General features: G+C 36.8%; 1 protein-coding gene across 1 annotated transcript; it reads right to left on the bottom strand.

The window, feature by feature from the left end:
* Positions 1 to 15,068: 15,068 nt before the first annotated feature.
* AHR (aryl hydrocarbon receptor) lies at positions 15,069 to 61,982 on the bottom strand. Its single transcript, XM_034668768.1, has 11 exons — positions 61,247 to 61,982; positions 50,146 to 50,333; positions 35,585 to 35,688; positions 32,863 to 32,952; positions 30,450 to 30,573; positions 29,665 to 29,795; positions 28,019 to 28,221; positions 27,184 to 27,293; positions 26,384 to 26,525; positions 20,100 to 21,306; positions 15,069 to 17,560 (listed from the first exon to the last, which is right to left on the bottom strand). The coding sequence occupies exons 1-11, from the start codon at positions 61,309 to 61,311 to the stop codon at positions 17,417 to 17,419; spliced, it is 2,508 nt and encodes an 835-aa protein (XP_034524659.1). The 5' UTR covers positions 61,312 to 61,982; the 3' UTR covers positions 15,069 to 17,416.
* Between the last annotated feature and the right edge of the window lie 10,107 nt (positions 61,983 to 72,089).

The raw sequence follows: 72,089 nt of genomic DNA, 5'->3' as shown, positions 1-72,089 counted from the left end.
TCTGCTGGTAGTCTTATGAGGGTTCCCTTGTATGTAAAAAGTTGCCTTTTTACTGCTGCTTTTAAGATTATTTCCTTGTCTTTAACTTTTGACAATTTAATTATGTGTCCTGGTGTATGTCTCTTTAGATTCTTATTATTTGGAATTATGTGGGATTCCTGGATCTGTATGTCTGTTTCTTTCCTTAGATTAGGAGAGTTTTTTGTCACTACTTCTTTGAGCAAGCTTTTTGCCTCTTTCTCTCTCCCTTCTCCTTGTAGAACCTCTGTCACACTGGATTGTGTCCTGTAAGTGCTGTCAGTAATCTTCACTGTTTCTCATTGATTTTTCTTTTTGCTACTGTGGTTGAATTTCACTGCTCTGTCTTCAAGTTTACCAAGGCTTTCTTTAATTTCATCTAGTCCATTTTTGAACCCCTCTTTAGAAATTTTCAGTTTGTTTATTATATTCTTCAGTTTTATGGTTTCTGTTTGGTAATTTTTAGTGTTTTCTGCTTCTTTTTTGAAATCCTTTCATGTTTTGCTCTCCTGACCTTGGTGAACATCTTTATGACTGTTATTTTGAACTCTCTATCAAGTAAATTACTTACATCTGTTTCATTAGAAAATCTGTTTCTGGAGATGGACCTTCTCCTTTTGTTTGAAACATACTTTTGTTTATTTTGCTTGACTCCTTTTTGGTTTCTGTGCATTAGATAAAACAGTCACCTTCCAGGTCTTGACAGACTGGTCTCAAGTAGGAGATGAACCTCATCTATCAGCTTGGCTTGAGCTCCCGGTTTTCTTTAAAACTTTGTGATTGTCCAAGCTGCTTTTTTTTTTGTTCTTAGTGAATCCCAGTAGTTGAAGGCATGCCAAGACACACGAATGTCCAAAAGGAAAGGATTGCCTTCAGTGCCCAGATGTAGATTAAATGGAAGCTGGAACCTCAGGCAGCAGATGACAATTATGCAGTTAAGTCCCTTTCAGGGAAAAACCTGGAGATGGATGTCTTATCCTGCTGTCTCTGTTCAGGGCTCAGGTGTATCACCACAGGAAGGTGATCCTGACTGTGACGATCTTATTGGACTGGTAAATGGGAGCCCCATTAGCTTCTAGAGCAGGTGTTCTAGGGATTCACTCCTTAGGCAGAAGATGGTGTACAGCCATGTGTATAAGCTCCTTCCAGGGAGATACTGGTGACTTGGAGCAGGCTACAGGTAGTGGGAGGGTTGTCTGTCAGTTTCCCTGGTCTTTAGGGATGATTGCAGCCAGTCCCTATATGTGTGCTAAGTTAGAAGCCTGATTCTTGGGCAGTAGCTTTTGAAGTTTGCTGATGGACCCTTTCAGAGAAAGACTAGGAGATGGGCAATCTTGCCTCTGCTCTCAACGCTTAATCCTAGGGGGATAGCCTACAGAAATTCCTTGCACACTGTTAACAACTCCTTTGTTTGCTATTGTCTTACGAACACAATCATAGTTGGCTTCAAGATGTTTTGGGAGCCTGCCCCACATTTGGGAGTCTTAAAAGTTGAGTACTAAATGTTGGCTCCAAACCCTGTGCTTCTCAGGGAGAAGCTGGGGATTGGAAGTTCCCTCCCAAATGTGTGGCGCTGTGTCAGGGGTGGAGTTTATGGTAAGAGTGTATCTCAGCCTTTCCTACCCATTTTGATGGTATTTTCTCATTTGCCTGATGTGTAGTAGTTGCTTATTCATTTCTAGATTTCTTTTGTAGGTAATTGCTCCCTAACTGTAGATTCGATGTGTCTGTGGGAAGAGGGGAATTCAGGATCCTCCTGCCAGTGACTGACCTCCCCATTCATAACTATCTTGATGGTTTATGTCAAACATTTAGACACTCATGGGTTTTTAACTAAAGCAATTAAGGAAGATGAAAGAATTTGAATCCTCTAATGTGTACACTGGCACCATTATAAAACCAGGAAAAAAATTAGCTGTCATGAACATCATTAACATTTTATTCCAAATGGAACTCTGAATGTTAAATGATCCAGCATCAGTTATATCTGGTGCCATAGCATGTGGTAATCACGGTCAGAACCAGAATTATTTTTCTTTCTTTACATTCTTTCTAAAATCAGTCATTCCAACAAGTAAAAGTTAATTTTATAAGGTTAAGAACACATAAAATAGTATAGCATGAAAAGAAAAATAAATGCAAAATAACAGTGATAAAAATATAAATCAGAGTAGGAGGTTAATGCAAGTTAGGGAGAGGTAAAAATGTAACATAAATGTGCCGGCTATAAGGCATAAATCATTGCTCTAGTTGTTCCCTGTTTGCTTTTAAGTTTCCTGGTGTTCAAAATAAAAAGAGAGTCAATTACAGTTTGATGAGGAGAAAACATGCTGTTTTCCTAGTTCTAACACTAAAGAAAGCATATGGATCCTTTCAAAGGAACTTAAATACATCCCCTGCAGTAAATGCCATAATGTATTTCTTAAAACTGCTTTTCCTAGCACCCCTCAACAAAAACTAAGATCAAAAACACCAAAAGAAAACTCAGTGAAACTCTGTCAGCAGATGGTCAAAATAATAGGGCTAAACTACAAAGAGTTTTTTTGATGGTCAGTCTTGAACAAAAGAAAAATTTAGAATATGTTTCTATGTGATATAGATAAGAGACCAAACAGTGATTACTTCGGGTGTGAAAGTAACATTAAACTCTTCCACGTAATGAAAAGCTGGACTGGGGAATCTGTATGCTCATGCAGAAAAATGGCAAGAAAGTTTAATGTAAATGAGCACATCACAGGTATTCTAATCTTACCTATACAATAAGGACTCTGAACCACAGGCTCAATCCAAGAGAAGAACCTGGGAAATTTTACCATAGCCCAGATTCTTCTCAAAGTATTTTCCTCGGAATAACTAGCATCATGTGATAAGCTCTGAAGATGGTTCCAGTGTCAAATAAGTTCGGGAAATATTACACACCAGTTCCATCTCTTGGATAATTACAATGCACTGTAACACATTAGAGACCTGTAATCAAGGAATCTGATTAACTTTTCTTTGCCTAATGTTTCCCAAACGTACTTGGTCATCAAATCCACATGCTAACATTTTGTGTGGCTAATATTCTGTAAAACACACGTTGAAAAACATTTCATAGTTGCAGAAGATATTGACTCAGTGTGCTATTAGGATTAAAATAGCTTTAAAAATGTCATTGTGAAGAATGTTCTAGGATATGAAACAATAGATGTTAACTCAAAGCTCTTGTACACCCGCAGCTGGAATAGGATTCTGGTAAATCTCTTTCAAACAAGTATAAGATGGAAGTATGGCTTCCTCGAAACACTAAAAGGCTAGTGAAAAATTGTATATTGAGTACTAGAACATGGAAGAAAACCAGAAGTCAAAGTCCCTTTTTATACTATTAAATCTGTTTGAAAAGTTAATTTTTAAATGAATGTTTAAATGCTATCATTTGTGAATTCAAGGAAAACATGGGAGTCTATTATCTAAATGTTCTCATACTTTTGTTTCAACCTGAAATGTTCTCATAACATTTTCAGTGTCCAGTTTGCAGTTAAGGACTTTGATGAATATACAGATATAAGAATAAATTTTGTAAATGGCCTTTGTGCAGAGGCACACAGTAATTTTCCAGGAAGGATTAAATTCTGTCAAGAGTGAAGACCCACCTTGAACAACCTAGCTGATAGGAATGTCCAGTGGGAAACATTATAGTTCATATCTCATTTGAATGAAGGTGAGAAACCTTCTGAATGATGGGCCAGTTAAACGGTCAAATAATTCTTAAATCTGGTGTTACTTGCTAGACAAATGAGGGGCACTTTAGGTAGACCAAGCATTAATTATCGCCCATTCTAGCCTCACTTCCCCCAACTAGAGGAACAATAATTCCTCAATAGTAATTCCTTAATAGGTTCCAAAGTAGTAGTCCTGCCTTGCCATCTGAGAACCCAGTTTAGCACCCGACCTTCAAGGGAACTTGTAGCTGCTTGGATCATATAGTCAAACCAGTGATTCAGCTCTTGTTGTATCCTATCAGAGGCCACCCTGAAATATTTTTTTTTTAAAGGCTGAACTTGGAAAAAAAATAAAAGTTGGAAGTTGGAAGAGAGATGTCTTGAGCAGAGTCTTTGATGCCACCAGTTAGTAGCTGTGTGGCTACTTTTTGGATTCTTTCTTTTCTATAAAAGCTCACTTTATCCTGTAGTACTCAGAATCAATTCTGAAAATGGATGTGAAATTGCTATGCAAATAAAGCATTGAACAAATGTAGGCTGCACTGTGTTCAGAAAAAAAAAAAAACTTTACTGACAGTTTTAGGTGGCTTACTCTCTTTTTAAAACATTCCATTTCTTGAACACATACTTCTTGCCACTTACCCTCTTAATGATCTTTTTTAGACCGTACTACTTGATACCTTCAGGTATAGGTAAAAAAAATTCTCACACATAAGCACTTTAGATACATAGCTGTAAAAAGCATGCTCAAATAATTTTGTTAATTTTAAATGCAGAACAAACACCAATGGACATCTATCGGACACTTGTGTAATGTCTAACTTAGTGAAGTAAAGCCATTTTTCCCCTAGGAATTAGGCCAATTTTCAGGGTTATTTGGAAAGACCAGACACATTTATTAGGACCCTTCTTCAGAAACACATGCGGGGCTGTAAGCAATGTATTTTCTGGCTTCTGACATGAGCGAAACATCTGGAAAAGCCAAAGCTGTAATGAAACTGTGAGTTGGCTGTGTTCTTGCACATTTCTTTGCAATGCCAAGGCAAGGCTGGAGCCCATCAGGCACCACTATCATCCTCATAAAGTGGAGGTCCTTTTGTAGGCCCAGATGTATCTGGGGGTGGAGAGGAAGGATGGGGAACACTGCCAGATCTTCCCGATCTCCCCACCTCCATCCCCTAAAAGGCCAGGGAGAGATACAGAGAACAGCTTTCCTATTTTTCTCTGAATATTGATTATAACAGAGGAGTAAATATTTATTTTCTTTCCAGTGCCTCCCTTACCTTCTGAAAATTGATAACCACTGTATTAGTTTTCTGTTGGCTTAAAATAGCACAAATGTATTGTCTTGCAGTACGGGGGATCAGAAGTCCTAAAATCAAGGTGTCAGTAGATCTGCCTTCCATCTGAAGGCACTAGGGGAGAATTGGTTTCCTTGCCTTCTCTAGCTTTTAGAAGCTGCCTGCATTCCCTGGCCTGTGGACCTCCATCTTCAAAGCACGCAGCAGAGTATCTTCAAATTCTCTCTGTGTCTCTCCTCATTCATCTCTGCTTCTGTCATCACATCTCTTTCTCTGACACTGACATTCCTGCCTTCCTCTTATAGGGACTCATATTACACTGGGTACACCAAGATAATCAAGGATGGTCTTCCTATTCCCAGGTCCTGACCTCAATAACATCTGGGAAGACACTTAGGCCATCTAGTCTGGGGATTCGAATATGAACATCTTTGGTGGGGTATGGAGGGTGGGGGGCGTTATTCTGTCTGCCAGAATCATCTTGGTCATTTGGATTGCTTTTTAAAATACTTTCATCATGTGTGAATTGGGAAAATTATATTTGCCTCATGGGACATAGGGAGTCAATGAGATAACCAGGATTAGGCAATAGAGCAAAGCTCTTGAACTGTGGTTGTTAGAAAATTTTCCTTTTTGAAAGTACTCTTAATTCAAAAGTGCCTAGCCTGGATTCTGGATCCGCTACTGCCTAAGCAGGCAGCCTTGCCTCCTTCTGTCAGTTTCCTCATCTCTCTGTGTAACTAGAGTTTTCTCATCAGCCTGTGAGGATGGGCCATAATGACTCAAGTTTCAGTATGACCCCACCTACAAAAGAAAAGACTTATGACTCCCCACAGTCCCACCCACTGATTTATAGGCATATGAAGGCAATGTTTCTCATGTCTCCACACAGCCGCTCCCAAGTCTTCCCCCTGTGCCCTCTTTTGGTTTACTCTGGTCAGCTAAGAAAGCAGATAATCTGTAGGATAGAGAACAATAGAATATGTAAGACAACTATGATTGGGAATATTAGAGGGGCCAAACCCCAGCAATTTCATGGACATTGCAAGTAACTTTACATTAGCAGTGTCAAAGAGAATGATCGTGAAGAAAATGTTGTAGCCGCTGGAGACGCAGACAAGACTGAAGCCCTTATTCGTAGTCATCCTCACCTGATCTTCAGGCACTACTATGCTGAGCCAGTCTATCTGCTGTAAATGCTCCTACATTTTATTGCCCAACATTTTGTCTTGCCTTATCCCCTGATTCTCTCCATAGCAGAAAGGCCAAGTGGGTGACAGCCACTGTCCACATTCTTCAAATATGTGAAACAAATCTGTTAATGGTCCTGGGCATGAGGGATTTGACCGTTAGCCTTTTTTCTCCATCTGGACCGTAAGGCAGTGATGTGGAAAAGCGGGCTGGTTTTGCCGAAACAAAGTATCCCAGAATAGTCTGTTCTAAGGTCTAGGCTGGAGACTGGGGCATGGAGTAGGTGATCTCTGCTTGACTCTGCTTGACTCTTGTGCTTAATGATGACAATTTTTTCTCCGTTGATATTTTTTTCTTATTTCTCAATAGCTTCAAAATTCAAATGGAAAAGAGAGGTGCTATTTATTTTTTTACTAAATACTTTAAGTATGTCCACCAAAATCTGTTTGTTCTTTTTCCGTAGACACAGAATTGTAGCTGGGCAGACATCTGCAACCAGGTGTGACCACATGACTGAGTTCATGGGTACAGAATGTGGGCAGAAGTGATGGGTGTAATTTGCCTGGACACGTTCCTTCCTTCCATTTTTCCTGGTTGGAAAAGGCGACGGCTAGAGCACACTGAGGATGGAAGGCTTGCCCCACCCATCTGGGTGGCTTTGTGGAGCAAAGCCTACTTACTTATATTAGACAAACGTCTATTTTTTACACTATGCATTTTTGGTCTCTTTATTATACCAGTTTGGCCTTTACCATAGCTCATATAGATTTCAAAAATAATAATAAGATTATTTAATAATAAAAGTAAGAGCTAACAATTCTTTAACCCTTACTATCACATGCCAGTGAGTATGCTGAGCACTTTACATGTATTATCTCATTAGTTCTCCTAAGGATCCTATAAGGTAAAGTCATTCATTGTATTATCTTCTTTTTACAGAGAAGGGGAGTAAAGACACAGAAAACTTAAATAAGCCCCTCGTATCACACATCTAGCAGGAGAGCAGGGCCAGAGTTCAAACCTAGTGTACCCTGGCATATTGCCTCGGGAGAGGGACGTGGGACAGGGTGTTAAAGTCAGGGGTTCAGAACATTTTCCAAGGAGCTTTAGAATACTGTCTTTTGAAGATAGAGGATATTTCTGGTTTTCCATGTTATCCATCTCAAAGGACAGCTGTTTCTGCAGTTAAGAATGGGGAGGCAGTCAAGCAAGGAAGGTGGTATCCTTGAAAGAGCAAGCAGGACCAGACATAGGTGATGGAGACAAGTTTCTGTGGGTCTCTTGTGTTTCTGCACATCTTGAAGAAGGCACTGACTGCTTTTGTTCTGAACAGTCTTTTCAAGATGCTTGCATAGTGACCAACCTTAGAAGGTGCAGGTAGTGTCTCCCTTCAGAGTAAAGGGTGAGGTGTGTGTAGCACCATTGAAAAAGATTTGAATTTCCTCCATTCAGGGTTCCTTTCCTGTAAGTGCCTATGAAGAGGTTTGCTGGCCTTGTGGGGAACCAGCAGACAGTAGAGCTGCTATTGTTCTTAGTAGTATACTGTGCGTGGGCTCTGACGCTGGTGTCCTAGGTCTTTCTGCCAGCATTGATGACACTGTGGCTGGCTGGCTTGTTAGCTTGAATGTAGGGTCAAATCTCAGACCACTCAAAGTTCTTGACAATAATGTAAAACTTCCTTCTTCTAAGTGCAGTGACTCACTATTCAAAGACAGCTAGTCTGGATTTTTTACATGTCAGGAGATGCAATAAGGAGGAAGGGAAGTGGCTTCAAAGGCAGCAGATATTAATACCCATGAAAAAAGATACTTAGAATTGATGGTAAATTCTGTTAACCTAATTCTACAACACAGATTTCAGTCTCAGTTCTAAATGTTTATGCCAAAGTCCCCAAATTAGACTTTAATACCCTAAAATGTCAATAAATAGGTAAAAACATTTTCAAGATACAGCATCATGGGAAAATGGAGTTGAGAATAAATTTATAGATATTCTTCAAGCATTGGGATATCCAGCATTACCTGAAACTGTAATTCCGAATAAAAGAAAACAAAAAAAATCATATATCAAAGTTAAAAAAGGTATTCGAGTATTTTGATTTTCCTAAATGGAAATAAAGCCAACTTCTTGTGTAGGGGAAGGAGTACGGGACCAGAACTCAAGATACGTGAGGTCATTTTATCACCAACTATAAAACTTGTACAGGATAGTCTCTGGGCCTTTGTTCTTTTCAAACATAAAACAGGCGCCATGAAGTACATCATCTCAAAGATCATATCCAACGTAGAAGTTATGGAATCACAGAGTCTCAGAAGGAATTTTAGTAGTGATAGTTTATGTGACATCAGAATTTTGAATTATTTTCTCAGCATAAATTTGAAATGATCATTTCTAGAGACAGGAAGATCATTAGATTTCATACCCATCTATTTCATCTCCAGGCACCCATGCATCCATCTTTCTTTTCCTTCTTTCTTTTTCCTTTTTCCTTTTCCCTTTCTTTTTCCCTCCCTCCTTTCTTCTGACAAGGAAAGTGGGGGTGGGAGGGGCAGAGGGAGAGAAGAGAACCTTAAGCAGGCTCTATGCCCAGTGGGGAGCCCAATGTGGGGTTTGATCTCACGACCTTGAGATGATAACCTGAGCCAAAATCTAGAGTCAGATACTTAACCAGCTGAGCCACCCACGTGCCCCCAAGCATCTTTCAATAATAGTCTTCTTTATATCAAGACAAAAATCTATTAACTTGTAACTTTTATCATTGATCCTCAATTAACTTTTGTACCATAAATGACAAAAATATGTTTTCCCCCATGTTAGTATGTTAGTTATTTGAAGTGGGCAGTCATATCACAGACCATTCTTTTGTTTTCCAATGTCTTAATCCCTGAGTCCTATTAATTTTTCTGTATGTGAATTTGTGTTCCTTCACAGTTCTAGTTGGTCTTGAAGTGTGAGCTGTTTCATGCAGGACTCTATACATCAGAGACCATAATGGAATTCTGTCTTTTCCCGCTCCTGAAAAATTTCGCTGGAGGTAGAGAGCACAGTGTCAGAAACTGATCATTAGGGGCTATGGATCCTGTCCAAGATGGTGGTGGTGGGGTTGGAGGTGGGGAAGGAAGCCAAAACTGTTTTGCCTAGGGTGGAGTTTTCAAGGTTTAAACCTAAAAGCACAGGAAAACTACTTGGGCTACTTGGGCAGACTTAAATTCTAGCTAAGCAAGTGTTGGTATGCAAAGATCACATGTTAGGAGAGAAGGGCGGTTCACCTAATGAGGGGATTTTGCTTCTCAGGTGAGAGTCAGAGGGCCAATCAGGATCCCAAAGACCATGTAGCCTAGGGCGGCCTCCATACTCTAACAATTCCATCATAAGACTATGCTGTTGCTTTTCACATTTTAATGTATATACAAATCATCAGAGATACTTGTTAACAATAAGATTCTCAGGACTTTTGATTGAGTGAGCATGGTGTGTCCTCAGAAATATAATTTTTATAACACTCCCCAAATGATACAGATACAGGATGGCCCATGAACACCCAGCAAAATACACTATTTCTGGTTCTTTTGAAATCAGAGACACCAAGTCCTAAGGACCTGGACCGTAAGTGAGGGACACAGATGGGTCCTACCAGGAGGGAGTCATATAGAAACTATTCAGCTGGATGCTTTAGCTTCAACCTAGAACTGCTCGCTGTAGCTCTGGTTAGCTAAATGTTTATTGAGTGAATGATTTCTTGCTCCCCCTCTCTAATCACTCCCAAATCCTTGCTTGTTAAAAACATGTTTTTAATTTAAAAACTTCTCTCAATCCCTATAACTCCTATACACTCCTTTCCTATCTCACGTAGATTATTCTCCCCTACTCTGCCTTTTCTTGCTGTGGGTCAGCACATCATTCTAGCAGAGTTCCTAATTATGATTTTAGTTGAAAGTGTCTAAGATCTTTTAAGTACAGAAACAAAAGGGTCCAGCGTCCAGTGGAACTGACTACTCTGGCAGTGGCGAGGGAGAGATGTGAGGATTTGGGTTTAGGCTCCTAGAAGCAGAGAGTTGGATGTGTACACAAATGTGATGGGAGAATCATCAGACATAAGAGGGAAAATGGTTCATTCAGTTTTGTGCAAAGACAATTTAAGGTGCTGGTAGGATATTTAGAAACTATACTATATGTTGTACAAAATATACCATGGAAAATCTGGGGCAGGAACTCAGAAGAAAGATCTAAGCTACACATTGAGTCATACACAGTGATGAGTAGGTGAGATTATAAAGATAGAAAGGTATAGAGAAAAGAGGAAAAGGACAGACTTAACCTTATAAAAGTGTCTATCTGGAGAGTTACAGAAGGTGGGAGAGCAGGAGCAAGAGTAAGCAGAAGTCAAGAAAGTCAAGTACAAACTTACAGAACCCAAGGAAAGAAAGGATTGAGGAAGATAAGCTTTATCACTTCAGAGCACATTTGTACCCATAAAATTGGAAATAGTGAAATTCAGAGCATGAAGATTTAATAAGAGGACCAAGCAAGTCTTAGCCAGCTGCTCTATTCCCATGTAAAGTAATGAAAACAAAACAAAAGAATCAAACAGTAGTTTGATTTCTTTCTCTTAGGAGAGAATGGATTATGCTTGTATGTTGGAGAAACCGGTGCACTGAAGATGCAAGAAAATGGAATGAGGGAAATCTGAGAGGACGGTTGAAAGAAATGTAAAAGTCAAAGACTGAAGAGTATCTTCAGTCAAGTAAGAACTAATGCCATTGTAGCGAGAGAGATGGTGAGGACGTTATTGAGTGGGGGTGGGGTTAACTGGGTCAGAAGTCTTTTTATCTTTTATATAAAAGTGGGATGCCTGGGTGGCTCAGTTGGTTAAGGGTCTATCTCTTGATTTCTGCTCAGGTCACGATCTCAGGGTTGTGAGATCAAGCCCCTTGTCCACACTCAGCTTAGAGCCTGATTAAGATTGTCTCTCTCCTGCTCCTTCTGTTCCTCACCCCCCCACCATCCCCCGCAAGAATATGTGCTTTCTCAAAAGAAAGAAAAAAAAGGGAAGGGAAGAAAGGAAGAGAGAGAGAGAGGGAGGGAGAAAGAAGGAAGGGAGGAGGGAAGGAGTCCAGAGGTAGGCAGACAAGGGGTGGTTTGGTGGCTCCAATTCATGAGGAACCCTGGTTCATCCTAGTTTTGCTTTACCTTTCCAGTTTCCAGCTCCTGTTTCCCCAGTTCGAGAGAGCTGCTAGCTCTGTCTTCATCACATGCCACGCACTGGCTAGCAGAGGAAAGGAAAAAGGCAAAGGAGGCTCCCTGCTGCTGCATTAGGTCTCTTTCAGCAGCCTTTCTGGAAGTATCACACACATGTTGCTTTCCTCTATTTGCCCCAAACTCACATTAGCTAACCTATCCACGAAGGAGGTGGAAAACCTAGTGGTCTTACCTCAGTGTGACCACAGGAAAGTCAGGGTTCTCTGTCTAAGAAGGCAGGGGAAATGCTGAGTGTAGGTAATTGTCAGTCTGTGCCATAGGTATGGTAGAAGTTTGTGGTGAGGACAATTCAAGTTTTGTCACTTTTTCCAGCTTACTAGGAAAAGAAGGTGTTTTGGCCAGGGCTCTGGATTGGAGTGGCCGTGACCAATAAGGAAGTGAGCAATTCCAGGATACAAGCAGCAGCATTGCTGAAATCCTGATAGTGAGGTCCAGGCTGATGGACTGAAAAAGCATAATATAATATGCCCTCTGGGGTCTGGAGAGCACTAGAGAGGCAAGGGCTAGTTAAAGAAAACAGGATTGGGAAAGGAGAGAAGACAGAGTGATTAAAAAAGGGAAATTTCAAGATCACAGAGGGAAGGCATTTACAAATGCTCCAAGTCTGAGTCGTGGCTGTGCTCGCCTGGAATGGACAAGTGGACTATTACAGTTGATGTGTGGGAGTTACAGAAATAAGGCTAGAAAGATCATTGATAAGGCTGCTGTCAGGAGGTAAAAGTGGAAAGGAACACTGGAGACTAAAAACCAAGGCGTTCATCATCTCGTCAGTAAACAGAATAAGGATCGTACCATGTGCAGGATTTACCTCCGACTGAGAGGAGCTGGTTGAGCTCTCACAGGGAAAGAGGAGTGGCAGGTATTTATTGAGTACTTACTATGTGGCAATCAATAAACTATGTGGTTTTCTTTTTTTAAATAGGAAAATGATTTTTAAATCAAGCGTTTTGGAATAATTTTAGATTCACGTTGGAGATGCAAAAATCTGGGATTCTTTTATTCCCTTCAATCAGGTTCCTCTAACACCAATGTCTCCCGCAGCTACGGGACATTGGTGAAACTAGGAAATTAGTTCACAGTTGTGTGCCACTGTTCAACTTTATTGGGATTTCTGCAGTTGTTGCCTTTTGTGCAGTTGGAGCCTTGTTTGCGGCTGTGTCCTTTTGCTGTGGCAGGCTGCAGTCCCAGGCGCCACGTCCCGTATTTAGTCGCCGTGCCTCCTTAGTCTCCTTTGGTCTGTGCCACGGTCTCCGTCTCTTCTTTTCTTGACCTTTACATTTTAAAGAATACTCCAAGGAGTGGAATGTCTCTCAGCTTGCATTTTGTCTGATATTCTCTCACAATTAGACTGGGATTTTGTGTTTCTGAAGATACCATAGAGCGGAGGTGTGCCTGTCATAGCATCGTTTAGGGAGAACAGGCTACTATGACTTACCATTGGTGACGTCAACCTCCATCACTAGCGGAAAGCAGTGCTGGCCAGATTTCTAGAACGTAAACTCATTGTTCTCCCCGCTTTTTCTACTCTGTTCTTGGGGAGCAAGTTGCTGAGTTTAGCCCCTACTCCGGAGGAGCAGGTATTAAACGCCATTGATTGGAAAGTATAGTATCTACAAATATCTGGGCTTCTTCGTGAGGAAGATTTACCCCCTCTTGCTCACTTATTTGTGTATTTAATCACATATATATGAGGATGGACTCATGGATGTTTATTCTTTGGGTTTTAATCCAGTGCTATTCTTTATTTTGTTGCTCAAGTTGTTCCACTTTTGGCCATTGGGAGCTAAGTATTTTTACATAAATTATTTATTGAATCCTCCAACAATCCAGTGAGGCAGATGTTACCATTACTCTTATTCTGTAGAAAGTCTGACTCAGAGTAACAAACCTTCCCAGCGATTCGTATCATACATGTGGAAAGCCAGGAATGACTCCAGGGTCTGTGTGCTTAGCTTTGCTATGTTTTCAGAGGGAGAGGATGTTCCACAAATGTTAATCAGTAATGGGGTGTCTTTTTATCTCACCCCCCTTTTTAGAGGTGAGATAACAGATTTTGAAGCAATTCATAAAGGCAGGGGTTGCAGAATGGATGTGCTTCCAAAGGAACAGTATATAGAGAAAAAAAAAATCACAAATGGTAAGAACTAAGGCTGTTGCCAGATGGAAAGCGGGGGGAGTAGGGAACAAAGGAAAGAGAAGGAGTGATAGATAGGAGGTTGCAGGAGAATTAATATCATGGAAATGAAGGGAGGAAAAAAGTTCATTGAGGGTTCAGTTTGGCTCCTGGGCCACAGCAAATCAGCTTATAGCAGGAGGGAATTAAGTGAACTTCCACAAAGCAGTGTAATAGAAGGGTGGAAAATAAAACCAAACTTCAGGAGATCGAAAATTGTTTTAGAGAAAGGAGGTACGGAATTTAATAAGAAAAGGTGGCAGGGTCAAGTGAGGTTTTTCCAGGACAGAGGGAGAATCTACACCCAGAGAAGTTTATAGAGAGGGGGAGCCAAGACCTGCCGGGGAGATGTAGCTGCTTTGTGCACAAGACTTGGAACGGAAGGGCGTTCATCTTGGAGTTGGGGGAACCTCTCCTCGCATCCTGGAGGCGAGCCTCAGAGATCAAGGACAGTGGTACGGTTGAGCTGAAGGTGCGGACACCTGGAGGATGTGTTAGGGTTTTCGATGATTTCAATTGTGTTAGTAAAACTGCCAGCAAGGTCCTCTGCAGACACTGGGGGGAAAATTAGCGAGGTATTTACCCAGTCCCGTGAGTAGCTAACACTGCTGGGTCAGTGTCTGGTAGGCTCCGTGAAAGGGGGCAAGTTGAAGTCATTCCTGCTAACAGAAGCCATTTGAGTGAAAGCAAAGATCAGAAATATGATTATCTGGATTTGTACTGGATGTTTTCAGGTCAAATGGTTAAAACTCAGTATTTTATGTAACTCTTAGGTAAAAGAGTCAGTCTTTCTAAAATGTTCAGAAGTATGATACTAACTTGTTAGGTTTATGTATTGAGATGTTGACAAAAATTCCTAATAATTATAAAGGCTGGACATAAGACTAATGTAAAAAACAAAAAAAATGTTGGCAGAATGAAAACTTCATTTTTCTCAGGATTTTTTCTTCAAATACTAACTGAAGAATTCTTGGTGAATGTTTTAATAGTCAGGAATTTAATGCCAAAGGCTTATCATATCATTTGTATCTGTTAGAGGATATAGGCTTGAGCCATACTTATTCTAATCTAAGCACAAAATATGATGAGTTGTTTAAAAAATTTGTCAAATAGTCTTAAAACATTAAAATGGAATTTTAAAATGTGAGATATTAACACAACTACATCTAACACAAAATTTAAAAGAACATTCTATTTCAGAAGCACTTCAACCTATGAAGTTACTTGAAGAGTGTTTTTATAAAAAAATATAAATTCAGGTAAAGGCTAAAATATCCAGGGGAAGAACTTTATATGTTTATAAATTATTTAGTGTATTCTTAAATACTGTAGATTGTCTTCATCTAACATACTTCTAATACTATACTAAACATGCTTATTTCCTCTATATGGACCAGAAAGAATTTACATTAAAACATATTATTTATATTTAGTGATTATTTTATTACCATATGTTGTATACAATTTTGTTTGATAAGGATGTTATAAATCATATTTTAAACAAAAACGTATGCATGGTATAGGTAAGCAGTAACATTTTGAAGAAAAGAGAAAAGCCATGAAAACATCTACCTAAAATTTGGTAATACTGAGAAACACTAGTTGGTGTGCAGTAATGATTGACAGCTTCCTAATACACTGGAACACTGGTAAATCTTCAGATACTGTAAGAACAACCTGGTATAGGAAGAATTCAAAGTAGACACATCCATATCCTCAGAAGTGCGCATCAAGTAAAAACGAATCCCTCGTTAGGGCAGGTACACACAGCGCAGCCTTTGTTTGGCACTTAGACAAATGTGTATTTGGTTTAATGTGATTTTATTATTCTTAGATACATTTTAGTTATTTTATATAGATAAAAATATACAATATTGCTTTAAAATTTTGTAACTGTATAAGTGCATAACTGTCATCCTAGTCACAATTTAAAATAAGCCTATTTTTCTGCTAAATAATTCACCCAATAACGTGGAAAAGACTAACAAAAATGGTTACATGAAGACTTTTAATGAAAGGCTTAAATGTAAAAAATGGAATATTAATACAGACCCTGCTGTAAATCTTCAGTGATATCTCATGCTGAAAACAAATTATGAAATGTTTTAGATAAAATTTTTTTCAACATTTAAATTGATTCTACAGATTGAAAATTTTGACTGAAAATGCATATAACTGACATATTTTGTCTGAAGCCACTTTTATATACATTTACGAAAAAAAAGTGAAAAATATTTTAATACTACATCTCAGTTTGAGATTCCATCATGTTTTCATATAATACATGCAATCTGTGTCTGCCCTTCAGATGTCACATTTAAATAAAAGGCTATTTTTTAAAAATCACCTGAGGACGGTAAAGTTAGTAGGGTGATTAATTTGCCTTACTGATAACAAAGGTCATATCATATAAACAACATAATGTTTGAAGAGAAAGAACTTCATGGTTCTCTTAATACCAAAGTAAAAGCAGTTGGATTCATTGTATGATTTCTTAAAAAGACACACTGATAAAATATGTTAAGACCCAAATTAGGTGCATATATAGGGTACAGACTTTTTAAATGAAAGATTGAAAATATTTTACAAATAATTTTGTTCATTATAAACTATAAATGCACCATTCATTTCACTCATAACAATACTTTGCATCAAACATTGCTATATTCAATCTTAACACTCCTCAGATATGAGAAAAATAGTTTCCACTGTACTAGGAAGTGAAATTTATAAAGTCAACATACTATACCTTAAAGCTCATTCTAGATCTAAAATAATTTTTAAAGAATTTATACACATTGATGTGGGTGATTAATTAAAGAGCTAGAAATAAAGCTACTTCTCCTCACTGCAAGTTAATGGACATGGTTGCTTTCAAGCAGGTTTCTCCACATTCAGTGATCACGGAGATTTTAGTAAAGGTAAAGGTAAATGGTAGTATATGTCTGTCACTGAAACACTGTTGATGTTTTAGTGCTGCGGTCTTAATGTTTATATGATAATCATTCAAAAAATAATTCGGAAACACATTTTACTTTCAAAATTTTTCAACATAAGGCACAGAGCAACATTTAGAGTCTAGAAGCAACTAGATTATATAATAAATATCTTTTCAATCATTATTTGCCCTTTTCCTGAAGAAAGTGGGTTAGTGCAGTTAAAACATGCTTGGAATAATAAAAATGACTGAATTTAAGAAATACAAATAATATTTGAGCGCAGAATGTTAATTAAAAAACGGTATATTTTCTATCAAATATACATCCTACAGTGTTATAGGTATAAAAAATTGTGAGGCACTTACATGAACAATGAAGGAGGAAAGAGATTATCTTTTATAAAAGCACCAAACCGCTTATTTTAATATCTGAGATAAAAGCCGAAGCTATAAATAAGCTATAAATAAGAGTTTAATTTTGTATTTGGTGTATTGATAAACCAGAAGTTGAAAACTCAAAAGTATTTCATTTTTTTTCCTCACAAATCTTGATTTAGAAGTGTCCTAAAGTTCCCCTAAATAACTTGTATATTCTCCGGTACTCAGAATCCCGTGAAATAGGGATGGAATCTCACTCTCTGCGGCAGCACACTTTGTATTTTTGATAATTTTTTTAACGCTTAAAAACACTGAAGTTTGGTTTGGAAAAACAGCGCGAACACCACACATTAATGCCTCTATGTAAACTTGCTGATGACCAACACTGACAGTTTGATGATTCTGTAATCTTCTGCAAACTCATCCAAAAACCAAGGTGCTTAAAATGGGCTTGGAATTACAGGAATCCACTGGATGTCAAATCTGGGAAAGGTCTGGCTTCTGGTGGGTGATGAAGGGGCTGAAGATGTGTGGCAGTCTGAGTGTTATTTATGTTTAATTCAGCTGGATAGGTTTCATTTAAAACTCCTCCATTCTGAAACTGTGAACAAAAATAGTAATTGTGATTAGACTAGATCTTTCAAGTATCTTAAGCCAATAAATGATATATTAAAATGCATTTTTAAAATATCTGCCTTGCATATTGTTAAACTGCAAATTCTTTACCATTGCTACATTTTAAATCATTCAGTGAAGATCAACTGGGCATATACTATGTGTTGCATTTATAACCTTTGGTTTCTCCATTAGATGGTACAGATGTGTGATACATTGGTCTCATCTCCGATTTTGCACTCCTTACGTAAGGTTGGAAGAGTATTTGATGAACAAATTGCCTTTTGTTTGGATAGGAACTGATGGATCCAAGAGTACCAGCTCTGAATCACAGTTATATTTATCTGTCATGAATAGGTTTGCTTTGACCAGATTTCATCTCAGTCAAGTTCTGGGTACTGATGAATTGACTGCATTCAAAATTAATACACCGGACTGCAGACCTAGGACTTTTCCGTAAGAGGTCAGTTCTTATAGAGATGTCTTAATATTCCTAAAATATTACAGAGATGGGTAAGATTTCCTAAACCAATTTTTTGTTGCATGCTTTTAATAAGTACTGTTATAAAGGTCCTAATTACAGATTAAGTTACCAAATAAAATGCTTGCTCTCATCCTCTTACAAAAAAATTAGTCTAATTAGTCTGCAAAGCTACTGAAAAAAAAAAAAAGGCAGATACACAGCTCTGTAGGACTTCAGTATATAGTGAAAGTTGTGGAAACTTCCAAATAGGTTGAAATCATACCTTCAGTTGCTTCAAATAAAGCCTACGTAATGTTAGAGTTAATGTTAACTAACATTAGACTTAAAAGATCCTCCAAAGCACATTAAATATAGAGTAAAAGTCACATAATCTGGTCTTCAATGAACAGCAGCCATGTGCAGTCTTCAAACGAAGTTGGTATTATTCAGAGAATGCTGGGCTTTGAATACATGACTCGTGTCAGTCATAACACCATGCGTGTCAGCAATTCTCTTTAAATATATTGTCAAAAGAAGTGCTGTCCAATAGAAATATAAAACACTTCCCTGGGGAGAATATATAGGTCTACAGACTTCCGATTACCTTACTATTCATAAAGAAGGAATACGGAGTAGAGGGAGAAAATGAAGAACTTGTGGTAATGCATTTTTAAACTATGATCGATTAACTAAATTTTAGACTAAATGATTAACCTGTCAACAGTCTACTCTAGTTACCTATCTCTGCCACATCACAGCCATGTTGTGAGGTAGACGGTAACTGAAAACTAAATTCTGAGACAACCGGAGGGTGTTGGGAATGAGGATGTACTGGATACATATCAGAGGAAAAGCTTCCACTGCTGTTTCCCACTATAAAGCTCATCTACAGACAAACCAAGTGTCTGAGAAATGTCATAAAAAACGATTACAAATATGAACTTGAATCTTTTTTGCTAATCTAGAACTTTAATACACAGCAAATAGAGACCAATGAACTTAATTTGGATCAGGATTTTCTTCCAAAGCCTACTTGATTATACTTTAAAGTGAACTAAATATTTTCTAATGGGAAAGCCTGAATGTAAACATACATTCCCAGGGAGCCATAGAGAGCAGCTATCATCATTAACTTTTTTTTTTTTAAGTGATTACTTCTAGATTTAAAGTGTGGTTGCTGGTAAAAAGATTTTGATGACACATTTAAAAAACAAAAATATAGCGGTGTCTGGGTGGCTCAGTATAGTATGTGACTCTTGATCTTGGGTTTGAGTTCAAGTTGGGTATAGAGCTTGCTTTAAAAAAAAAAATAGGTAAAAAATAGAAAGAAAATACAGTGTCAGCTTGCACCACATGAGAGAAAACCAATGAGTTAGGCTTCTTAAAAAATTGCCAGAAGAAAACATTCCACCTCAATGGATAAACTGAGGAAACTAGGACTGAATTCAGGATCACCAAGGACAAAGGCATTTGAAGAAAGCACGACTACACTGACTATAACCCATACAAAAAAACTGAGCTTTGAATNTTTGAATTTTTTTTTTTTTTTTGAGAGAGAGGATGTGAGTGTAGGCGAGTGGGGAGGGAGAGAGGGAGAGAAAGAGTCTTAAGCAGGCTCCACACCCAGCATGGAGCCCAACGCCAGACTCGATCTCATGTCCCTAAGACCATGACCTGAGCCACAGTCAAGAGCTGGAGTCACCCAGGTGCCCCTAAAGAAATTACTTTTAAAAATGCAAATATATTTTTGAACTCTAGATTTTTAAAGGACCATATAATTCAAAAGGAGAGAGAGAAACCCAAGGATCTATTCTAAACAATAAACTTTTCACTAATTTCACCTGGTAACTTATGGACATATTCATGTTGCCTCAGCCCTTGACTTGTTTCTCCTTTACAACTCAGGTAAAAAAAGATCTATCAGTATTAGTAACATACTAATACTAGAAAAGTACTGGCTTACAAAAAAGGAGTCACAGACCTAAAAAGTTTATAACTTGTATACCTATAATGTGAGAAGAACCACTGAAAGGGTTTATTCAGGGTCCGATAAAACGCTTACCTGGTTTAGAAATGCCTGTGGAGCCGGCATGGTGGGATTGTAGGGCCCGGGAGCCACGTGGCTGGGCTGGGGCTCCGGCTGGCACTGGTACATGGACACAGCCCCAGCATAACACGACTGAGGACTCATTATGGTTGACTCTGGATTTAGTCCATGTGTTTGGTTTTCAGGAACTTGCAAACACGTGACAAAATCTATATTCGTAGCAGGGTATGGGGATGGTTCAAAATTTCCTACGGGAAAGTCTAACTGTGTCCCCTTGGAATGTTGTGGTAACACAGACTGATTGCAGGGAACAAAGTTCTGAGTGTATGGCACTGTCTCGATCTCAGCTTTGTAGGGAAACTCTTGACTGGTCCCAGGTAAGTCGGGAAAGACATTATACTGTGGTATTTCTTGCTGAGGGCAACTAAAAGGCACAGACGGGTTAGAGTTCCAATTGGCAAACATGCCATTGACCTGCATATGCTTCATTTTCTGACACAGCTGCTGCTGCTGGAGCTGCTGCTGCTCTAACTGCAGGTGCTCCTGTACCATGCAGCTCGAGGTCAGAGCCGCGGGCTGCTGCTGCTGGTAATCGGAGCACCCGAAGGTAGGCTTACTTAAAGAATCTTGGACGTACGTCAGGATTTCGTCTGTTAGGTCAATATCTCTGAAGTCATCCTCAGCCGAAAAGTCCGTTCTGAAAAATTCCTCATTCTGTTGCATGTGTTTGATATCTTCAAAATCAATGCCTAGCTGTTTCATAATGCTGTAGAGTTCACTATTTCTATTGTCTGGAAAGAGCCCTGATTGACCTCCAGAGAGTGTTGGGTTCATTTCCTGAGAATGACCTATTTCCTCATGTTTCAGGATACTATCACTTCCCATTGGTGTGATATTGTTTTGCCAATTACTGCATTCATTCACAGATTCACTAAAAAGATTTCTTTCAAACGGTGTACTACTTGCGGCAGGATAGAGATAAATAGACTCATCCTGTTGCATGATGGCAGCCAGGAGGGAACTGGGATTGAGAGAATCCTTATTTAGAGTTGATTTGGTAGCAGGATCTCTTCCACTTGCACCATTTTTAGTCCTTATTGGTAAGGGATCCATCACGGGAGGAAAAGGGCTGGTTATCTCATATAACACAGCTTCTCCAGTAGTAAACATAAAAGGCAACTTCATATTTCGCTTTCGTAAATGTTCTGTTCCTTCTTCATCTCTAAAATTGGGTACCAAAAAAGTTGTATCATAAACAGCAAGCAAAATACATTGTAACTGAGTTTGATAGCAGGGAGCATGAACTTAGTTTTGACTTATATTTTTCTAATGACCAGTGCTATACAATTTTTTAGACAAATTGAGATGATTTAGAATTTGCCCCAAAACTTAGTACAATCATTATTTCCACACTCAGTTTACATCCCTGACATCCTGCAGAAAAAAATAAATTGTGACTAGAATAAAGATCCAAATAAACTGTTAAGAATTTAGGAATTAACCATCCTGGCCAGGGTGCTGCCTGTGCAGAGCAACCTAGGATTCTGTGCCCAGCACCACAGCAGTCACTCAGCAAAAGGTGCCAGAGACATGTAACTTACACAGGAGATGTTCCTACAGGTTATTTCTCCACAATTGGGAGAGGCAGCTGTTTTACCCAATTAGAAAGTCAAAAAATGAGAAGACAGAAGAATACGCTTCAAACAAAAGAGTAGGGCAAAACCAGAACCAAACTAAACAGTCTACCTGATTAAGAGTTCGAAGTAACGCTCACTGGACTTGGGAGAAGAACGAACTCGGAATTTCAACAGAGAAAAAGAGTTGAACACAATAACTGAAATGGAAAATACACGAGAGATCAGCCACAGATTAGAAGATGCAGAAGAACAGATCAGTGATCTGGAAGACAGGGAAAGGGAAAGCGCCCAAGTTGAACAGCAAAAGGGAAAAAGAGGTAAGTTATGAGACTTCTGTGACCACATCAAGCACAAAAAAGTTCACAGTATAGGGATCCCAGTAGGAGAAGACAGCGAGGGAAAGGAGCAGAAAACATACATGAAGAAAGAGCTGAAAAATTCCCTAAACTGGGGAAGGAAAGAGAGTGTCAAACACGACGAACCCAACTAAAAGCAGCAAGAGTAGCAGCAGCTGCTTACGTAACAAACGAAACCCCATAAAGACTGTCAGCTGCTTTCTCAGCACAAACTTTGCAGGCCAGAAGGGAGCATCATGAGAGACTCAACATGCTGAAAGGAAAAAAACCTACAACCAAGAACACTCTACTCTACTCAACAAGGTTATCACTCAGAATGGAAGAAGAGAGTACGAGTTTCCCAAACAAAAGTTAAAGAGAATTCATCATTACTAAGCGAGCCTTATAAAAAGCATTACAGGGAGTGCCTTAAGCAGAAAAGAATAGAGCATACCCAGGAGAAAATTACGAAAGGAAAAAATTTTACTGACAAACCTACAGTAGAGGTTGATCAATCATTTGTAAATGATTGATTTAACCTTATGACTGTTAAAAGACAAAAGTAATAAAATCAATTATCTAGAAAATTAGGGAATCACAAAAGATGTAAATACGATATCAAGTACATAAAAGATGGAAGGGGTACTAAAAACAGTGCTTATACAACGTGTTCAAACTTAAGCAACCATCAACGTAATATAGACTGCTCTACACTTAGGATGTGTAGTTATGTATGAACCTGAAGGTCGCCACAAACTAAAAATGTGTAATAGATACACCTGGATTCCGCGTGTGTGTGTGTGTGTGTGTGTGTGTGTAACACTAAAGAAAGATATCAATCACAAGGGAAGAGAGCAAGAAAACAAGGAACAGGGAATAACTACAAAAACACTCAGAAAACAGTGAACAAATGGCAATAAGTACATCCCCATTTCAACACCACCAGAAATCACAAGTGTCGAAGATGTGGAGAAAAGGGAACCTTGTGCACTGTTGATGGGACTGCAAATTAGTGCAGGCACTGTGGAAACCAGTATGGAGGTTCCTCAGAAGATTAAAAACAGAAGTACCAGGCAACTCAGTAATTCCACTGCTGGGTATTTACCCAAAGAAAACGAAAACACTAATTCGAAAAGATATATGCACCCGTATGTTTACTGCAGCATTATTTCTAACACCCAAATTATGGAAGCAACGTAGTGTGCATCAACAGGTGAAAGGATAAGGAAGATATGGGATATTGCTCAGCCATATAAAAGAATGAAATCTTGCCATCTGTAAAAACATGGATGGACCTAGAGGGTATTATGCTAAGTGAAATAAGTGAGAGAAAGATAAATATATGATTTTACTTGTGTGGAGTCCAGAAAACAAAATAACAAATACACACAAACACATACAGCCTCAAACACAGAGAATAAACTGGTGGTTGCCAGAGGAAAGGCGGTGGGGTGAAGGTGAGGTGAAGTAGATGAATGGGATTAAATCATGGGGATGAAAAGTACAACACAGGGAATACAGTCAATAATATTGTAATAACTTTATATGCTGACAGATGGTAACTACACTTACAGTGAGCATTGCCCAATGTATATCACTGTTGAATCACTATGTTGTACACCTGAAACTAACATTGTATGTTAATTAAAAATTTTTAGAAATCTGAGTAGGAAGAGTCGTATCTAAATAAAAAATCTAGACTCTGTAAAGGAAAATAGTGGCATAACTGACATAAAAATTAAAAATCTGGGGCGCCTGGGTGGCACAGCAGTTAAGCGTCTGCCTTCGGCTCAGGGCGTGATCCCGGCGTTGTGGGATCGAGCCCCACGTCAGGCTCCTCTGCTGGGAGCCTGCTTCTTCCTCTCCTGCTCCCCCTGCTTGTGTTCCCTCTCTCCCTGGCTGTCTCTATCTCTGTCGAATAAATAAATAAAATCTTTAAAAAAAAATTAAAAATCTTGCATGGCAAAAGAATTCATAGATCAAGTTAAGGCATGGAGAAAATGTCATATTTATAATTTCTTATATATACTACATACAGTGTGTGTATAAATATATGCACTTTAATATCTATATTAAGTAAACAGCTCCAATGAGGACCAAGGGAGAGCCAAACAACACAGTAGAAAACAGGCAAATGATAAACTGAAAATTCACAGAAGGAAAATGCCCTAGAAAGATATAAAAAGATGTCCTGCCTCATTAATGAGAAAATGCAACAAATAACCTCTTAATAACAGAACAAGCAAACATGAAACTCAAAAATGTGAACAGCACAAACTAGACCACTGATACATGAACACCATATATGCAATACAACATATATTCTTAATGAAAGCACATGGGATATTTTGCTAACATTGACCATATGTTAGATCATAAATAAGCTACCACAAATTTCAAAGAACTGAAATCACTCAGAGAATGTTTTCTAACTTCAGTGGAATTGGCCTAAAATTCAGTAACAAAAAGATTAGAAAATCCCCAACGTATAAAGCACATACCACTATATTTCTAAACAAATCATGAATAGAAAAAACAAGACTTATCAAAACATTAGGAATGTAGTTGAAGTTGTACTTAAAGGGCAATTAATAGTTTAAAGAAAAGGTTGGAAAAATAGCAAATTATACCCAAAGAGAATAGAAGGAAGGAAATAAGCAGACATAAATGAAGTAGAAAAAAACCTACAAGAGGAAAAATCAGCAGAAGTTGGATCCTTGAGAACACTAAAAATTAATGGCCTTCTAGCAATATTAAGAGAGAAGGCACAAATTTCTAGTATCAGGAAATGTTTGTTAATCACTATAGATCTTACAAAGTAAAAAGAAAATAGAGCACAAAAGAGAAAAATCATCATATCAATGAATCCAGAGGAAGAATTTGACCAAATTCAATACCCATTCATGATATTTAGTAAACTAGAAAGGGAAGCTTTTAAATTAATATATATAATAATCAAATATAATATATATATATATATATATATATATATATATATTATACACAAACATAATACTCGACAGTAAAATATTAAAGGGTTTCCCTCTTAGGCTTGGAAGAAGACAAAAATGAAACCTGATATCATTATTTCTTTTACATTTTACTGAGGGCCTAACCAGTGCAATAAAGGAATTTTAAGAAATAATAAATGTCTAAAGATTAAAAAGAAAAAAATTTCATACATGGTATGTATTAGAAAATTTTGAATAATCCAAATTATGAGAAAAAGATTTTAGCAAGGTCACCGAATACAAGCCACTATTAAAAAAAATCAATGATTAGAAATTGCTATATACACATACCATGTAGAATACTATCACAAAAGATCAAATATCTAGAAGTAAAATTAAGAAAAATATATAAGACTCGGGTAAGAAAAATACAACTTATTACTGAAACAAAGACACAGGTACGTACTCATGTACCCATATGCCTAGATACATACACATATTCACCATGTTCACGGGTTGGAAGAATATTATAAAAATGTTAATTCTCCCAAAATAAGCTATAGTTTCAATGTAATTCCATTCAAAATCCCAGCAGATACTCTGGTGGAAACTGACAACGGATTTCTAAAATATGTGTGGAAATATAAAGGGTAAAGAACAGAGAGGACAATCTTGAAGGAGAACAACAAAAAACCCTCAACAAACGTGATCCATTCAGAGATCAAGATTTACTATAAAGATAGAGTAATGAAGACAACATGCTCTTGGTGTGAAAATAGACAACTAGACTCACGGAACCCAGAAAGAGAACCACAGACAGAATCCCCTAATTAAAATACTGTGCAGCGGGGAAAAGATGGCTTTTTCAATGTTACTGGTCACCTGGATACACATAAAAAGGAAAATATCCATGGTGATCCTAACCTCAAGGCACATACAAACATCAGCTCTCTACAGCAGGGAAAGTATTTGCAATACGGTATTTGACAAAACACTCATATACAGAATATATATAAGAATATATAAAAACCACTGCTTGCTTAGAAAGCATATACTAAACACAGCATTCTTTTATATTTATTTTATTTTACAGATGGCACTGGCTTTTCATCGTTCCTTCACATACCAGAGTAAAACCCTGGAGTTTTCATTGTTGATTCTCTTTCTGTAATTCTATATATTTAGTTGTTCTGTCTTCTCAATGTCCTTCACTATGCCTTCTTTCTATACAGACTATACAGACTATCTTTTCAATTTTTACTTCCAGAGAAAATTCTCAAAGAACTTATCTGGAAGTTTTCATGTAAGAGGATTTATAAACCAAAGTGTTATGAAACATAAAATGAAGACATGAAACATTTTGTCTGTGTACTTACGTTAGAGGCCTCTGAGTTGCAATGATATAATCCGGTCTTCCATTTTTATACACTAAGCGAGCATTAGACTGAACCCAGGCCCATCGGTTGTCTTTGGTAAGAAGTCTGAATACTATCATGCCACTCTCTCCAGTCTTAATCACTAGAATCAGATATAGAAATTATCAAACCCAAAATCAACATATTAAAGAAAATCGGAAATGAAGCCCCTCTAACATATTTTTGGATGTATTTCGTTTATCACTAAAGATGATAGATGTCTGGACAACTTTTAAACACAGTATATTAAAATGCATGGAAACAGTTCTTCAGAGTTGTTTTTTTCTATTTCAGACTAAATTTGTTATATTTAGTAGGTTAAAGAGAAGATTAGGTCAGAAAATTCTGGTAACACATGAAACTATAGAGAGAGTATCCAGTGTGGGGAAAACAAAAAGATAAAATTATTTTCATTTTAAAAAGGGAACATTTCTGTCATTTATGCTTTAAAATTGTGTAATTAAGTATTAATCTATAAATATATTAACAGATTTATAAATTAGTGATACCATTAAAAATGCTATTGAAATTGAGTGAAACACTGGGCAAAATGGTCATTTTCATAGTAATTAAACTGTATTCTTGTGTGGCAGCTGGAGAGCACCTACTGAATAAAGTGTGTAATTCAGGTTAATCATAATGGCATGACAGTGAGTGTAAGTTTATTCAAATAGTTGCCTTAAACACATTTTGTAATATCCTGAAATATGTACTAGAATGTATGCCATTTTTCAGGCATATTTAAAGGGAATACAACTTACTCCGGATATGGTACTCAGCACAGTAAAGCATATCAGCGGCATGAATGAACTGATATCCCGATCCTCTCATGCACAACTCCGCTTCAGTATAGCCTAAAACAAGTTTTCCTCTGTTTAAAAAAAAAAAAAGTTAAAATAAGAAATTGGTTATATGCTATTTTTTCTGCGCTGTGTTTTCCTTGACATTCAGAATTTTACATTAGCAGGTAGAAACAATTAACCACATTCATGTAACTGCTTCCTTTTGTTTATGGCTATTAATTTCAGTTTTTAGATGATTTTCTTCTCCTGAATAAAGAACATGAAAATTAGCATGGTTAAAGAGGAATCTAAGAGAATAGAGGACGTAGATAAAACAAAATCTTTAATAAAAATGTAGAATGCTTATACTCCAAGTTTGAGGGGCAAAGTTTTTCAAACCTGTCTGAAATCCCCTATTAGAAGAAAAACAATGATACGTTTTAATATGATATGAATGCTAATATCACAGTCTACTTCATAATTTTCTGGAAGTTACTACACTTCGAGGGCTAAAAATCAAATAAAGTTTGTATGTTTTGGGATGTAAAACAAACCAACAATGTCATCAGGATACTGAATATTACTAATATAAGTAAATCACCTTTATGATACAGAAATTGGGACAACTATTGTAAAAAATTATCAGATCTGTGAGCCTGATGAAACTATTTTAAAAGGCTGTAGTGAAAGAGTATGAAGTAACAGCTCAGATCATAATAAATGTTATAAGCTACACTCTGTTTTACATGCTAAGAAAGATTTACTGCAACAAAATGTACATTTAATGAAATACGACTGCAAACGCTTTACTTACTTGGCATCACAAGCAGTGGGTGTAAAGTCTAGTTTGTGTTTGGTTCTAAAGATGAAGTTTTTGGTCCGGATCTCGAGGATGGACGGTGGCTGAAGTGGGGTCGCTATTGCAAACAAAGCCAGCTGAGGTGGAAGCATTGATCCGTCTTTCCCTTTCTTGTTCTGTCCATGAAGATACTTCAACCTCCCTTGGAAATTCATTGCCTTAAAAAACCAAAACTGGTTCATTACAATTAACACTTTAAAACTGTTCATTTCAAGAGGCCTAATCGTGGCCATTTCCACTATTCGTTGTAATTCCATAAAAGTTCCTGAGGCTGACTAATCCTACTTTCATGCCTTTCTCCACAGGAAGCCCATGACAACTATCCCCAAAGGTAGGACGGACACTATCCTAAAAGGGCTGACCAGGGAATTGTCGCAACAAAATTACCTGCATCATTTTCTGAGCTCCCGACAGCCCTGTCATTCACGCCTAGCAAGCATAGTCCCCACCCCCCCACCCCCCGGCCCNACCCCCCCACCCCCCGCCCCGCCCTTGGCATTTGGTACATATTTCCTCAATGAATGAACAGTGATAAAGTCATCAAGCACACATTAATTTTCAAATTCAGATAAGCTATAGTCCATAGCTCACTATTTCATAACTCACGGTAATCTGTTATATAGAGATAAAATGCAATTTAATTAAAACGCTGCAATGAATAATGAAATCATGTAAAGAACTCTATTAACAGTAAAGGGCACTTTTAGAGACAGAGGAAACAAAGATAATTTAAATGTGAACATGATCGATTTAGTTGCTTAAAAGGGTATTAACCAGGCTGGGGGATGATTCTGACCTCAGTAAATGACAGCAACACAAAGAAGACAAGACCCAGTGATACCAATTCCATCTCAGAAATACATGTTCACTCATCAACAGTACTAGGAAGACCATCTCAAAGCACAATTCTACCTCTGAGTCAGCAAAATTATCTTTAGAAATAAACACATCAACAAAAAGCACTGTGTGCACTGTTTAAGATTTTATCATCTATTTGAGATTCCTGGTAATTCACGAAAGTAATACGCATCATGCTTTCTGTTCTCTTCTCCTGTACCCAGGGGAGTGCACTACCTTAAAGACAAAGACCACTACCACTGCGAGGATCCTGCTCAAACTGCTCCCAGACGACCCCGTTCAGGTGTTCACCCACACAACGGCAGCTCATACCACGTGAAGATTCTGCAATAGCAAATGTACAACCACTTCTCTAGATGGCAGTTACTGTAGCTATGTAGAAAGGGCCATGATAATTTTTCTGTCTGGCAAGGATGAAATCCAAAGAGGGTACGCATTCTGCTGCTATGTAGGGCTACAAAGTTCTCTGTGTTAAACATTGAAAAGTCCTAAAAATAGGCAAAATACAAGGTTCTATGTTATTTCACTCGGTCTTTGTCATTACATCCTAAAAGATTGAGATTTTGACTGATGGAAGATATTAGAAATCCGAAAAAAAGTAATCTTTATTTTCCATTGTGAAATTATTTTATAAAGGAGTTTTAAAAACCAAACTCAAATCTAACCAAAGAAAATGGTTTTAGTTTTCTTTTTTGCTTTCTGACAATAACAATTGTCAGTAATCATACAATCTTATGCCTTACCAGAAAACCAGATGAATTATCCAGCAGACACCTGAGTCGGCACACAAAGCTCCTTTCCATAAGGGAAGAGTTTTCTGGAGGAGGCTGGTCTGGGGTATAACAGCCTACTGCCTGTGGCAGGCCATTAGCTTCTACAGAGATAATAGCAACATAAATTTATATGTCATTTTGCTGTATAATGAAGTGTTTGGATAGCTGAAATTTGTGTTAATTTCCAAACCGGGTTTTATTCTGAGTACAAAAAAAGAATAGCCATTTTCACAAAAGCAGCTAATGAAAAGAAACTAAAATATATGGAATATCACTTTTACTACATAGGATTTTACCTATTCAGTTTTTTTATCATCAACAATATCCATATTTTCTAATGCCTTTTAACACTTTCATAGACTTCTAAAAGCATTGCACTGAGAAAGGTTTTTGTATACGTGCATATTCCAGTTTGCTTTTTTATTTGGTCCATTTTTCAGACAGAACAATTTATACATACTTGAGTATCACCCTTATACATTTCTTCCAATCTGTCTCAAGAGTATAAGTGATTTTTATAAAACATATTGCTGAGAGGGGCGCCTGGATGAGTCAGTCCTGTTAAGCACCTGGCTCTGGATTTCAGCTCAGGTGGTGGTCTCAGGGTGTGGATCATGCTCTGTGTCTGACTCCCCAGCAGGGAGTCCGCTTCTCTCTCTCTCTCTGCCCCCACCGCCCCTTTCCCCACTGGCACACTTTCTCTAAACAAATAAATAAATCTTTTAAAATCACCACACTATTTTTTGCATTCTTACCATCAATTCTTTGTCCAGAGTCTGTACACTGTGAAGGGTTTAATGTCCAGTGTAGCTGACGCTGAAATTCACCTCGGTCTTCAGTATGAATGAGTTCATACACGCTCTGATGTATGACATCAGACTGAAGAAAAAAAGATACGAGGAAACTTTTTTAAAGTACTGATTTAAAAAATGTGGCTTACTAAATTAATTTCAGAATGTAGCTAGATTACTGGGTGCTTGTCAGTGGTGATGAACGTACATGAGATGGTCACAAAGCTCTTCAGTCATCACGATAGGAAAAGCCAGGGAGAGGGGAGCACTGAAACTGGTCAGCCAAAAGTTATCTGCCATCACTTCCTTACCTGAATGCTTTTCAGTCAAGCAGGTCACCTCCTCATTCCTTAATTGGAAAACATTAACTTCTGCTCATGTTTTATCCATTTATGGATCTTTAATTTTTTTAATTTAAATTCAATTAGCTAACATATAGTACACATCATTACTTTCGGATGTAGAGTTCAATAATTCATCATATGCATACAACACCCAGTGTTCATCACACCATGTGCCCTCCTAAATGTTCACCATCCAGTTACCCCATCCCCTCACCCATCTCCCCTCCAGCAACCTTGTTTCCTAGAGGTGAGAGTTTCTTATGGTTTGTCTCCCTCTCTGATGACTTCCCATTCAATTTTTCCTCCCTTCCCCTATGATCCTCTGCACTGTTTCTTATTTTCCACATGAGTGAAACCATATGATAAACTGTCTTTCTTTGATTGACTTATTTCGCTCAGCATGATACCCTCCAGTTCCATCCATGTCGATGCAAATCATAAATATTCATCCTTTTTGATGGCTGAGTAATAGTCCATTTTGTGTGTGTGTGTGTGTGTGTGTGTGTGTGTGTGTGTATGTGTGTATACATACACCACATCTTTATCCATTCCTCTGTCGATGGGCATCTGGGCTCTTTCCATAGTTTGGCTACTGTGGGCATTGCAGCTATGAACACTGGGGTGCAGGTGCCCCTTCGGATCACTGCGTTTGTATCTCTGGGGTAAATACCTAGTAGTGCACTTGCTGGGTTGTAGGGTAGCTCTATTTTCAACTTTTTAAAAATCCTATTTCTTTCACAGAAACTTGTCTGAAAACCCAGTCATCTTAGACTTCTCTAAAGCTTAAAAGTATTATGTATTTTTTTCACTGTCCTCTCATGATTTTCTTTATATTAAATTTTTATTTCTGGTAGACTCCAGAAGAGTAAGGGATTAAGCCTTGACCAGCTAGAATCCCTCCTCCACCTCTTGCCTCTCAGCAAGTCAGGTTTTGTGGCAGGGCCAGGTTCCACTATCTACTTAGCTTAGCTCTCTAGACCTAAACCTCCCTGTGAACTTAATCTAGCATTAAACCCTCTCGATGCCGTCCATTACCCAAATGCCAGAGTTTTCATCTAAAACACAGACTGCAGTACACACATTCCCTTAACAAAAGCTCTTCAAGGTTTCTACTGTGTATATGACATAGTTTAAACTTCAGGCTGTATAACACTGTAGACACTGCTATTCACACCAGCAGCCTTGACAACACCTGTGAGCTTGTTAGAAATGCAAATTCATAGGCCCCACTCTGACCTACTGAATCAGAATATCTGGGAAGTGAGGCCCAAAGATTTTAGAATTTTACAAGTGAGTCTTAGACACATTAGAATTTAAAAAATACTGATACATAAGAATAGCTAGCATTCAAGCGTACTTATAAAACTGTTCTCAAATTAGATGTTCTTGTCCTTCAAATACGACGAATAACTTACCACTCCATTTATGCACCATTTATTCAGTAACACTAAACAAACCAAACGTGCTCTTAAAGTATTTCTAGTCTACTGTGTAGAGGACTTGTGTCTTTTCTTTCCTGTGTTCCCTGCACAACTGTCCACCGGTCTGAATCTTAGGCTTTCTTTAGGTTAGCTTAAATACCATTTCCTTCAGGAAAGCTTCCATAATCAGCTGGAGTCAGAATTAAAGGTATGAGCCATGATATTTTTGCCTATACCTTTACATATCACCTCATTCATTTCACAGTTGCCATGTTCCCTCCGGTGTCCATAACCAATGTGATGGCAAATACTCTCTTGTCTGCCCCCTCCCATCCAAAGCCTATCTGCCCCCAACCTGAATGTTTCTTATATATAAGAAACACAATATCCGTGAATCTCATGAACATTTAAGAAAACTCTAATGTAGTAAATTATTAATAATGTAAAAATTATTAGCTACAAATACATAATTTTATTCTATAGCATATTTTAATTGACATTTTACATCTATGAATTATCAGTTATGTCCCTAAAACATATGATACATAAAAGGAAGAGTTAATTTTCTAAAAAAAAATTTTTTTTTTACATGGCTTAGAAAAATATACTTACTTGCTGAAACCCTAGGTAATCTTGTATGGTAGAAGAAGCATAGAAGACCAAAGCGTCTGTGGTGACAACCAGCACGAAGCCATTCAGAGCCTACAAGGGAAACAATTATAAAATTAGTAATGTGACTAAACAACAATATTGCCACTCATAAATACTGACTTCAGTTACGGCTATTACCTTAATTGCTGAAAAATTTTCTCTTTAAAATGGTTAACATGATTACATCTCATAAACACAGACATACCATCTACTGTGTAATGAGAGGAATCTATTCATACCTCTTGATGTAGGTAAGGAAAAGCCTACAGCTAAACTTCAGGTTCAATCACTGTAACTTCAATAAAAAATTGGTTTCTTCTTCCCCATGCTTTGGATTTTCAGAGATAGCTACAGTACCTTGGAGAGTCCCCCCAGGAGGAGCGGTGGTGGCACCCGCCAGGAACTTAAACATTTAGTATAATAAATAACACCTCCGCAATTCAATAGCCTCAAAGTTCAGTTGGCGGGAAGATACACCCATTTTTGTATTGTTTCCTTCCGAAAACAACTTCTTTGTAGATAAAGAGAGTGTGATGCTTATACTCAAACAGGCAAATTAATTTAATACTTTCTAATAAGCTCACTATGCCAGAAAACACCAAGATAATTTAAGGTACAATATCACACACTTTAAGACAAATGTTAATTGTCAGAAATTAACCAAAAAGCCTTTAAAAAGAACACATGCATATCAATTTTATGTATATCTCAAATGATCTTAAATACTATATGGAACAAGGTTATTATATTGAATTACTAGTAAATGAACAGAAAGAATATGGTAATTACATATTAATGAAAGAGATTATCATTCTTTAGTCTTAGTCACAAAGATCTGTCCTACTCATCTGAGAATCATGATGAGGTTCACTTACTATTTGCTATAAGAGAAATACACTGCAATTGACGGTGTTGTTCATAGTTTCAACTGCTGTTAACTCAGCAGCGGATTCTACTAGGCACAGTGGTAAACAGCACTGGGCAGAACATGAGTAAATAAACGAAAATGACTGAAATAAATAATGGATAATGAAAAGATACAAAAGGTCTTTTTATTTTCCTTTTTAATCTTTATATAATAGTAATAAATTTAAGCTAAGCTTGAAAGTAATTATTTTAAGTTTTTCTTAATAAAACACTCTTACACTTTATGTACCTCCTTTGTTAAAACTAAAGGAAACAATTTGCCATTAAAAGTTTCATGGCAAGCGGTATACTGTATCTCCAGAAACCTTCTCTAAGCCTTAGGGATACTTGGTTGATAATCACATGTTGAGAGTATGCAGTTAGATGCCATTATGGCAATTGTATGTAATGAAATATGCCATTTTCATATGTCTACAGTATTTCTGATCATCTGTTCCAGAAGAGATCCAGCCAACCATGGTCCTAGCAAATCATGTAATATGTGATGCTTCCTACTGGAAACTAATCTCTACAAGTGATATCTAATAGAATTCATAATAGATACATTTATTTTAAATACCTAAATGTTTCCAATTTTCAGATAATTAAAAAATGATACTAGTCTTGCATTAGTATTATTTTTATTCTCTGTCCTTGACATAGAATATGTTTACAATTTGCCTAAATATTCTAGGAGGGGAAAAAATCATTGGCCCATAATTTAAACTGCTTTACCAAATGTTAAGTATTCCATATTTGTTTATTTTCACTTGAAATAAAGAACTTCCTTTTTACTTTACTCCATAACCCAAAGTGTGTGTTTAATCACATAAAGCAGCAATTATAAAAATGTTTTCCTATGACCTGAATAAGAAGTCTATGTTTCAAGCTATTATATACATAAAATCCTCAGCCACAGATAGGAAGAAGACTCATGCTTGAATATATTTAATTTGTTTAACCTATTGTGGGCAAAAGTTAATTTTCACAATTATAAAAGTAATTTTAAAAATGTTATAAATGGTTGGGTTATACATAAGCATTTTCAGAATGAATTAATGGAGTTACTGTAAGTTGAGCCTACTTTCTGTCATGACGGCAAATTAAGTTTTTCACTCCGTTCACTGGGTAGAACTGAAAATGATCACATTAATAGTAATAGCACATATCACAGCACACACCTTCATTCTATTTTTCAACAAAATAAATGCCTGAGAATTTTAGTTAAGAATCAAGTATCATATTAGTTCCAAGAAATAGAGCAAAAATTTTTTTTAAAATATATTTTTAAAAATTAAAAAAAAATTAAAATATTCTGAGTTCTAAAGCAAAATTTAGGGCTTCTAGATGTTGAGAAAATCTTTAGCATGTTGCTAAGACACACCCCATAGCTAAGAGACAATACAGTTACAAAACACATTGAAAAACTAAATTTAGGTTAAGAACAATTTTGAACAATTAAGTAAATACAATTAACTGTTTTAATAAAGCTATATTCCTGAAAAAGCATATATAAATTCAATGTCTTAAATGAGAACCTTTAAAATAATCTAGGAGTTCTTGCTAGTTAAAGAAATACAACAGGGAAGTTGCTAAGAAGACTTCTAATCTACTTGATACACTTTTTCATATACTAGCATGACACCACTACTGTGGTTCAGATGAAAGTGACATGAAACTCTGGGGGAGTGCTAAGTAAACTCGAGTAGCTAGAAGACTGATTCATTAACCTCTCTACCATGTCTTTATTATGAGAACTCTATTTACTAAAATTTACCTGTAGTAAGAATTCTCCTTCTTGCAGATGCAGGCTTTCTCTGAATTTTGTTCTACAGTTTTCCTGAACTTCATTTCTGTCAGCTGGGGAGGACTGTAATGCAACTACGGAAAAAAGGGAAAAGCAATGATAAATTAAGTAGTTTCTCAGTGATTTCAAAGGGCTACCATGGAAAATCTCTCTATACCTCGCGAAGACACAATCTGCAATACCGTGGTCTCCTGGTACCATAACGACTAAGTAAATAATCCTTTGTCAATGAGTGGTTTCCAAATCGGTGGACAGACTGCTAAAAATAATTACAAATAATTAATGTATTAAAAATAATAAAATAATTTATTAAAAACCATTTGTGATGAGTTCAGTATGATTTCTGGCCTGTAACTGACGAGTTTGAAAGAACTGCCTGGTGCCGCTACACACACTCCTCCCGCACCTAGTCATTTACTCATGAGAACAAGAGCTTATCATCTATCTGTATGTCAACAGCGAACGTGCAGTGGTGAGGAGGAAGAATCCACCAGCAGCCTTATCAAGAAATATATTTCCATTGAGTTTAGAATCCTCCTGTCTAGGTTTAGAGTAAAAAGCAATTTGTATTGTTACTAGAATCTTGTTAAATTTTTTTTTAATTATTTATTTATTTGACAGAGATAGAGACAGCCAGTGAGAGAGGGAACACAAGCAGGGGGAGTGGGAGAGGAAGAAGCAGGCTCATAGCGGAGGAGCCTGATGTGGGGCTCGATCCCATAACGCCGGGATCACGCCCTGAGCCGAAGGCAGTCGCTTAACCGCTGTGCCACCCAGGCGCCCCTAAAATCTTGTTAAATTTATAAATCAACTTGTGGAGAATTTTTTTTCCCCAAAGTGTTAGTACCACTTAATTTTTTTTTAGGTGGATTTATTTTTTGTTTGTTTTTGTTTTTTATTTACTCATTTATTTATTTAACATATAAGGTATTACTGGTTTCAGAGGTTCAGGTCTGTGATTCATCAGTCTTACATAATATCCAGTGCTCGTCACATCAAGTGCCTTCCTCAATGTCCATCACCCAGTTACCACACCCCCCCTAACGCCCTCTCCTCCAGCAACCCTCAGTTTGTTTCCTATGATTAAGAGAGTCTCTTATGGTTTGTCCCCTCTCTAGTTTCATCTTGTTTTACTTTTTCCTCTCTTCCCCTATGATCCTCTGTTTTGTTTCTTAAATTTCACATATCAGTGAGATCATATGATAATTCTTTCTCTGATTGACTTATTTGCTTAGCATAATACCCTCCAGTTCCATCCACATCATTGCAAATGGCAAGATTTCATTTTTTTTTTGAAGGCTGCAACTCATGGAGAACTAATATTTATAATTTTGAATCATTCTATCCAAGAACACGTGTTTCCTTCTGTCAAATCTATATTTTTGTCCCACTAAGAGTATTCTGAAGTTGTTTGCAAAACAGATTTGCACGCTAATTTTTATGTTCATTCCTACATATTCCATCTTCTAAAGTGGCTTCTCCATTATTATCCTCTAACTGCTTGTGGATCATGTATATAATGGGAAGTCTTACTTTTGGAAGTAGCAGGTCGTAATGCTTTCTCTCTTCCCCTCTCTTCTCTCATCTTCATTGCACGTGTGTGTATGCGTGTGTGTAGTCCGAGAGGCAACACAACTGAAGAGTAGTAACAGCTACTGTGTACTTACTTAGAATTTTCCCAAGCACTCTCAAATATCATTTCATTTAATATTGGTAAGTGACAGAATTAAGGTCAAATTTTAGTTCTGCCATTTACTGAATATGTAGGCTCTCTGAGCCTATGTCTCAAGATGTGAACTGGTAACTGAAAACAAACAACAAAAAACCCTCTTGCCAGGTTACTGTGAAGAATAATGGAACATATGTGAAGCTCCTGGCATTACAGCAGCTCAGCAGTTCAATAAATGGTAGCTTGAATTATTAGCAGTGTTTCCTATAGACTATCTTGTTATAAAGTAGAACCTTTTCAATACAATTACAATATATTTCCAGTTTTATCTATTTTTAACCTTCACTATTTAAATAAGAGAAATCATTAAAGGAAACGGACTTTGACATTCTTTTTAAGACTTATTTCATGAGATTTTTATTGTGCCAAAGATAATCTGGCTCCGTGAAAAACGAGATTTTCTAATAACCAGATTTTCTCTCAGTTTAAGCAAAGCCTCACATATAACACATATTCATGCTGAAGTCTAATTTCTGGTAAATCCATGCATGTGTCACACGGCAATTTTACGCCAAGTTCTTGCCTTCGCAGAACCTGAAACACAGCGCTTTTAAAGAAGAGGCCAAAAGTTTGGCCTCTGAATGTAACAATTCCAAAAGGCCAGAGAACATATTTCCTTAGGCCAAAAAAATAGTTTGAGGTACATAAATTGATCTAACAGTTAATCAAGACCAAAGGAAATGCTTAATATTTCTCATTGAAAAGGAGAAGAGAAAAAGGCCTTTAAACGGCCTTTTCTCCCTTCCTATTCTGCTGCTTGCTTCCTAATGGCCAAATTTCATTGAATGCATTAAAACCTCACAATGTCAGGGTTAACTACACTCTATTACTTTTCCAAAAGCTCCAAGATGAGGCACAAATGAAGAGTTACAGCAAATACCAATAAGATTTACCATTAAAAAGCAAACAACAAAACCAAAAACCTTCACGTTGCAAAAAGAAGCAAAGTAATTGTAAAAATGGATAGATGTTACTAGTATCAAATTTTAAAATATCTAAATTATCTTATAGGAATCTTTTAAAAATAATTTTTAATTAATAGAATTGATGTCAGTTCCAACTAAAATTCTGGACCACTGAGACCATTCATCTCAGACAGACTCTGCCTTTAGTTGGGAATATAAGTTAGGAAATAAAGAACTAGAAAAGAAAGTCAGAATCATTAAGTAGCACAATGGGATTTAATTAGAGAGAACAAACTTTAAAAACAACAATGCTTACAATTCTAAATGTTGGGAGGTTAAATCTTTAATATGTGTAAGTAGGAAAAGTGACAAGTGCATATTAAGGAAGGATCACTCAAGAATTCTTCCAAAAATATTTCTGTTGCTCTTAAGTTTAAGGTTAATAATTAGTAAAGGATTTAAGTAAATACTACGCAAAGATGAGTCCAGGAAAGATGAATTCCCTTCACATTCTCATCTTAAAAATACACTAATGTGACTGTTTAGAAATCTTATTTTATGTTGGGGCCTCTTGACCCAAACCACGCAATTCTTGCTCCCCCATGAATTTTTCCTCTATTTCTTAACCTCCTACCACCTCTACCTTCTTAAAATTGCCAAAACACCTTAATACTAGTCACTTTCATGTATACATTTCTTGCCTTGATTAGAAAGCAGCAGAGTAAGATGACGTGGGGTACTGTCACCTGTGTCCTTCCTACCATCTGAGTGGCCTTAAATATTTCCTTAGTAGTAATATGTGATACTTACTGAGCACACACTGTATGCCAAGTTTCCATATATTAGATCTTATTGATCTTTATAATAATATCCTACGAGACTGGCATTATCTTGTCCTTTCAGTGAATCTGAGACTTAGGTTAAGAAACTCTCCAGGTCAGAGGGTTTGAAGTAGTGGAGCCTAGATCAAACCCAGGTAGCCTGACCCTACTCGTTCATGCTATTATTAACCTGCTGGTCTTCTCCCCTGTGCTAACCACCTTTGACCTGCAGTGTCTTCATCTCTACGTGAGGACAATGATACCTCTAGAGACAAACTCTTGTTAGGGCTGAGCTAAGATGCAGAGGACCTGACTAATGCCTGGAAGCCACAATTCAGAGCCCAGGATAGAGGTAATGGGCTGTATGTTGAGTTGATATACCCTCAAACCTTTATGAAAAGCCGATACCAAAAATGAGTATTTATTAGGACTGCTATGACGCCTATACAACATAGATTTGAAACAACTGTAAGTTGTTACAAAAATTATACACATAATCAGAAGAACAGGGCACTTTAAACACTACATCACCGGAATTAAATTCACATTTTATAGAAACAAAATGTAATATCTGTAAGTAAGTCACAGCCAATTCTGCTACTTGAGAAGCATTTGCTATAATAAACAGACATTTGCTAAAATCCTCCCCATCTGCAAGAACACTACACCTTCCAAAATATAAAGATCTGCCCTTAAACTGTCTGTGGAATATTAAGATAATAAAGCATTGGAATATTTCAACTATTTCCTCATTGAGAGATCAATGAAGCAATTATACAAGAATTTAATCTAACTGATGAAGGAATCTAGAATGTAAATATTATCAGAGCATTATCAAATAGTCATTTTACCAACTGATTCAAGTCTTAATCCCACAAGTATTTAACCATATCCGTTTCCCATATGACACTTCCCTTCCTTATACATCTAAGCTTGGATTTCCACTTCTCCCTACAAGCCAAATATTTCCTCTTTGAAAAACATGCTCTGAATTGTTCAACAGAGAAATTCATGAGGGAGAAATACTGGCATGTGGTAAACTATATTTTGTATGTTACTATAGTTTTCAATTAAACAGAAAGATGACATGGTGAATATCTTGCCAGGAAAAAGCAGAAGACTTTTAAATCTCTTTGTGTTGAAATAAATTTAATTTATTTTATAATAATATTTATCATCTCCTTTACTACTCCTGGCAGAAAAAGTTAAATTCCATTCCCACAGTGATATAAGCATAAAAGAAAGCAAAGCTATCACTATAAAATTCAACCACATAAACTTCTATAATTTAGAAAGAGTTAAGCAATGAAGTATTTCTCAAATATAAGGAAAATATTCCTAGCTTAGTCCAGAACGAATTAGTATTTACAAATAAATTTCAAATAATATATTAAGTGTACCTAATGAGAGCTTCTACATACTCTGGGGTAAGAGAGAGAGATTTCATTTCAACAGTTTTATTTGTTTGTAAGTAAAGTGTTCCTTTGAGGGGAAGAAGGAAGAAACTGAAATTAAAGAAAACTATACTATATTCTAAGTTTCTAGGACACAAAGATTAGGTCTACACGGTTTACACAATAGTTTCTGATGATAGTGACAGATTCTTTTTTTCTACCTATTAATTTCTAATCACCAAGGCAGAATCAAAGTAAATTCAGTTTTTAAAAATGCAAATGTTCGTTTATATCTTTATGAATGAATGTAGGTTGCATAAGTGGTAGTTTAGGGTCTTTTTAGCAAATCTAAAAAACATTATTTTAAAGCTGAGTAAGTCCTTAAAAGTTAGACCTATTCCTGCTCTCAATTAAGTGGAAACCAACTTCCAAAGATGTTTAACATTTTTCCAGTTTTACATTTCGTTTTACACAGTTCTACCATAACTGCGTTAGGTCACGAAATTAACAGAACCAACAAGAGCAGGTAGTTTACCTTTTCAGCGGCGAATGAGTTCCATTCACAGTTTTCCACATGTACAAGAGTGAATTCAAACTGCATTCTGTAGCGGACTTTAATCAAGTAAAGCAGTGATTCTCAAAATTTCACAGATGTTAGAATCGCCAGGAAGGCTATGGCTATTAAAACACATCGCTGCACTTCACTCTCTAGAATTTCGGATTTAGGAGGTCTAGGACGGGCCCTTATAGTTGCATTGCTAACAAGTTCCCAGGTGATGCTGAGAACCAGGTGCCACATTTTAAGAACCAGTGGCTTTGGAAATTCATGAGTTTGGAAATAACTTAAAAATGTTCCAGATCTCACTGCCTGGTTATTTTCTAAAATTATCATTCCTCTGGCTAAATAATGCTCTTATTAATATGCATGTCTTCAGGAAATAACTCAATGCCAATTGTATAAAGATAAAACAGAAGCACATAATTTAGGACTGAAACAAAAAATTAAAAATTCTGTATGTATAAAAATACAGCAAGTAGCACACTGCCCAGAGTTTCTTTCCTCACCAAAGCAAGCCATGTCACCTTTCCCTGAACAAACTGTCTAGATTTGACTGTGTGCCACTTCTGAAAAAAGAAACAATATGGGGAAGTAAATTACATATTATGCTAAAAGGTTAAAAAGTTTATTAGCAAATTTCCATCTCTAAATTCAAAATACAAAATTAATTCAAGAGACTATCAGATGATATGAATACCAGGTCTGAAAGACCTCTATGCATATTCCACGATGACCACAAAATCACCCATTAAAACAAATACCAGTATTCCGCAAGAAATCATTATAATTTATATAACAATTTTAATGATAAAATTGACTTCACACATCTCATTTTTTTAGGATGAATCCACCACAAACTTAAAGCGGGGGGGCACACAGCATTCTAACCGCCCATGCTGAGAGGATGAAGCCCTGGGCGACAGCGAGGTTAAAGGTCGTATCTAAGGCCACAGGATTAGCCTCTATGTCTCCTGCCTCCAGTGCTTTTGTTACAGGACAATCATAAAAGGCACCCCACATCATATGAGAAAATTGAAGGCTAGAAGAAACCAGAATAATTCAATACAATTTTACGCTAAATTGATTCAATGTGACTACCTGTTTCCCTTCTCAACCTCCCACTGCAAACACCTGAATGATTGGCTTCTATGGACAGTCAAGGGCCATAATACTACTCCTGCAATATTCTGATTTTTTTATATGGACTTTCATTTCATTTTAGTTTATATTTTCATGTGCAATTTTCTTTTGACCCTCTAATTTAGGAACTTGAAACACCAGATGAAGGCATCTTTACACAAACTATCACCTCAGCGCAGTTTTATTATATTCCATACACACAAGGATCTGCTTTCCTCCACTTCTGCTCATCCTTAAAACGTCTCATCTCTGGTATTTTTCCTCCTATTCTATATGCTCTTCTCTGGAATATTCTATTCACCTTCATGATTTAGAATATTATTCCCACGATATTAAAAGTATTTCAAAATCTAAATCTCCAGCTATGAACAAATAAGTAAATTTGAGTTACCGATTAAAAACGGTTGATCAAAAAGTAGCTGTAAGAGCATGATTTAAAGATAAGACATAAACATGATTACTAAATAAAATCATGAGTGGGAACATAACTGCATTTCATTACAGGATTTAAAGTGATTAATTTTCTACTCTATGTGCATACGGTTTCTAAAGCACTGGAACAGGAAGATGAGGTAGACTGCCATTAACCAGATCAGAAAGCCACACAAANTTTTTTTTTTGGAAAGAAAAAAAAACAAACGGGGGGGGGGGGGGGGGGGAAGGAAAAAATGCTAAAAGTTGGCTGGCTTTAATATTACCCCAATGGTAACCCTCCTTTTAAAAAAAGAAAACTAAAGCCATCAATTTACCTGGACCTGTTCATGATCAAGCAGTGAAGGATCACAGAGATATATATAACACTAGGTAATGATCAAAGAAAAAATCCATTAAAAAGCAGTAAATTTTAAGAAGGAAAAAAGCAAAACATAATATAAAGGATATAATGAGCTCAGATTCATTCAGTCTGCATCTTTGATATATACTTGTCATTGTGTTTTTTGAAAATACTTGTCAAAGCAAATGAATACTCAGTGAAGAAAGTATCCTATATAAAATATCATAAAATATTAAATCTATTCATAGAATCAGGGGTTCCCGGGTGGCTCAGTCAGTTTAGCATCTGACTCTTATTTTTGGCTCAGGTCATGATCCCAGGGTTGTGAAATCAAGCCCCGTGTCCAGCTCGGCGCTGAGTGCAGAGATTCTCTCTCCCTCTCTCTCTGCCCCTCCGCCCCTCCACCCCCCACCCCTGCTCGCGCTCTCTAAAAATAAATTTAAAAAAATTCATAGACTCTAATGAATAAGTTAGAATATTTGAAGAAAAGAGAAATTAAGCTCCTTATCCAAAGAGATCGTATTATTAAATATAAGAGCCAGGATTTAAATACTACTTCAACTGGACTCCCTAAGAATATTCTATTCTTTTTATTCATCCACGTTTCAATTTGCATAGATTTAAATTTAAAAGAATCTTTAAATTCTATAGCTTTAGTTATGGAAGCTATCATGAATGTTACAGTTTCATGTTTTAGAATGTGAATTCTGGAAAAAAAATACAGTTCAATTACAATAAAGTAGATGATACCATAGATAAAAGAAACTCAATACTACATGACGATTTCAAATGTGCTCCTCTTTAAGGCAAACAAACCTACTCTAGACATATCTAGAATTAAGAAACCCCATTTGCTATAATTCCATGACACAGAAACTTTGGTAAACTTCTTGGTATATAGTAACTTAAAAATTAGAGTAATGCAGATGAAATTAGCATACAAATCCCATGAATGAAAAGCACATATATAAACCCATTAAACTTCTAAAACTTCAACCCTCAAAAGGGCTTTTTATTTAATTCATATCTCTGCTTGTTCAACCTCATTCTTCTCATATATGTTTCTTAAGATAGTGTTCTGGGTTACGTGGACACCAAAACGGGATTGAAATCCAGAGAAACACACAAGCTGAAGATGAATAAACACAATAGCTCTCTTTTGAAAACCTAATGAACTGGAAATGAACTGTGAAATAACTAAAAAGGAAGACCAAGAAAAAGCACAGATAATTTTTTAGTTTAAAATAAAGTCAATAAAGATCCATGGTAAACAATGAGGATGAATAAATTTTAGATCATCACATCATGTAAATTAACTATTGTCATCATCCCCTCGCAGGGCATTTTTAGACTTTGTGAATATAGAACATTCTAAAACGTAAATATTACTACACTTTATAAAATGGTGATTATTTTAAGAATGTGTAACGATTCAAGAGTCGGATTTTCCCCTATGTTACTTAGTTCTTAAACTAACCAGAAACTGTTCCCTATGACAGCTGCATAATGCAGGAGTTGGGCATTAGAAACTCTGATCCCCAAACTCACTTTTGTCAGGCTTCCTGAAACCCAGACAAAACCATCTCTTTCTAGTTTCTAAGTTTTCCTTTCCACAGATTAAATTTATAGATCTCAATTATAAAGATGTCCCAAAGAATAACCCATGCCTTAGATATAATGGAGGAAGTAAAAGACCTCACAGTTAATAATTATATTTTAGTGGTGTAATATGTACTATGAATATTTTATTGAAATAACAAATACTACATGCCACTGATCCCTACTACTGTCTCACTGAAAGAAAACTTTTCTGCCTTTTCTACCTCATTAGATACTTATGTCTCAGCAGAGAGATGAATTAGTCATTCCCTTGTTTTTAATTTTGGGTATGCTGTCCAAAAGTAAAATAATTTAAACACACTACATAATGGTGCGTATTTCAAAAAGTGGTAATGAAATCTAACTCATTTTTTTTTATATGCTGCAATTACTCTTACTAAGAATAAAACATTACCATACTGATTCCAATTGGTCAAGAGCCCAATGTCCGCTGTTTGACCTGGGACTGAGAGACACAATACAGGAGGAAACAAGCCTTTCCCTTCATATCAACCAATTTCAAAGGCTGGGCTGTAACCACCCAAATCCTAGTCTCCCTGAAAAAACTATTATTGATCATAGTCATTAAGTTATGTAAACTTATTAGATATTTTCCCTCTCAGAAGTAACATGGTATTTGAGTTTAATACTCATTTTGTGCAAAAACAAACAAAAAAAACCTATTCTGTAACTCTAATGTTCCACTTTTCTTTTTAATTAACAAAATAAGGTTTAATCTTAACATTCTAGAATTTGGTGAAGAAGTCTGAACATAATGTTAAAGATTTTTGGCTTTCAGTCTGTATTTCCAGGACCTGCGTCCACACTTGTGACTTGTCAGATCAGAGCTCTATTTGGTCATTTAACCGTCCTCAGGTCTGGACTGATTTAATCCGTCTTGAGAGGCAAAAATGGCACTTTACCATGTTTAATTGCCCACATCAGAAAACATCAATTTTGGATTTGAGGTATTTATTTTCTAAAAACACTAAAGACTACAGAGAAACTTCAAAGATACATAATTTTGAGAAGTCTTCAGGGGAAAAGAGAAGGAAACAGAAGAGCAATGTTACTGAGGAAACTGAATAGAACTTAAACAGCTTTTACTATTTCAATTAGTCTCTCATTATTAATCTATTGCGGTTGTTAATCCTCAAAACATGTCTACATGTGTCCATTGTGCAGAAACTAATACTAAAGTTTCACCTTCTGGAATTTTTAATCTATCAAATTTACAAAGGGAGTGAATTTAAAAAAAATACTGAGTTCTATTTGCACATTCCATCTACGCTGACAAAAATTTTCTAAAGTACCAAGATTGCCAGACCGCTGGGAGGCACAAAAGGAGCATCCAACAAGGTAGCAAATACCCAGTGAACCACGAATAAGATAATATCCGTAAAGAGAAGGCAAAGGAGCAGAGATAGCTAACGAATGCAGAGGGAGGTACTGATGTGACAACGGTACAGTTGATGCTAATTTGTCCTAAAAAGATGTATGTGGCTTTCACATTTGCATCTTTAAATACTTGCACACGCTTAACTGTATGAGCCAGGCAATCAGAGGGCATGTACAAAAATTTACTGCTGTAATTCCATAAAACATTTCTCACATCTGTTTATTTATAGACAGAAAATAAGATAACTGATGGAACCAATAACTATAATTGGCTACTATCCGGAAAAAGAAAAATAACATTTTAAAGTAAGTTCTAGAACTGTATTTTTGAATACATCATCTAGAATTTCAACATGAATTTGACATTGTCTTTTAAATATAACTTAGTGAAACTGAGGTAAGAAATATTTACCGAATGCCTACAATGGGTCAGACATTGTTCTAAGTGCTTAAAATACGGCAGTACACATAATATTCCCAAGGAGTTTCCATTTAGTGAAATAGGCACAGCACTTTTAAGTGCACCAGAAAAACCAAAGCATTTTAATATAAAAATGAAAAATTTTATGATTAGTTCATCTGCAGCATAAACAGAGTATGAAGTGAAAAATAATTCCCTGACAATTCTCTTTATTGTCTATAAGATACAGTTCAAGAATTTTCAAGGATTAAACATCCAAAGATTTTCTCAATTATTTCTTCAGTTCAAACCAAAACTAATATCTAACAAAACTTCAAATCTTCTTACTTCCCTTGAAAATGCTACTTAAGTATTCCATTAACAATATTGGATAGGCACATTTTTAAAGGGTTTCACATACTATATTTGCCACAGTTGCTGAGACACTAGTAGAGCTGTTAGCAGAAATCTTTTTCTCCCTCTTTCTTTTTTGTGAATTCAGCACCTGCACTGTTTAGAATAAAGTGTAATCTTGAATTATAAAATTCATTATAATTTTAATCAAATAGTGAAGAAACTGCTTCTAACTTTACCATAACTGAAAAAAATAACTAAATCTTGTTCAAGTACTTCAAAGTTATATTTCAGAATGTTTTGATTCATTAGAAATGGATAAATATTAGTGTACTTAAATCTTAAGTGTTGCTTTTCAGACAGTCCTAGCAGTAGAGCCATGGCTCCAGAGTTTAAGAAGATCCACCCAACCTGGATTATTTAAACTCGCAATAAATAGATGTATTTTCTTGGAAAAATATCTATTGTTACAGTAAAACTTGAGTTTCCTTTCTAACAAGATTGTATGATTACTCGTTTATATTGTTCTTTCCGCAGGAATTCACACACCCCCTGTTTGCATCCTGTTATTCACTTAGAGCTTCCCTTCGCTTCGCTATACTGTTTCCCTAATAGTGGGAGAGTGGTTTTAACTGCACATAAAAATCCTCGTCAGTCAACATACTCCAAGTCTCTTCATTTGCAGTAGTTAATATTTGTTCAGGCCCTAGGAATTACCTTGAAAAATTTATTATCTTTGTCCTTTCAAAATACTGCATGGCCTTCCCAGATCACTGGATGTCTGGAGAAGACTATGGGATCTTTTCTACTGATTATTTCCCTCACCTTCCATCTAATTCTGTTCCTGTACTGAACAACCTAAGAAACCACTAGGGTATGGCACTCCACTGAAACCTAAGCAAACACATTTATGGTCTTCCGAAAATTTTGTACATTTGAATTTGTCTTTCTGAAGGCAGAGAAAACAATTTTTAAGTAATTCAGGCATAATCAAAGCCAAGTTAAATCACTGCCTCACACTCACCTAGGATGCATATGAAAAATAGAGACTCCTTGGTTCCACACAGAAACTACACAGAATCAGCATAAGAGGAACATGCCCTAGAATGTGCTCAATTTTAATAGGCCTTCCACGTATTCTCATACACAATGAAGTTCAAGAATCAGTAATGCAAAGGACCTAAAATTAAAGGTAATATACTTGATGAAGGAATGACACAAATAGGGTAATAAGATCCATCTGTTAAATATACTGAACCAGAATAAAAAATAAATTCATTAATGAAGAGGTAAGGAAATAATTTTCAACACGTAAGAACTCCATAATGAGCCCCGCTAAGCTACAGCAGTCTCTATAAGGTAGGCTTAAAATCTCCTCTACTTGAGGTACTGAACACGACAGACATGTTTAATCATGAAAAAATATATACATAAATATAAATTTATACATTAAATATGCACATATTATCTTAATTAGCATACATACACACACTGTCTAGAAAGCAGTAATTATGTCAATATTTAAATGGCAGCTGGCTACTGGCTACACTGCTTCATCCTGATCCATTACTTCTAAACAGAGCACAAAAAATATACATTTTTTTTCTCTTTTTAACATTTATAGTTTGATTTCCCATTATAGAAGAGCAGGAAATGAAAAAGGCAAAATGACTAACATCAATTCATCTCTACCAGAGTCAAGGAATAACATGTCTCTGGCTTCCAGACTGTAAACTCTCTAAGGGCAGAGACCACATCTTATAAGTCACAGGAACCCCCCCCACACACACACAAAGGTCAAGCAGGGAGCACTGCATGTGAACAAATGCTGAGGATTAGGACAGCATTCCACAAGGCGGGAGTGGCCTCAAGGTTACAGTCTAGGACAGGGGCTCCCAAACTGCCACATGCATCCAGCCCCACCGCTCTACCAGCGCTTGATTCTGCAGGTCTAGGTGGGGCCCGAGATCCGGCATTTCTAACAAGTTCCCAGCTGACACTACAGCTGCTTGTTTGGGGACCACACTTTGAGAACCACAGATCAGGGAAAAGTCTTCAGGACTGCGCTATATAAATGATACCTAGAAAAGAGAAGTAACTGAGATATAGTTAGGAAAAACAACATAGGGCTTCTAGAAACCAGGGTTCCGGTTCTGGTTCCAGCTCTATCACAAAATGACTATTTAGTTGATAAACATACACACACATACCACTGAATACCACATAACCCATCTCCAAGATGAAGGATCCAGTGTAGATGAAACCTGAAAACTCAAAGACTTGATAGATCAGAAAAAATTTCAGTGTCACTATGAACCCTGAACCATATAACCTTCCCTGAAATGATCACCCTCGTATCAATGTATATTACCCGAATCACAACTGTTAAACAACACAGCTTTTATCCAAGATAAAGAACTTACAGAGCAAGCACACAAAGAAAAAAAACGCCCAATCAAACCATTGAACTATAAACCTAAAAGGAAATAACTGTTTTGCAATAACCTAAACACAAATTTTAAATTCAAGTATCTGTAAATGTGTCCAGGACAGCAGTATCAGCATTGTCTGAGAGCTTGTTGGAAATGCAAAATTTCTGGCTACCTCCTAAACCAACCGAATAAGAACCTTCCTCTTAACAAGATCCCTATTTGTAAGCACCTTAAAGTTTGAGAAGCACTGGCACAAGCCACTGGGATTTCATCATTAATTCTTTACTGTTGTTTGTAAAATAGCATAATTTAAAAGACTGAACATTTCCTGAAAAAAAAAATCTACTTCTGACATATAAACAGATAAAAGGAGAAACTGGGGAATTATTTTACATGAGAACATACATTGAAACATTATCTTCAAACAAAAACTTCTATTTAAAATACTTTATTACTATGAAATAACATACAATTAAAAGGTGACATCACCTAGCTCAAATCTCTAACTTCAGAGCTGACTAAAATGAGGTACAGGGATGCTAAGTGGTTTGGTTAAAATCCAATAGTTTGTCATGGCACAATGGGCAGTGAAATCCAATTCCACTGACTCCTACAATAAAATACTCTTTCTGGTGGGAAAAAAAAAAAAAAAAAAACTTAAGTACATTTTCCTGGACCAAATCACACAGTTAACATAAAATAGAAGTGTAATTTTTAAAGAATAAAATATCTACACAAAACATTTTGAAGAAAATTAGCAAAAATGTACATTAGTATATGTGTTTTATTCCATAAAAAAAAGAGAGAGAAACTTTCAAAAATTGGAAGAAGTAGAACTGAAAATTGACTACTTAATATGGACATAACGTTCAAACATACGATTTTCAAAGGATGACGCCACATGTCATTTGAGTGGCAGCATCTTTTTGATGAATGAATCTGGAACACTTATTTTTAGAAATACCAAAAGTTTGGCTCTGTTACTTAAATTTTACTATACATTAGTTAGCAAAACCTCTTCTTACCATCAAAGAAGCTCTTGGCTCTTAGGTAACTGACACTGAGCCTAAGAACTGAAAGTTTGTCCAGCTTATTAATAACATCTTGTGGAAAAGGCAGCAGACTAGCCAAACGGTCCAACTCTGTATTAAGTCGGTCTCTATGTCGCTTGGAAGGATTTGACTTGATTCCTTCAGCTGGGATCGGCTTGACACTGAAAAACAAACAAAATACCACAAAATACTTTAAAATACATAAAGCAAAAATTTCTATTGCGTTATAGCTCCTCAAATATTTCTCAGATAAAACAAACACTAAAATCTACTTCAAGTTAACATAAATCCTTTCAAAATGCTTCGTTCATATCTTAATTAAGAAAAACAATGGAGTGGGTAAAATTCTTCATGTTTATTAAAAGCTTATGGGCCCATCTTAAGAAAATGCTGAGTACATCTTATGTACCTCATATCTCCTTTACTTCATAGATTTGTAGTATCATGATTCCCAATAAAAAATCCTAGTGGATTTTTCTTCAACCCCAGACACTTTTAGGGAAAGAAAGAAAAAAAAAGAAATCTGCAATAAATTATGTGAAAATTATGCTTCTTTTGCTATCTTCTACAAGGAGCATCTTGGAATCATTTCTGATGTGATAGATAAGAGGTGCCCTAAATAAAAAGTTTAGCTTTATCACCCCCAGCTTCCTCTATTTAACAATTTCATCCTGTCGGCGACAAGTATTCAAAGCCCTTCTGGTACCTCCAGTTGGTTGTCCAGGCATCTAACTGGGTCCTCCGATATTAAAAAAAATTGACTTTGGTTATTTGTACTTGTTGATTGACAAACATCAGAGGTTAACTGTGATCACCGGCAAATTTTGCTTTTAGGACTGGTCCATAATTCTACTTTTTAGCTTTCACAGTTAATGTCTCAATTAGAAAATTCAATGAAACCCCAACATTTAGCATGATTTTCATATAAGAGAAAAGATATTTACGGTTAGGGGTAGAACTTGGGTTTAGAAATGAGAAACTGGATAACTTCACATAAAGGCCTTAGCCAGGACTTCACAGCAGAAATCCATTATTTAAAGTGAATTTACAGATCATCAGACACCCATACTGAAATATAGAGAAGATATTATAAAGCAAAGTAGATCATGCTTCTGCACCTTTCCATTTGCCAGAAAAATTCAAACTTATGCGGAGTGTTCTTAGAACAAAGACTTTTCCCCCCAGTTTTATTGAGAAGGCAAAGACATTTTCGACAATTCAAATTATAGTATCTTAAAAGTAGAAATTGGCTTGAGTATAGTGCTATTAATTTGATTTAATAGAAATATTTCTAGATACTTTCTTTTCAATGTTATATGTGGAGAACTAATACTTCATATAAAAATTAACAAGTCTATATAAAATTTAAATGTTTTTACATTGTCCCTAACAAGTAATTTCTAGAATTTGTCTATTTCTATTTTTACTACAGTTCATGTTATTTCTACAAAAATAAGAGTTAATAAATTGGTAAAGTATATGGCATATATACAAAATAAATCAGGTACTTTCTCCAGACTGTATAATTGCATACTTAATAGAAATTGGTGACTGTTTCTCTAGCTCTTTTCCCCTAATCATGCTGCATTTATAATCAAATTCGAGTTATCTTAAACTTCTTCAATTAATCAAATGACTTTCAAATTTTACCTGTAATGCATGCCTTCCTCATTCAATAATTCTCCACTGATTAATCACTTGTTAATACAAATATTTACTTGCACTTATCATGTCCTGAGTAGTCTAGGGAAACGTTCTTCTCCTACATATTCAAAAAGTGTTATAAAAGCAAAATATGTGAGCAAAGGTTTCTTCTGAAGAAAGGCTTTTATAGACAAGGTGGTATCTGAGATGGGCCTTTAAAGACGAAGGGGATTTCAGGAGGAGGCAGGACTGAGAAACGGTGAAGTGCGGTAAATCTCCTGCGTGGAGCCTGAAGCCCAGAGAGCAAGAGAGAGGAGAAGGGGGAAGCAGGTTAGGCCACATTCTTGCGACAGTGACTGCCTACCATGGGCCAATTACAGAGGAAGAGCAGTGAACAATACAGACTAAAGTTCCTGTTCTCATGAAGCTTACATTTCAGTGGCAAGACACACAAATAGATAAATGAATGAATAAACATAAGACTTTGGGGGCTGGTAAGTATTCAGAAGAAAAATAAGGCAAGATAAGGTGCTAAGGAGTGACAATCATGCTGGTTTTGACAGCCAGGAAGGGTCTCTGATGTTATGTTGCCCCGCAGACATAAATACGACCAAAGAGCGAGCCATGTGGGTATCTGATGAAAAAGTGTTTTAAGATCGAGGAAACAGTCCATTTCCCCACAGAAATGGTATAAAGTTAGACTTTGGTACCTGGGAGTCATCCTAGCTTTTAGCTGGGATTTACATGACCAGTCTTGTGTTTTACTAAGCTGACTCCAGCTATGGAGAGGATGAAAGGTATAGGGCAGCTCTCACTGAAGCTAGCGCGTCTCTCTGAAATACAAATCCGTGTCACTCCTCTGATTCAAACCTCTCAGCGGCTCTGCTCAGTCTGCGTTCCTTAGCCTAGCAAGCCAAACGCTTCTGGATCTTTCATGGCCTCCTCACCGTTCCTCTGGCCTCATTCCTCCAACCAAACCACTCTCCAGAATCCTCCTGTTCTGCGGCATCAGCTGCAACGCCCGGCTCAGTTAGATCACTTGTGTGATGTCCTCCCTGCCCTACTCACGCGATTCCTCCTGTACTGCTCCTGTACCTTACGCATCGTATGCAAATGTCTTACACAACCATTCCATTAAGTGTGTGCAGAAAGCATTTCCAATAAGTTGAAACTGAAATCTTGCACTCTTGGAAGCTTTCCAGCAATGATTATAAAACACCAGGGAGAAGACAGTAACACAAACACTAGGGCAAGACAAACTGGCAGGACCCAGAGAAGTAAAAATCACGGTAGGAAAAAGAGTCCTCAAGATACTCCTCAGTATTGCTGCTGCCTGTCCTGTGTGGGCTGCCAGTAGTACTCAGCCCTGAGCGAGATCAAACCATTTCTTTGCACAATGTCACACTGCCCACAGCTCTCATGTGTTACCATGCACATCATGGAAGATTTAGCATGAGATCAAATTTCGTAAGTTACATAACCGGTATTACATATACTTGTTTGTTGCTCTTATTACTATGTAACTTTGATCATTTTTGTATCTCTGTTGCCCAGCATAGTACCTGACATAGAGTGGACTTTCAATTAATGTTTGCTGAAGTTTTTCTGGAAGTGTCCGGAAAAAAAGTTATCAGAGCCTGACCAAAGTCAGTAATAGTATGCATAGTAAGGCCTGGCATGAGATGTTTCAACACAGCACTTTGTGCCTGTCACAAAGTTTGTTATATACCAAGACTCAAATGTTTGCTGATGGGACACAGGAAGGATGGAAGAGGAAAACACTGAGGGAGGGAGAGGTTGCAAAGGGCTGAAATTTGTAGCTTGAGGTAACAACTCTATTTCCTAATGGATGGTACACCAAACAAAGAGAAAGACACTTGAGGACAGACCTGGATGATACCAAATTTAGGTATAAGGCTGAGGAAAGGTCAGAGGCAAAGACAACAGAGGAGGAATTATAAGAAGACAGGAAAAGAACCAGGGCAGAATATTGTAAAGGTTACAGAGCAAAATCAAATGCACAGAAAAAATTAAGTAAGGTCAGAGCTGAGAAGTATCCACTTGGCATGGCATTTCAAACCCAGTGTTGTTAAAGCTACAGTAACGGACGTGACATACTTTTTCACTGATTTTGTAAAAAATATTCAGAACTATTTTGTGAAAATGTTTCACCTTATCTATACATTTTAAAGATGGACATAATAAAGAGAGTACGCTTACATCAATGACACTTGACCGGGGTTATCCTAGTACTTTTACTTTTCTATTGCCTTTAAATCAATGCCAAAATATACTGCCAACCATCTATTTAAATGAAAAGCCACAGTTGAAATATAAACAAACATCCCTGTAAGATTAGATTTGGGAGATCCGAAGTTAAACGATAGCTCTTGAAATAGACCACTGATGTTGATGAAGTGAAGGATTTATTATTTTTTTTAAACCTTACCTCAGAAACCCTGTCCCAACCTGCAAATCAAAATTGTTGTGAAATCAAAACTCTAGCTGCCTGCCTGCTGTGCTTCTGTTTTAGAAGGCCTGCACGCTACAAGTACTGCTGTTCACTAGCCCAACAGCATGTCCAATGGCAGTCTGAGCGCTATATTTAAAGCCTTTTCTTATCCCATGTAGAATGCCTTACAGGCGTCACTTGTGCCCAGTGTTGACAGCAAAATTAAAATTTTAACCCAGTTTAGTCATAAAAATTACCTTAACTATAAAAGTTTGTTTTTATAGGACATTTACCATAAAATCTCAAATGACATGCAAAGATACAGTTTCAGTAATCCTCTGAGATTAAAGCAACATTTTCTAACAGAGATTATCTATTGTAGTACTGAGTCTGCTCTAGCAGCGTTTTCCTCTCAGTGATTTAATCTACTGCCAAATGTTTCATTCCACTTACTAAAAAATTATCTTTACTTCCAGTGCTTGTACCTGAATGTCCTCTCATTCATATTTTCCAGAACCTAGGCACCCCCTCCTCTCCATGTGATACGGTACTACTCTTCACTCAAGCCAACAGCTAGGAAATTGAAATATTCTTCCATAAATCTCTGTACCATACTGCCTATACTCAAGCTATTCATTCATCATTTCCACCCCTTATTTATCTCTGAATGTAAATGTTGAATGTGTAAAGTCACAAATTATATGATTAATATGATGTTAGAGAGGTGATCTGTAACACAAATGAAGTCAAATTTCATTGGCAGGCTGAATACAGGTGAATATTTTACTTCCCTAGATGAGGCGGAAAACATCTATAAAAACTTGGCAGAATTCTAGCTGGAAGCTACTTTTAATGAGTCAGGATTCTTCAATCACTCTCTTGCTGTCACTCTATAGCTGTGATAAGTACTTTCCTCTCCCCCTTTTTGCTCTACTAAGGGAGAGGCAATAAGGTACAAATAGTTTATAGTCTCTAGGACTTGAAAGGTGAAAACCAGAACATGAAATATGCCTTAGAAATCATGGTTACTTCCAAAATCCTGAAAAAAGTCATTAAAAATATTCATTTTTACCCTTATCTCTCTCTTTTTTTTTTTTAAAAGGATTTTATTTATTTATGTGACAGAGAGACAGCCAGCGAGAGAGGAAACACAGCAGGGGAGTGGGAGAGGAAGAAGCAGGCTCCCAGCAGAGGAGCCTGATGTGGGACTTGATCCCGAAATGCCAGGATCACGCCCTAAGCCGAAGGCAGATGCTCAAAGACTGCGCTACCCAGGTGCCCCTACGCTTATTTCTTCTTATATTACTTTTTTAAGTATTTCCCTTGGAACCTACATAAAATGTATCTACCATGCCAAAATCACTAAAATGAAAAGTTTAAGTGGCGGTCAATTGTTAAGTTAGTAAATAATGCTCAAATACCTGTGTGCATGATACCAGGAAGCTCTTGTTGCTACGAGGACAAATAAAAGACTGACCTAACCTTCAAGAACTTAACGTTTTTTTTTTACCAGGTGGAGGTGCATTAGAACAAGGCAAAATCAAACACAATGTATCATACAATAATCCAGTTGCCATAAAAGTGATGCCCAAGAGTTGAGGAAAGTAGGAGCAGGTAGAATAACAGGGGCAGGTGTCATGAAGATGTGACATGTAAATCAGATCTGAAAAGACAGGTAAGTCACTTCCGGTTTCATGACCGCAGAGCACATAACTCTCCACAAAGACCCTTCTCTTCAAGGAAGTCATGCCAGACAAGGAAAACAAGAGACAGTAACAGTCTGTCTCCAATAAACCGAAGAGAGAGCTAAAGCCAGGTAATAATAAGATGAAAAATAGAAACAAAATCAATGATAACATAGAACAGGAAGAAGGAAAATGTAATCATAGCATATCACTTAGCTCAGCAGTAAATAACACTTACAGTTAAAAAATAATGAAACACCAAAAGTGTATTTAATCTAAAACAGTGATAAATATTGGGAGGGTGAAAAAAGGTGAGGGTAAAGGAGAGATGAAAAAACACTAATAACTATCATAATAAAACATCAACAGATAATACCTAATATGCTAAAAAGAAGAAAGCATGATACACATATTACTGACTTTCTTAACCGTGGATGTGGTATTTAATAGGAATACTTTCTCCAAAAAAAATCAATCAAAAAAAGGGGAAAAAAGCCAACAAAAAATTGAAAAATATAAGACAAAGCAAAACAACATGTAAAGGATACCTCAAGCAGAAAAATCTGCAGATACACTATTACTACTACTAGGACTACAACATACACACACATACAGACTCAGAATCCCAACATTTATGTTCAATTACCTACCCCTCCTCTTTTTTTGGCTATGAAATTAGCAATTCACATTATAAAGCAAAAATGCAAGGACGTAGGCACTCTCACATACTACCAATAGGAATAAATTCTCTGTGGAGGAATTTGACACTATGTTTCAGAGCATAATATTTTGCTTCACCTTGAAAGTATACATACATACCTTTGAACTTCCAAATTCCACATACAGGAATTTTTCCTAAGGAAACTAAGATTTGCATAGAAACTCATGTATCTCAAGGGTATTCCCTGAAATAATAAAGTATTAAAAGGTTGGAAATAGCAGAATTTACCCCCAAAAGAAAAACAGTTAAATAAATCATGGAATATTCACATAATGGAATATTATGCAGCCATTGAAAACAGTATTTTAAAGGAAGGGAGGGAGATAGTACATCAAGAAGATTCTAGGAAAAGACTAAGAGGAAAGAGCTTGAATGCAAATGTGGAGTTAAACACAAGTCTGGGAAATGGTAAATCATTTATTTCAGAACACTCATCATTTAAGGAGAAACAGTGGACATTCAGGAAATCCCTAATATACAGGTGTGCCATATATATCACTGAGCTCACCTGAGCAATACTGTGAGCAATAAGACCTGAAATCTGATATTCAAACTCAGGTTTTTCATTTACTACCTGACAATACTAAATCTGAACCTCAGATCTCCAGCTACAAAACAAGTAATTATACCTTTCATACTACCATTACACAAATAAAATAAAATGATGCATATAAAACACTGCACACAAATATCGCCGTAAGTACTAACAAACAGTAGATTTTGAGAATTAAACCACTGTGCAAAAAAATCCATTTTAAAAGAAGCATGGAAGTAGAGAGGTACTATTGTTAGAGATTTGCATGGTATTTACTTCTAAGTAATTGTCCTAATTATACACAATGCTAAGCACATACTATGTAAGTTTGTCTGTCAGCGGGGTAACACATTTTCCTAACCATAACTGAGAACGTAATCATATACTGCCTCTTACAGGAGAACTGATTGTTCTGTGATAATGTAAGCTAAAATTATTTAAAGAATAGACTTCATGTTTCTGTTTCATTTATATCATTAACAACCTTTACAGTTTATAAAAAGCTTTTGTTCTGTTAATTTTAGTTGTGAAACTGGCAGCGTAGGTGTTGACTATCCTGCTTTATTGGTTAAACACTTGCTCAGATCTACAAAAGCAAGGAAACTAGACCTCATCCTTTAGTTTAGACCAATACTCTTTCAATTTATTTCTCACTTTATCTTCTTTTTGCTATTTATTTTTCATAAATGCTGATAACTGAACACTCACTTACTCATTTCATAGTCCCAATATGTAAGAGTCTCTACAGTCACTATGTACAAAGTTAAACTATCTGAAAGAAAAATGATGGTGAAGCAATAATTATGTAATTCAAAAGACTTGTCCTTTTATTTTTAAAAGTTATTTAGAATGGTATCATAGTACATTTATATAAAACACTTTTAGTAAAACAATACATAATTTTATTCTACTAAGTATTACATAAATGAAGTTCACTGGACTTAAATAGGACAGCAATTTAGCTAATATAGCAAGAAAGACCACTCTTTTATATTACATAACATTATTAGTATGTCAATAAAGGAAACAGGATCATCTAAAACTGAGAAGTTATTACCAGTTCTGACATTGCATGATGGCTATTCTGACCACCATTACTGTGATTATCTTTTTTAAGTGTAGATATTATTTACTCAACACCTATTATTTACCAACAATCAGTAATAACTTTCTAGAAATACAGTAAATTGAAGTACCACTAAAACTTTCTCTGTAGTAAAAAAAAATTTTAGAAGCTATAAAAATATATACAAAGTTATTATTAGAAAAAAAGATTCTGTTTAATTCAATAGTGTGCTTTTCACCTATCTTCATGAGACAAATTAAGCATATTAACTAAGCAAAGAAAGCAAATGAAAACACTTTCATCTCCAAAGAAATCAAACAGGAACAAAATTTAAGTAAAAAAAAAATGTCTGTCTTCAAAGCAGGGTTATTACATATAGAGCAACACTTTAAGGAAAGTCACAAAAGAATCCATTGCTAAGGGTATCTTTTGAAAATTCCTTTAGGAACATGGGTCTGGTGAAAGGTTGGTTCGGATACTTTAATTTCCTAACTTAATTACTCCAAAAAGAAAGGAAACATTTACTGAGCATCTACTATGTACAAGATACTTTAGTGGCATTAAATTTAACACATTTAAGTTGTATTTCCTACAATGAGATAATTTTTAATGTTAGACTTGCCACTAGGGGGAGTTTATATTGTTTAATAAATTCAGTTGAAGATGGACTGGAAGAGCTTCAGGTTAAAGTTATCACCTACTTGACTCCAAAATTTTATGGAACTGTATATTAAAATGACTGTCTTAGTAACAGTTCTATAATTACGATAGAACATTTTTTTCTTTAAAGAAAATGACTCTCACTTAAGGGATTAAAATTAAATAGATCTCAATAGCATTTTCAGCTCAGACTGGATGTATTTTTCTGACAATGCTGGCATATTTTAGACCTCATTGGTTAAAAACTAGTAATTAAAAATTCATATTAAAATTAATGCTAGGTTTAATGGCCACATTCCTAAAACACACGTTGATTAACTGCATTATGAAGTAAACCATTTTTCATTCAGGAAAAAATTTATAATCAATTTCATGTGATTCTGTAAATGCCAGAACCAGGCTTTTCTTAGGGAGCAATGTAGTGACATTTTAAGGTATTCATATGACTAGAAGCAATGCATGGTGCTCAACAAAGATCTGATAAACACCTATACTAACTAAAAAAAAATGAAGGTGACTGTGGAAAATGCTTTATACTGTATTATGAAAGATTAAATACAAATATGTTAAAAAGTTTTAGGAAGAATATTAAAATGCTAAGATAAAATAATGAAAGGTACATCTCATATAAATAAAAAATGTAATACATTTAAAGGGAAGATCTTTAATAAAATGTTAATTAAAGCCAAAGTTGTTAAACTTTATAATGAATACAATACTAAGGCTTTTGATTTTTTTTTTAAAAAGTCATCTAGATCCTTTGTTACCATGACTAAACCTTAAAATTCATCAGCGAGATGTTCAAGTTTTCTAACCATACCCATAAAACCCCTGATATCTCTTTTTCATATTATGCTAAGTGTACTACTGTATTAATAAATACATAGAACAGGCATTTGGGATACCTCTCAATTTTAAATAACCATCAAGGACAAGGTTAAGTTAGGCAAAGACATTTTTATACAAGAAAACACTCCACAAAACGCATGCCACAGAATTGCCAAGACAGAAAACTGCTGACTAGGCAATATTCCTAATGTCAGCTATACTGCAGGATAGGACTTCCAAATTTTAATCAGTGTATTTATAGGTTAATATCCTCTGTTAATGCTAACTCTAAATCTTAAGAACTGCCATAACTGAAATTCTAAAAGGAAATTAAAACTCCAGAATAATGAAACCTAATGAAAATAATGAAAAATCTAGTTACTGGTTCCAAACCCAAACTTTAAACTGTTATTTTTCCGATCTGGATTAATGACCTAAATTGAGTTTTAAGCAAAATGTACACTTCTGATTTGTGCTGAGTAAACGTCTGTGTTCTTAAAATGATTTATGAAAATCTGAAAAATGTTAAATAACTCAAAAATCATCATTAGTAATAAACACATGAATACAGACAACTCACAGCAGTCAATCTGTGTCAAGCACAGATTTTTTTTCTGAAACATTGTTTTAAAGTATTTACCATCTTACAGAAATATCTCACCAAAACAAACAAAATATCTAAGTTTCTAATCATTCTATTAGAATTGACAAAACTTTGAAGTAGGGGGAAAAGGTAATTAAGGAAAGATGCTAAGGATCCAAACGTCTGTTCAATAATTCCAGCTCCAAATCTTTCAACTCACAGACCCTAAAACCACCTCAAAAGCGTAAGAAAGTTCCCCAAAAGGGTGGCTGAACATACAAATCCCCCATTGTATCCCGTCCACTACATTCACTCATCCCCGCTACCACCTCTATATATTTTACCGATATGATCACGCTGAGCGTTACAAAATTACTGCCAAATAAGTAAATAGGAGCGCAGCAGAAAGCCGGTTGCAGGGACCAAAAAATATCTTCACAGGAACTCAGAGCCTTTCCTGCAGACCGCACGTGTTCAGCTCTTTAAAACATCTGGCCCTACCAAGGAATGAGAATAATAACCGTCCTTTAACCTAACCCATGAGGATATTAAAAGTGGAAGGGGATTTCAAGGAGGTTTTATGTTAACTAATCACCAGCCCCACAGGGCAGGCTAGACCTGTCAACAAATTAAGACCATAGAAAAGAGAACACAGGTGCAGAAGGATGGGGGTGCGAGACGGTGCGTGTGCGCCGGGGACGGTGGGGGGGGGGCTACAATTTTTTTAAATGCAATAACTAAAAATGAAAAAAATCCAAGGCCTGGGTCTCTCCACTGGCCTCCAAATCTCGATTCCACAGACTGTGTCGGGAATGAACCTAATCTCTGGACAGCGAGGATTTGGGGGCGGGGTAGGGCCACCTCCCGCACCCGCGCAGGGGACGCGCTCCGGACACTCACGTTTTCTGCACCGGCTTCCGCCGCTTGCGACTGGCGTAGGTGATGTGGGCGCTGCTACTGTTCATGGTGCCCAGCCGGCGGTGGCTCCTCCCCGGGAGCGGGCTCAGACTGCCCGGTGCCCGGGACCCGGCAGCGACCAGGAGGACTGCAGCGGCCGGCGACGGCTTCCACGAAGTCACGCCTGCTCCACCTGCGTCCTCCCCGGGCGGTGGCAAAGACGCCGCACGCCCCGAGCTGGGGCTCCAGCAGCCCCGCGCGTCCGGGTGCGCTGCCCGGGCCTGGAGCTAAGGTGCGAGGGGCGGAGACCAGTGAGCGAAGCGGCGCAGGTGCCGTCTATACCCGCGAAGGCGGCGCAGCGCTGTCCGCAGGTGAGGCGGCCCGGGTGGAGGAGGAGCCTGGGCCGCCTGTTTGGAATCCTGGCCTGGGTCGCGCGCTGTGGCGCCGCGCCCCGTGACCGTCGCCGTGGCCCCTTGGGTCAGGGAGGCGCCGCCGCGCTGCTCCTGGGGCTTCCCCTATCCCGGGTGCTTCCCGCCTGCAGAACTCGGACTCCGGTCCGCACTCCGGTGCCACCAGCTTCCGCTCGGCTACGCGGCTGCCTCTGGTCTGAGACAGTGGTCCTGGTCACGTTTTCGGGACCGAGCGTCGAACGGACTCTCCCTGTGAAGCCTCTCGCCGCGGCACACACCGGCTGAATAGCAGAAGCGCCCCCGACCCCTCTCCGGCTCCGCCCAGCATACCGTAGCCCCGCCCAGTCCTACTTGGTCCCGCCCCTCCAGTCCATTCCCTTGAGGGCCCCACCCTCCCTGCGCGTGATGACGGAAGTCGTAACGACGCGCCCCCCCCCTTCCAGTAGCCATCTTCTTGAGGTCAAGGGGAGGATTCTGTGGAAACATTTCCAGTCCAGAAAAGAGGTGTGACAACAGATTACGTAGTAGCCAAACTCTTTGTAGCTAGAGTAGCTCAAGGACAGACATGCCAAATAGTGAGCTTAACTTCACCTATGTGAGAGTGACTCAGCTAACTTTTGGCTAAGAATTACAGTGAGCTGGCAGATAACCAATGGGACTCTAAATATTTTCCTAGAGGGGAAGACTTCATTCTGGAGGCCACATATGAGTTGAACTTGAAGGCTAAGAGTTTCCTTGGCCTTTTTTTTTTTTTTTGTCTCCATACTAGACAATATAATATCTTTTCTCCAGCCACAATAACTTCGTTACTCTATAGTCAGATTTCAGTGGGATGGAAAAGGAAGCATGGAGGAAAGAAATCACGGAGCATTTGGAGATAATAATTGGTCTGGTATGATTGGAGAGAGGAGCTGGAAGTGAAGTTCAGGAATTCTAGAATCAAATCACAAAGTCTTGATGAAGGGTCTAGATTTTATCCTGCAGTCCATGGAAGCCTTTTAAAGATATTCAGCAGGAAAGCGACAGTGTGCTGTTTCGGAAAAGTCACTCTGGGAGGAGAGTGCAAACTGGATTACAGGAGAGCAAGCCTGGATGCAGGGGGAGTAATACAAGAGTTGTTCAAATAGTCCAGGTGAAAGTCCAGGGAAGTGGCAGTAGGACAGAGAGAAGAAAGAGCAAATAGATGATGATAGAAAGGGTTAAGGAAATAGAAGACATCGATCTCAAATGTCTCTAAGATTTCTGACTCTTTGTATGCTGATAACCAGGATAGTGAATACAGACAGACAAATATGTTTGCTTGTCAGGAACAGAAGGGCACCCAGACTAGGATGTCTAGATGATACCTCTCACCATATCCGTTCCTACAATTTGATATGTCTTCAAGCCATTTCCATCTGGTGAATTTGTAACCTCAAATTCAATGCATCAATAAACTGAACTTATTGTTTAGCTGAAACTGCTTTATCATTGGCTTTACCATTCTCCAGATCACCTATGAAACATCTTCAACTCCCCTTCTACTTCTAATTATTACAGCAAATGCGATTACATTTTATTCTTTGCAATATCCCTAACTTATCTCCCTCCATCTTACTCTTCAATAATTCAGAGATAGAGAGCCCAACTCAAATGGCATACTATTTGGGATTCTTAAACTGATATTATCCTCTCCATACACTAATTCATCAAGAGATATTTTGAGGGTAACACCTATGTGTCAGGAATAGTGCTAGTACTGGGGAACTAATGGTGAACAAAAATAGAAATGTACCATGGTGTCAAGGAATATCGTAATATTGTAACCTGTTAGGTAAATTTGATGTAGTCATTAAAGCAAAGATAAGCTTTCCCAAAAAATGGCAATTGAGTTGAGGTCTGAAGGAGAGACAGGATTACCTAGGAGAAAAGAGGGGAAGAGCATTCCAAGCCAGTAAAACAGTACAAGCAACATCCCTTTAGTGGGAAGGAGCTTGGCAGGTATGAGGTACTGAAACAAGCTCAGGACATCAATGGTGAAATTTGTGTTTAAAAAATACCATCATATCTATAGGGTGTAGAACAGATTAAAGAAGGAGGGGCAGAATGGAACGGATGGAAGTAATACTCCTTAGAAAACCATTTGCTACAGACTACCCCGGAGACGACAATTATTGATACTAGGGTGGAAATGATGGTGGAGCTGAAGAAAACTGATAGATTCCATAGATATTTGGGAGATCTTGGAGGATAGAGTGGACATATGACAGTGAGGGAAGAGGATGTGTCAGAAAATTAATAATAGTTTTCTGAACTATGTATCTGGCTATGTGATGTGGCATGTACTTTTGGGAAATTATTAATTTAGCATGGATCTCTTAGGTTTGAGGTACCTTTGAGATATCTAAGGGAAGATGTCAGATAGGATATAGAATATACAAGTTTGTAACTCAAGTCATATAAGCTGGAGATAAAACTTTAGAAGTCATTTGCATTTAGTTGACAGAGCATGGGGGTTTTAGGATACAAATACATTCTAGGAAAGAAGGACTAGGCCACAAAGAATTTCAATATAGTTAAATAGAAGTTGATGGACCTAAAAAAAACAATTGAAAAAGAGTCACTAGAATGGTAACAGGAAAATAAACAGATCATCATGTCATGGAGAACAAATGTCAGGAGTGGTTCACAGTATTGAATGCTGTTGATAGGTTCACATAAGATGAGAACTGAAAATGTCTGTTGGCTTCTCAACATGGAGTCATTGGTGATGTTAGTGAACATTATGTCAGCAGTGAACATTATATTGATGGACGCAGAATTGGATTAGCGGTGAAGAAATGACAAGCAAACACAGACAATTCTTTTTTTTTTTTCCCTTTTTTAAAAGTTTGGCTGTGAAAGGGAGAGACCTAGGCTGGTAGGTAGGAGGGGACTAAAGGGTTAAATTGTGTGTGTGTGTGTGTGTGTGTGTGTGTGTGTGTGTGTGTTTTAATGGGTGATACACAAGCAGTTGAGAGAGAGAGGAGCGAGATTGAGATTGTGTAAGAAAGACAAGGAGCAGTGAAGGAACAAGAGATATTAAAAATAGTAAAGGCAGAAAGGAATGAGTGCCACAGCAGAACAGGGGGATTAGGAGTATACAGTAGATTAGGTAATAGCAGAAATAGCTCCTCTAGGGCTTTACTCTTCATAGTGGCCCACAGCTTATTAGGGAGTTATAAGAAAGGCAGACTGTCTGGCTGTCCTTACTGAGTCAGAATCTGAATTTAACAAGATATTTCAGGTAATTCAAGTACACATAAAGTTTGAGCAGCACTACTCCACAGAAACTGGGGGAAAGGAAGACAGTGAGTGAGATGTAGTAGGCTGGTAATTTTTGATCAGGAAGACTAAGGAGATGTGATGAGGTGGGTATTCTAGCAGGATCTACAAAGAAACCAGGTGTGTTTTGTGGCTGATGGTTTTTGTTTTAATTTTACAAGTCTAGGAAGTAAAAGTAATCTGGAAAATGGCAACAGGGAACTAGCGGACATGGACCCTATATCCTGGATGTATGATGAGCGAAAATAATTAGGCACCATTTGGCAGATGATAGCCTCAGGGACAGTTAGCTTTCAGTTTAAGGCAAAGGAGGGAATAAGTTCCCCAAAGATGACAGTGCATGCAGGGGACTTCATTGTCTCTATCTTACCTTCTCTTCTATTTCTTTATCTCTGTATTCCTGTCCATCACCATTCTACCTAAAATGTATAATGTGTAAACAAATAATTTCTGCCTGGGATAAGAACTTCAGGGGTAAAAAATGCATATTGAAATTTAATATATTTATTGTGTAGCTTAAAACTCCTTTTAGCAAAGAGATATATGAAATGTACTAAATCAGTTTATGCATCACTTGTTTTGACTCTAATGCTAAAGAGCAGACATAAATATCTAATGGCTATTTCTAAATGCTTAATGCCTGCTTTCCTTGCTTGGATATTCCACAACAACGTCATAGGCAGAAACCAAAAACAGAAAGTAATTAACAAGTGTTGAAAAATTTTTGAAATACATTTCGGGCCAGTGCTAATCTTGACACTAACAAGAAAACTACAATAAAATGTAGGAATAATTTGTTATGAGTCAAAATTATTTTTCTTTACTTAGGGGTGTTTTATCATAAGAAACATTAAGAGTTTTAGCACATGCAAGAACATTCTTAAAACACTGACATATCTTCCATTTATTTATTTTTAACATGCATTCCATTTAGATTTTGACTTTTGCTTGTTGGAACTTAATAAATGTGAAATTTGATTACAGGATAGGTTATGAAGAAGTTTTATGTTTCACATGCTAAGATTCATATCTGATTTATGAAACATTTATTAAATAATGCAAATGTATAAATATTTTTTGTTTAAAGCCATTTAACTTTACAGATAAATATATCTGGGATTTCTATAATGATACATATTTTATGCATTTTAAATGATCATATAGAAGAAATTAAAATGAAGATCAAATTCATTTATATTAAAGAGATATTTTTAAAATTATATTAAACATGCTAAGGAAAACTTAAGAAAATGTAAATTATTGTGCCACTCTGATCTAAAATCTGTAATTTAGACCTGCTGAACTTTAAAGACTGGCACATTCTTATGCATATTAAAAATAAAAAACAGTGTTTTCTTTCTTGAAAATGTTCAACTTGGATTTACTCATCTGTAGACAGTGGTTCTCAACTTTTGTTGTACATTGTAATTAATCATCTGGAAGCTTTAAAAACCACTAATGTCTAGGGTTTCTTTACAAAGATTTTGATTTCATGATGTAGGTTGTGGCCTAGGCATCAAGATTTTTAGGGATAATAGCTGTATTGTGGTTATGTAGGAGAAGATCCTTATTCTCAGGAAATGCATGCTATAACATTTAAGTGTGAAATAGCCTGGTGTCTATAACTTATCCAAGAATGGTCTAGAAAAAAAATTACACACACACACACATATACACAGATATGCATATTTATCCTTTCACATATACAACCGTGACAGGTATATAGGTATTTGTTATATTATTCTTTCAACTTTTCCATATATTGAAGATTTTCACAATAAAAGAAAAAGTAAGAAAAAAAAAACAACCTTTTACCCTCAAGTTTAGAATTTAGAAACAAAATAATTATTTGAAGACTAATAACTGTTTCAGTGAAAGATGAAGCCAGGACTGATATATTAATCACCCAGCTCTTGCTAAGATAAAGCTTTAGATCTTGCTCTCACCCTTGATATTCCAGGAAACAGATGGAAGATAAGTGGAAAAAAAAAAAAACTCACATGCAATTTCTGCACTTCAGTGTGAGAACAAACATAGAAGCCTAAAGTCCCCATTTTGTAGCATCTGAGGGCTGAGGAGTATATGTTATTAGTTGTGCATTTCAAGAATTTAGCTGGTTTGTGCTAACTACAAATCATTCATTTTACTGTATTCGTTAGTTATACATGCTAAAATGATAAGAGTTTTATTTCTATTCTAATCCTAGTTTATTCTAAATTTCTAATACCTTACAAATACTTTTTTACTTGTTCTTATGCTATAAATTTGAAATTTCTTCTTTATCCATTTTCTTGCATATACTCCCTGAATTATATAAGACTTTATAATGCATCAATAGTCAGGATTTATATCTGTAGGCTTACATGTTAAAATAATAGGTTTTTAACAAATCTTTGGGGGAAAATGTTACCTTGTATACCAAGCTAAATCTTTTCACATTAATGCTAGCAGAATAAGTATGATAAGCAAGGGTCTTAGGACCCTTTTTAGTCAAACCCTGTACCAAGCACAGTAAAAATCTGCTATTACCTGAATGTAAGTTGATAATGATAAAGGAGATCTGGTTACATAATTAATTAAGGGGATGTAGCTGAGGGTGGAGTGTCCTGTATAACCCCAGGTTCTCCACCCTTCCCTCTTAAGGCAGGGTGGAAGAATTTCCCTTGTAAAACTTTAAACTTTAGTTGAGTTTCTTTCCTGCCTGAACGTAGATCGACTTCCCATATGCCTTTACAGAGGCAAGGAATCCTGATGGAAATGGATTGGAAGGATTCAGTTCATTCCCAGTTTTGAACAAATCTCTTAAATTCTTTCAGTCCCTGCTTTGGGTTGAATCCTTTCTGATTATCTGAGTCAATAAATAAAGAATCACGTAAAGCAAAGGTGTTTCTAAAAAAGAGCACGGATATCAAACAATTATTTTGGAATTCATTAGTATTTAAAGAAATGCCAACTAGATTATTTTATGATGTAAACAATCTTTATCTTCAGAAACCAGGATTTTCAAATATTTAATTTATTGGATATTGTGTTTTTCCATATGACTTAAACTAAGATTTCAAGAGCACTCAGATTTCTGCCAACTTTTCACATGATTCTTTGAAGCAAATCACCACCACCACCACCATCACCAAAAAAGTAAAGTCAACACATATCTATATTAGTAAAAACAGTAATCTGAATCCTGCTGAAGTGCCTTCACTGTATACAGAAAGTAGACGAAAGATATAAAATGCAAACTTTGACTTTTTAGTTATTGTTGAATATGTCAGAGTTACACATTAAATTCGCAAGAACTGAATTTTTTATGTAGTAACGTGAACTTAACACCTTCTTTTCATTTTAACATAGTATTGTTAAGTCTAAACAGACATATATATAGTAATTTATGTTCTTTTAATGTATAGGTAAGGAATTTCTGTACTTAGATCATTAATTGTGCAAATAAAAATACATTCCCAAAGTTCCTTTAAAAAGCATTTGGAATGAAAGTTATGATTTAATTGATAATGAGATATTACTGATGCATTATAAATTTTCCATCTATCCAAATATTTTATTTACATGTTCTCTATTTTTAATTTTAATATTGAAGTACAAACTTAGGAAGATTTCTTTAAGAGGATTTTTATTCTTCTGTTTTTATGTATGATTAAAATTCAAGAAGATTTGACATCCCAAATCTTTTCTTTTTCAATGGTTTTCTTATGTGGTTAGCAGAAAACACAAATTAAAATAAAGATAGGCACAAATATTACCATACTGGCTAGTCTTACCCTGCAGAAAGAAAGCCACTAATGTAATCTCTAATAATGTCCTTTCCCCCATTTTAATAAGAAGGTCTGTGTTGTTCTGACATTAAATGGATTAAGCGGCAAGCCTGCTGAGAAAAATACTCAAAGGTATTAAACCCTTGCAGTGTTGGTTTAACTGTAAGTACTGTAAAATAAGATTAAGTCTGAGTTTGCAAGAAGAACGAGATTTGACATAAGACTAAAAGGTAACAATATTCACAGATGCCTGAATTAATGCTTCGGTGAAAAATATAATTAGCACAAGATTTGAAAATATGTCTCCTTTGGCAAATGTCTTCAGAGAGTAATCAGTGCTGTAGACTGATGTACTGGAAAGAGCACTGGGCAAGTCGCCAAAATCTTTGCATTCAAGTTTGTTGCTCTAACGCTCGCTAGTTCTGTGACCTTGGATGAGAAATTTCTAAAGTCGTTGAATCGCAGTATTGTGGGTGTGGCCAACTGGCAACTATCCTCCACTTTTTAGTGTGCATTTCTGGACTGCGGAGTTCCCAGATTCCCGTGCAATTGAAGTTGCAAATGCAAATTAGGTTCAGCCAATTAGATGCACTTGTTGAGATTTGGAAGGCAGAAGTCAAGTGAAGGTCATCTTCCCGCTGCTTGCTTTGTTTTCTGCCAGTAAGCGAGATGGTGAAGGCACGATTTCTGTATGATAGGTTCCAGCATCCAAGTTCTTATTTTGTGGGATTCGAGAGGCTGTTGTGGTGGCCGCAGTGGTGGTCTCTTTGATTCCTTACTGGTAGCTACGGTGTTTTTTTCTGAACTCAATAAATTCTGAGGTGACATCTGGATTCTTCACCTTTCTGACTAAAGAAGGAATAGTAGTTCCCCTAATAGGTCAATTCTGCAGTGTTCTGGAAACGTTCCTGGATGCCCAGCCTACAGTCTCTATATCTAGCCTTTCCAATTATTTTGCAAGCTTTTAATTCCCTCCATTAAATTTCTGTCTACTTAACGTTCCTGGGCCTTATAGTGTTTCCTGCACTGAACCCTAGTTGATACACACGTAAGCAAATTTCATTCATACCATGTGCGTGGTTGAGAAGACCAAAATATACCACCGAAGTATATTCAATACCATTTCCTCTTTTTTGAAAGATGGGTAGACATGATATGACCAACAGCTGTTAAAATTATCTCATGGTATTTTCCTGTCATTAATTCTACTCAAATAATATTGGTATAAACACATTTTGTGAAGTGTTGGTCCTGTTTGGCAAATAACACAGAAAAAAGCAATTGCATATTTAATAGATAGCTAGATACTATAAATCTCTGTTCCTAAGAATGTCCCTGAGTTTGAATGATGCCTTTCTAATAACTGAAATCAATAGTTTTCACTTCAATTTCGTATTTTCCTGTTAATGTTATATTTTTCTGATGGTAATAATTAGAAGCACTTAGGCTAATTCCATAAGTGGAAAAGTACTGAGAGACATAACTCCAAGTCTGTCAAGATTTTGAGCAGATTTGAAAGAATTTTGCTCTGTGTTCTCATACTTTCTCAAGGAATAAAATAATAATAATTAGTTCCTAATTTTACCCTTAATTAGCTCCTAAGTTTTAGATTTATCTAAGAAATCCCCATTTTATCTTAAATACTACCATGAACTTTGTTCCGAAAATAGTTTGTTCTGAATACATACGCCATTTCCCTTCTCGATAACCTGTAATTTTTTCTTTTCCATCAAATCAATTTTAAATAGCCATCCTAAGAAACCTCACTAACTTTACTTTCTTATCTAATTGTACATTCCAATTCCCTAACATATGCCCTCCACTTCAATCAGACCAATTGTCTTATGATTTCCTGAATATGACAAATTTATACTTCTCTCTTCAGCAGCGTGTTTAGTTGGAAAACCTACTCTCCACTAACACAAACTGAATCCATTAATTTCATAAATTACTGGCTTGTGCCATGTGTTCTTCACATTAACTTATATTTTTCTTATTTATGATTTTTGTTGTTAATAAGCCATATTTCCCGCATAATTGAAGAACGTGCTGGCGAAATGTTAAGTGCTTAATCAGTATGTATTAACTGAGCTGGATTTATATACTTAATATAACATAGCCTGGATGTTATTTTTTAAGATTTTATTTATTTATTTTAGAGAGAGTGAGCAGAAGAGGGGCAGAGGGAGAGAGAATTTCAAGCAGACTCTGAGCTTAGTGTGGATCCTGACACGGGGCTAGATCCCACGATTGTGAGATCATGACCCGAGCCGAAATGAAGAGTCTGATGGTTAACCAACTGAGCCACCCAGGCACCCCTACCCTGGACATTTTGTTGACGTTAAATATCCTAAAAATTACATTCATGTTTTTTTTTTTTATTATCTTGGTTTAGTCACTCCCAAGTTTTCTCTGCTACAGTGTCTCTTATTTTCAGATGTCAGTAACAAGTTTGGTACATTACTTGTAATTCAAGATGATCTATGAGCTAGTTTATATGCTTAAGCCAGATGATTTCATTAATTGTACAGTATAATATTCATTCAATAGATATAAAGGATGCATTCATTCAACAAATATTCAAGTATCTGCAATGCGCTGAGCAATGGGGATAGCATAAAGAATAAGACACGGTCCTTGCCTTGCTTTCAGAAAATGTCCTGGGAATGCAGGGCGAGCAGAGTGAACAGAAAGTCACCATGGAGTGTGATGAGTTTGAAGATTATGGTAAGTACGATGTAGTCTGAAAGCCCATAAAAAGATGACATCTAACCTCAGGCATCTGAAATGACAACCTAAGCCCTGCAGAGTAGCCATTACCCCAGCACGCAGGGCTTGAGGCGGACAGGGGAAACCCAGGCCAAGGTCTAAAGGCCAAGAAAGAAAGAAATTCTTGCTTGGCGTGTGAAGTTTGAAGATATAGGAAAAATTACTTAATGAAATTTTTCTGCTGGTATATTTAGTTCTGATTCAGATTTCATAGGATTCTAGCTCATTTCTTAAAACTTAATAAAATTACCTCAAACCAAAGGAAGATGCTGAGAATACTTCATTTTTAAAATAATATTTCATAAGCAATTATTATTCTTACACGTTTGCAAGGGAAAATTCTTTCCCTTCTGTTTCAGGTCACATTTCTAAGGAGCTTTTACAGAGGGAGTGTTCTCAGGAGAAGGGAATGTGGCAAGTAGGATAGGGTAGGAGAAGCAGCTAAGTAGGCACGTGAAACACCTGGAGCCCAGCTTTAGCTTGGTCCTGTGGGCAGTTTTGGGGCATGAATTGCATCCAGAGTTGGTCCTACCTTGAGGCAAGAGGTCTGGCTTGTGTTAAGAAAGAAAGAAGGAAGGATAATCCCCTGGATGC

Source organism: Ailuropoda melanoleuca, chromosome 1 (genome assembly GCF_002007445.2).
Source record: "Ailuropoda melanoleuca isolate Jingjing chromosome 1, ASM200744v2, whole genome shotgun sequence".
Taxonomy (NCBI): Eukaryota; Metazoa; Chordata; class Mammalia; order Carnivora; family Ursidae; genus Ailuropoda; species Ailuropoda melanoleuca.
The sequence above is the reverse complement of the archived record's forward strand: the minus strand, read 5'-3'. Positions and strand labels throughout refer to the sequence as shown.

Bases quoted from the DNA above. Each gene is read 5' to 3' on its own strand.
- AHR (XM_034668768.1), bottom strand. From the start codon at position 61,311: ATGAACAGTAGCAGCGCCCACATCACCTACGCCAGTCGCAAGCGGCGG. The intron at 30,574-32,862 runs GTAAGTATATTT...TTTTTTCTTCAG, and splicing joins ATTACCTAGGGTTTCAGCAA to TCTGATGTCATACATCAGAG. The intron at 26,526-27,183 runs GTAAGTTGTATT...ATCTGATTCTAG, and splicing joins TGCTGAGTACCATATCCGGA to TGATTAAGACTGGAGAGAGT.